General features: G+C 35.1%; 1 protein-coding gene across 2 annotated transcripts; it reads right to left on the reverse strand.

Annotated features, from left to right (window-relative positions):
* Positions 1-27,404: 27,404 nt before the first annotated feature.
* Positions 27,405-55,011, reverse strand: LOC149833197 (uncharacterized). Of its 2 annotated transcripts, XM_090012742.1 has the most exons (9): positions 54,712-55,011; positions 54,443-54,608; positions 49,079-49,440; positions 33,626-33,808; positions 32,250-32,339; positions 29,030-29,088; positions 27,875-28,025; positions 27,722-27,780; positions 27,405-27,606 (listed from the first exon to the last, which is right to left on the reverse strand). In XM_090012742.1, the coding sequence occupies exons 3-9, from the start codon at positions 49,382-49,384 to the stop codon at positions 27,603-27,605; spliced, it is 852 nt and encodes a 283-aa protein (XP_089868868.1). In that variant the 5' UTR covers positions 49,385-49,440; positions 54,443-54,608; positions 54,712-55,011; the 3' UTR covers positions 27,405-27,602. The 2 variants fall into 2 exon arrangements, with proteins under 2 accessions (XP_089868868.1, XP_089868867.1); XM_090012741.1 differs by lacking the exon at positions 54,443-54,608 and having other exon boundaries at positions 27,405-27,780.
* Positions 55,012-72,089: the final 17,078 nt, after the last annotated feature.

Below are 72,089 nucleotides of genomic sequence, written 5' to 3' on the forward strand. Positions count from 1 at the left end.
AATAAAGATTTAGAATGATAGACATGAACAAAGCATTGGAATTGTATTATGTGGAGGATTATCCATCAGATATTGAGGCTGAAGAGCAAAGGAAGAATGAGGAAGAACTAAAGATGAAGAAGAATAAGAAGAAGGATGACGGAGAAAAGAAAAAGCAAAGGAAAATGAGGAGGAGAATGAAAAGCAAAGGCAAAGGAAGAAGGCGAAGGAGAGGGAAAGGCAATTGAAGAAGAAGAAGGAGGAAGAAGAGAAGGAGAGGCAACTTATGAAACAGGAATATTTTGAAAAGCAAAGGAGGATAAGGCAAATGAAGAAAGAGATGGAGGAGAGGGAAAGGCAAAAAAAAAATTAGGAGGAGGAGGAGGAGAGGGAAAGGCAATTGAAGAAGAAGAAGGAGAAAGAAAAGAAGAAAAGGCAAATGATGAAGATGAAAGATGAAAGGCAAAGGAAGAAGCATCAGGATGAGAAAGAGAAAGAAAGGCAAAGGAAGGAGCAGGACGAGGAAGTGAAGGAAAGGCAAAAGAAGGAGGATAAGGAAGAGAAGGAAAGGCAAAGGAAGGAGAAGGAGGACGAGGAAGATAAGAAAAGAGAAAGAAAGAAGCAGGAGGAGGAAGAGAAGGAAAGGGAAAGGAGGGAAGAAATTGAAAAGCAGAGGAGGGAGGCGATGGAGCAAAGGATGAAAGAAGTAGAAAAGCAGTGGGAGGCAACGGAGCAACAAGAAAGGCAGAGGATGGAGGGAGGAGATAAAGAGGAGAAAAGTGTGACAAAGGTACGTAAATCGATCCTGTCTGTCGTGATTTATTGTGATAGGTATTATTGTGATAGCGATTACTATGTTAGCGATTATTGTGATAACGATTAATGTATAGCGATTACAGTGAATGATTTACTGTGATAAGTATTACTATGTATAGTGATTGTTGTGATAATGATTACTATGTATAGCGATTACTGTGATAGCGTGTGTGCAATGATTATTATTTATAGTGATTACTGTGTACAGCGAGGTGTAGAAGTACAAATAAAACTAATTTACAATTGATATGAATAATATGCAATTTTGTGTTACAGAGAGGTCAGAAGAGAAGTAGAGCACCAGATGAAAAGCTCAAAGGGCGGTGTCAGTGGCCTGTAGTTATGTCGTGGTATGGACAGCTGAGTGAATTTCAGAAAGATCGATTATGAAATATGCACTTTGGTGTCCTTTTAGACCAGCATTATTTTGAAACGTGCTGAAACACCATGACCCACCTGATAAATAAGTTGAATCATCAGACAAACACATTCTCGTTTAATTCTTTTGAGATTATCATGACCCTAAAAGATGTGGCGCGGATTACTGGCCTTAAGTGTCATGGAAGTGTTGTCCTATTACGAGATTCAAACTATAACGCAAGAGAAAAGTGCACGACCCTTCTAGGAATGTCGATGAACGACCGAAGTCAATGTATTTTTTGTGGAAGCAATTCCATATCGATGAAAGTTTTTTCTTTCCATAATAAATGGGAAGGTCGGTCTGCTACATGTGCATCTGAAAAAGTTGACCAAGAGTTGCGTGGCTTCCTTCTTTATTTTTTTGGTCTTACTTTAGTTTCTGATTGTTCTGGTTCAAGAATAAGTTGCTTGTGGTTGCAGTTCCTGAAAGACTTAGATGAAGACGACAACTGGGCATGGGGTGTTGCTATGCTCGCACACTTGCACAATCACTTTACCGCGCGAGTAAGAGTACAAAAACTGTCAGGGGGGTTGGTCATTTGTTCAGGCATTTGTTTATTACATATTTAGTACTTGTAGACTAAGTTTGTTGAAGGTTGTAGTGTTACTAATATATTATTTTTATAGGCCTGGGCGTGTGAGCATATTGTCGTGTTGCATCCTCAGTGTGGCTCTGCGATTTATGGTTTTCCAAAGATCGGTTTGTGGGCTAGAATAAATGTCAAGGAGGATAATACTAAGTTCATTTTAGATGATCTGTAACTAAATGAGGTAAATGGTTTAAAATCGTTTATAATCATTTCAACATTTATCATTCAGTAGTATAAATCGTTGAAATGTTTAGCATTCTTAAGTAATCATAGCTGCAGGATTTTGTCTTCATTAGTACAAATCATTATCACTTTAGCATTTATCTTTCAGTATTGTAAATCGTTGTAATCGTTTGCATCCTTAGTAACAGTTGTTATAATATATTTTGCACTTGTTATTATAAATAATTTTAATATTTAGCATTCATTAGCATGAATAATTGTCTTTACCTAAACCATAATCTTCAATGTACAGATTGTGTGGAGACCGTATGGAGATGGGGAGGATGAGGATCAAGAGCTTGTTGTTGAGGGTGTGAGACTGTTTGACCGCGATATTTGGTTGTTTAGCAATTATGAAGCCGAGTTGCAGCACAGTAGTCGAGTTCTCCTACAATCTGGCTTGAGACAGTCTATCCCAGAGAAGCCTGTGTAAGTCAGAAGGAAGATGAATAGTGGTGGGGCCAGGAACGTGAATTGGCATGAACGCTACAGGGAACAATTAGATAGCTGAAACAAAGATGTCAGTGTCATAGCGTATGATTATAAAGAACGACAATATGATCCCAACTATTTTCAAAAATATTGGGAACCCGTGCATCAAAATTTGAAGATTGAGAATATTGAGAACCCATGCCTCCCTCCTGTCCCCCATCATATCGCATCCTAGCATAGAAAACACGTCCATCGTCTCCCTCTGGCTATAATAATGATTACCTCAGTAACAATACACGATGAGGAGCGAACACAACTCATAAAAGAGAACGTAGTCTCTAGCACAAGGTTCGAGATGTTGGAGAGAGAGAATAAGGACTTACGGAAGGAGGTGAACAATTTGGGAAGACAAATGTGGTCACTGATAGAGATGATGACCAGTGTTTATAATAAGATCGAGGGAACCAAGAGGCCACTGAGGATAGAGAGTCCATCAAGTAAAAGAAAGAGACAATTTATATGTCGTCATTGTCTATCTGAGTCGTCAAGTGTCACTGAATAAACAATAGTGATTCTTTTTATCCTGATAATTATTTATTGTAATTTTATAATTCTTTGTTGTAATTCTATAATTATTCTTTTTAATGTGACATTCTTTAATTGTTTAATTTTTTTTTTAATAACTATAACACACAAGTGCCACTGAACAGATCGTTGTAATGTTTCGCCTTCATAAATAAAAGTGATCGCATTTATTTTTTATAAGAGATCACGATTGGCTTGCAACCAGTTGTATATAAGAGATCATGATTTGTTTTTTATAGAAGGTGTTCTATCACTATCTGTACAGCCATCCCACCTAAACCCATCAAATAATCGAACCAAATCTGTTTGAATATCCTACTGCGATTTTCCTTCATGGGCTTTATCCTAGGGAATGATACGTTCCATCGCGATTTACACAATGACATTCGAAAATGGCAGAAAAGAAAAAATAAACAAATCGACACGATGTTTAGATTTAGTAAAGAACAAATCAAGTTAACTTCACTGATACAGACGTCATTGTGTATATCGCTCTGGGACAATATCTAGTATAATGATTCAGATACAATACATATACAATGATTTGTCTTATCGAGAATTACACAATGATTAATAAAAAGAAAAAAGTAGAAAAAATATTGAAGGTTATAGTCTTACTAATATATTGATTTTGTAGGCCTGGGCGTGGAAGCATATTGTCGCATTACGGCCTCAGTGTGGCCCTGCGATTTGTGGTTTTCCAAAAAACAGTCGGTGGGCTAGAATTAATGTAAAGCAAGATAATGCTAAGTTTATTTTAGATGGTCTGCAATTAAATGAGGTAAATGGTTTAAAATTGTTTACAATTGTTTCAGCATTTAGCATTCATTAGTATAAATCGTTGAAATGTTTAGCATTCTTAAGTAATCATCACTGCAGAATTTTGTCTTCGTTAGTACAAATCGTTATCGCTTTAGCATTTAACTTTTAGTATTGTAAATCATTGTAATCGTTTACATTCTTAAGTAATGATCATTGCAGGATTTTATATTCCTTAGTACAAATTGTTATCCCTTAAGCATTTAACTTTCAGTACTGTAAATCGTTGTAATTGTTTGCATTCTTAAGTAATGATCATTGCAGGATTTTATATTCTTTAGTACAAATCGTTATCGCTTTAGCATTTAACTTTCAGTATTGTAAAATGTTGTAATTGTTTGCATTCATAAGTAATGATCGTTGCAGAATTTTGTATTCTTTAGTACAAATTGTTATCACTTTAGCATTTAGCTTTTATTAGTGTAAATTATTTTAATCATTTGCATTCTTAAGTAATGATCGTTGCAGGATTTTGTATTCCTTAGTACAAAGCATTATCCCTTGAGTATTTAACTTTCGTTAGTGTAAGTCATTGTAATCGTTAGCATTCTTAGTAACAGTCGTAAGATATTTAGCATTCGTTATTATAAATAATTTTAATGATACATTACAACCATATTCATTTACATGAGTATTTAGTTATAATACATCATGACCAATGGTTTGGCTTAGATACAATACATGACCATCATCATCAAAGAAAACAGACATCATCATCAGCATCATTCCACGTCCAAATTGAGATGTGCTTCAAAACAGACATCATCAACATCAGCATCAGCACCTTCAATTTACTGAGTGACCTTTGCTAGTCACTAAGAACGATTGGAGGCAAATCTATTTACCAATGGAGGTCTTTATCGGTTTGCAAGTTTTTTTTCATGAAGTATATTGGCAGTGGATAAAGGTATGGATCCCAACAGGCAGAAAAGATGCAGCCCGCACGACTAGCATATTTGTCATGAAGTATATTGAAGATTAGGCAGATATTTTTTTAACTGAAAAGTATGGTTTGCGAACGATTGAGAGTTTGATAGTAGGAATAGATCAAATAGATGGTTATCAGCACCCACCTGTCTATCATGCAGAATATATGTGCTTGCTTCGGTATGGCGACAAAAATTGAGGATGATTATGGTTGTTATATTTTGCATAAGCTTTGATATACTTCACAACAAATATGCCACAGTTGTTTGTGTCATGAATATATTGATGTATCCACAGAAGATAACTACTATAATCATCATCAAAGATTATACAGATCTTTTTATATGGCATGAAATAACTATGGTATCAGCATCAAACCTCATCCATCAAGCACAGGTAGAAAAAATACAGAAGAACAAAGAAGAAAGAAAAATAAAAAGAAAAAGACTTTAAGTTAATAAATACAAATCGACTTACAACCACAATACTTTAAGTTTCATAATTTAACAATATTTGTCCTATTGTGATTTGTTGTTATGAGCTTTGTCAATGTGAACGATATGTTCTATCACAATTTACACAATGACTTATTCATAAATGGCAGAAAAAAAAATAATAAACAAATTGAGATGTTGTTCAGACTAGATAAAGTAAAATCGAGGTAATTTCATAAATATAAATCGTTTTACAACTTGATACTGATTTAAGTAAGAGTTGTGAATCGATTTATGCCATCGCCATTTGCATTGACAAGCTTTGTCTGTGTGAATGATTTATCCTATCGCAATTTACACAATTATAGATTCATAAAATTCAGGAAAGAAAAGCATGATTTATGGGGAAAACAACTATGGTGCTACAACTCATTGGACTTTCACACTAGTGGACAATGTGACATTATGCATTTGGTAAGTTTCTATCTATAAGTGTATCGTATATTTTACGATGGCCCAGATTTTACTTTATTCTGCATTAGCCATATGAGGGATTCCTAAAAGATGTTTTGGGTGTCGACATTAGCGAGTAGAGCTTGCTCTGTGCAGACCATGCTCCTTTACAAAATAATGGCACTGATTGTGGCGTATTTATAATGAAGTATATTGAAGCAATATACAATGGACGAGAACCAGATTTCAATGTTGTATGCTCTTTATTATCCTTTGTTACTGGGGACTCAATTTATATATTGGTGTCACATTACATTTTTGTTGCAGGATGATATACCTGGATTCCGCACAGAACTATGCCAAAAATTGACTGAATTTCTAATTACGAAAGAGAAAAAAACTCAGTCGACAAGAGTACTTATAAGGCAACGAACGATGCAACCCCCCCCCCCAAGGATTAATATGATGTACAGAGATTTCTAACAGATATTATAGACTGTGTATACTAAAATTTGTATACAAATTTTGTGAGACTATATACAAATTATGTAAATCTCTCTGGATTGAAATAAAATTTTAATTTTACTAAACACGCGAATAAGTTGGACTCTTATTTGTCACCTTCATAGATGACTACTCTATGTACATGTATCTCTACTTACAATTTGAGAAATCTGAAGTCTTTCAGGCCATTAGTGTGGTTTCTAAAAGAATAAGGCATTATTGTGAACACCCCAAATTTTTCAAAGTTTTATAAAAATGTCTTTTTTGCCCTTGGCTCTATCTTCTGAGAAAATCAAGGCAATTTTAAAGCCAAATTTCAATTATCCTTCAGATCTTCTGGGTTAAATTTCATGTCGATATATCCAACTCTATTTCAGATCCGAACCCAGTGTTTTAAATCCAAATCTGAGCCTCGTTGTCCAATTTCCAAATTAAAATTACAAAAATACCAAAAATGGTTTTGGATGGCTCGGGCAGTTCATCAGGCGTCTTGTTGGATCCACAACTCTGTATTTCTCAATTCGAGGTTTTAAACCTCGAATATTTCCTCAAAACCCGGATCCAAACTCATTTTCTTAAGAAATTTCCCCAAGATAGCCTTGAATTCTCAGAAAAACTCTCTTTTGTAAATATTTTGCAAAAATAAAAAAAAATAGTTTTTAATCTTGTTTTCTCGTAAAACTTTAGAGTTTTATTCCAAAAATCAAAAAAATATATATAGAAAATGAAAAAAAAGGGCAAAAAAATCAAAAGGAAGAGAAAAATGCAAAAAATTTGATAGAGTAAGCCTTTTTATAAAAATCGTTTTTTGTAAAAAAAAACCCTTTTAACAAAATTTTCTTAAAAGAGTCTCTTTCTTGAAAATTTCGTGAAAAAACGAAGGGACCCCGTTATAAACCATTTTAGGGTTTCTCTTTGAGAAACCTTCGAAAGAGGTCGGATGACCGGCGCCTCTCTCCCTCCATTCTCTCTTCATTCTCTCTCCATTTTCGCCCATCCACCTGGGTTTTCAGCTTAAACCCTCCATCTCTGAAACCACTTTCTTCCATCGTCGATCCCCAACGGCATGGCCTCTTCCAGAATCATCTTCCCCCTCTTTAAGAGGGACGCAATGGGGAAACATTAAAGGATCGCCTCTTCACCCCCCGCACCTTTCTTATCTGATCGATTGTTTCTTCTCTCGTTTTCCTCTCCTTCGTTTGGAGGAAGCCAATCGACCTCCTTCCCCCCTTACAACTACAGAGTTTCTGCAAGCCAGGAACCTCAAACAACCGGAAGTCGATCATCCACCATTGCAACTTCACGTCGACTCCACCATAGAAGTGCCTCTTCCTCCTAACCTGAGCATAGACCGTGATCGCAAAGGATATTGAAAGATCAAATCTATCCATCTACAATCGGATTTTCCGCCAAATCACGATAGGTAGCCCCTTTTCTTTCCTGCTCTTTATGTTATTCATTATTGTTCCAGTTTTACATTCTTCTTTCTTGAAGTTCTCCTTCTGAGTTTCTTTCTGTTTTTGTTTTAATCTTCTATAGAAATTTCACTCTTATCGTTTTAATCCTCCCATTCCATTTTACCAAAATGCATAAAAGGTGGGGTCGACCTGTCCATAGCAGGATCGACCCATCCATTGCAATATTAAGAGGAATCCTTAGATTCCGATAATTTCTTTCTTTTATAACAATTTATTTTCTCTGATTTGTCTTCAACATTTATCATTCATCTAAGTCATTTCCCATATACCTGCATTTTTTTTATTTCATGTTTTCTCTTCTTATCCACATCCTGTTTCTATTCCAATGCTTATTACGTTTGAGGTTATGTTGCATAAGATTCGTTCTCTGTTTTAATATATGGATTTTGTTTTCTTTTTGCATTTCTGTTTAAATTTTTCCCTATTTCATGAATGTCTTTTGCAACCCCCTTTGTTACATCTTTGTTTCAACATCATCCGATCGCATGTACCTACCTGCCATGTGCCTGAGTCGGCCGTTAATTTAGGGTATCATCCTTTTTCAGATCTTATTTATTTTCCTTTTATTCCTTGTTTATTTATAGCATTCCATTACTCTGACGATACATGTGTTATTGTACCCCTTCAAGCGCCCATAGTATTCTTTTTTTTTCTTTATTTATTTTTGTCCGGCTGTTAGAATATCTGCATCGAGCACTCAGAAATAGTCAGTATTCATCACTTGCTTCGATTCTCCATGAGTTACTCATGCATGCCCAGGGTCCAAGAGTTCACGGTTGTATGGAAAACACAGGGGTTGCTTGCCTCAATTACCAAAGAGCCAACAATCCTACCAAAGTCATGGGAAAACCACCTTGTGTAGGTTGCATTTATACCCTCATTATCCAAAAGGTCTTGCAGCCTTACTTGAAATTGGATTCCATTGTGTTGCGCCTAATATTCAGTGCATACTGAAGGATTACTGTCAGAAGAGACTCTCCATCTTGTTCGGATGGTTGCTCCATTGAGTGAGCTGGGAAGAAATAGGATCGTGGTATAGAATTCAGAGATCGTTTGAGAAGGAATGGACAAGCAACAAATTGCAAAAGCCTAGGACATTCTGATGGTGTTATCTTACTTAGGAGTTTCAGGTATATGCCATACTGCTCCTGCGCATCCACTATTTGGACATCAGCAACTCTTCACCTGTAAGTATACCACCACTGGTAGTTCTGTCTTTCCTAGTTTGGTTCGAAGAACCAAGTGAGGAGTCAAACACCTCATTTAATCTTCGTTTTCTATGGTTTTATTTGAAGAAGTCATCTGCCTCATTTTAATGCATGTCATTCTCTTGCTGCATTTATCTGGTTTATTGTTATCCATGAGGAAAAATGACAAAGTACGATTTCTGCACTTCTCTTAAGTTCACTGTCATGCCATGGAACCCAAGTATGCAATGGTTATCAATATCTAAATCTGGCAGTAACTCCATCTACTCATTTATCACTTCAGTCTGAGAAATATTCAAGCAGAATGGCAAGCATCTGAGATATGATGGCCTATGGCTGTAGATATTTTATCACAGGCCAAGTCAAGGGTCATTCGTCAAAGATAAGTATATCTCAACTTCTTCTTTTTTTGTCTATAGTTTGCCATGATTCTCTGTATGTCTAAAGATTCATCTATCTGCCCATAAATTAAGTAAAATTGTATATAATGAAAGTGTAATTGTCATCATCATTATGGAAATTCCATGTTTAAAAATTCTGTTTTGGACTCAGTGATTTTGTATCCCCATACCCCATTGCTTTGGCATTCTTTTTGTTGTTTTTATTTTGTTCTTTTCTTTCTTTTGTTGTTTGTACTGTTGTCGTGATGATCTATCTCTGTCCCTCTTGCTCTGATAATCAACCAACTTTAATCCTGTATTTTTTTTTAGTAAATTAACCACCCGATTTGTCCATGTTGGTTCTTCTTCCTGCATACTTTGTTCTATAGTCAAGAAAGAAACTTGAGATAGCTTAAAATATCTGAACGTGGGTATAAAGTAAAGTCATGAGTAACACAGGTAAAAGGAAATTTGCAATATGGCTGTCAAGGTGCATTGATGCAAGTACTCTTACTTTATTTTAGATTATAGTAGCTCTATCCTTTGCTATTTTAGAATTTGAGATCTCATTTATAGCTAGGCCCACGTCTTTAGCTGTTGATATCCTTAAAATCATAAGATATATATCTTGTCTAAAACATTGTTGAGACTGTACCCTTATCATTGTTGGTATTAATGTCATGCCCTCTTGAAAGTCATTGAATTACATTGAAATATAAATGATATACTTATATACAATGGCATCCTAGCCCTTACTCTTGCATAAGTGCTTTACTGCTACCTGTTACAGGCACAGTACTCACCCTGCTTTACCTACAATTTTCCTTGCCATAACAGCCCTTATTGTTGTCAATTTCTGCATTCCCTGCTTATTAATTATACTCCTGGCATAATTTAGCATGTTACCATTAGTTTTGTTCACTTGTCAAATTTGTGGAATGTTGTGGAAATCCACTCTTCCTTTTATTTTTATTTTTATTTTTTTTGGATGGATGTATTCATTTTGCTATGTAAGGCTCTTCTTTTCCCTTTCTGTACTTTCTGTATCTGCTTGATTGGACAATAACCTTAGTATTTTAAGACATATAGTTTGTATTATTTAGAGATAACAAAGAATGGGTTCCGTCCGGATGCTCTTTGAAATCTCTCTCGGTACTTGGAAGGATTTGGCAATGAGGATTTTGTTGGGTTCAGAGTCTGACCTCAATTTGTCAATGAGCAATTTCTTTTATCTGTCTACAGCTGTGGGTAAATTCTTTCTTGGGGATTTTTGCTTTTTTTTCTGTGTTATGCATCATGCACTCCATTACCATCATCATCTGTAATATGTCCTCTTTGTAGCATTTTGCCATAAGCATAACAGACACTTGCAGCATTTGTTGAAATCAAATTTATAAAATACACTCTGTTAATGCTTACTGAAAATCACTTTACAAAGGCATTTTGTTTATTTGTTGTAAATTCTAATACACTTTGTTGGCATCAACAACACCTTCACTTATGTAATAGCATCTGCTGTAGAGTTGTTTGCAGGGTACATTACCTCTCACCACAGCCATCGTAACCCCCTGCACCTCCACTATACTGCAATTTCGTGGTACTTATTCACATTGGCGCAGCATCTGTATGCTCTTCAATATGTATGTTGTCATCCCAATCCACTGCTATCACACACATCAGCACCTCCTTTACTTGTTGTTACACAGCAACACTTTCATTGCCCTTTATCATATTACATATAATTCCATTTCATTGTACCTATGACCATGACTTCATTGTCATCTACATCCCTACAATTCTTTGCTTGTAATCACAGCCATCCCTTCCGCTGCCATAACACCCACTCATTTTTCTCTTTTTTTTTATCTCATCACTTCTATTGCCACTCATGTTTTCCCTGTACTGTTACACTATTTGCACTATCACCATACAACCTTCAGCTGCCAACCTGCTCTAACACCTCCCCATGTTTTCAGCATTAACACCACTGCAGATAAGTGGTTCCCTCATGAACCAACGTAATTAGTACCTAATACCCATTTTTCCCTGCAACTCTCCCTCACCACTATGCACCTGTTATTAGCCAACACCTCCCTTCCATCGCCATATCTCCATTGCAGCAAAACCTTGTTGTCTCATTAGACCTATCTACATATAACCTCCTACCATATTCTCTTAGTCTTTACCTTCACGGCAATCCTTGGGTTGCTACAAACACCATTGTATCCTTTTGCATCTGCTATATTTGTTTACCATAGCCATGGCACATATGGCTGACATTATCTCCCAGCCATATCTCCACTTCACTCATTTCACCTGGCACATTCTCACAATAACCAACAGCTTCATCCAAAATATTTCAGTGCACTCTACCAAGCTGTTACATCTACGCTGGCATATTGTATATAAATTTTGCACTTTCTTTTATATTGGCCTAAAACAACTGTACATTTGTTTGACAAGTCACTCATGCTTCGGCTTAGCAACCGGACCCAATCAGGGGCTGCTTTTTATCATAGTGCCCAGTCACAAAGTAGAAGGTCTCTTACAATTGATGAAAAGGTTATTATTATAGGGATGTTATATGGTTTGAAAAAGATATACATGGTCATTTTTCTGGTATGGCAGAAATGGATATCATCATAAGAGTTCAGAGCACCCTCTTGTATATCATACAATGTATTTGTATTTGCAATACCTATAGCATACCATATGTGCATTTTGAGGTAAACATCATGTTTCCACTTGAGTGAGTGCATTGTCATAGGTGTTTCCCATTTAATGTGAAGATAGCATTTAGATTTTGTTTTTCCCCTCTATGTATTTTTGCAATCTTGCTCTGTACTAACTCTCTTTTGCAGGGATATATGAACATTGCCATCTTTTTTTTAGAATTAGAGGCTCTTGTAAATCTTGAAATAAAATTCAATGATTGTAGTAGCTAGATACAATGAAAATTTACATTCTTTGTCTTAGAATAGAATGCATGAGCATGTATACATCTTCTAGAATTGTTCGATTCATGATATTTTTCCTCTTTTGTTTTCAGAACTACACAAATGGTGAAACATGAATGGCACGTGCACCGTTCCATAAGAGGTGATAAAATCCTAAGTTGATGATTTACATCAATGGCCATAGTCAGGATGTGGACAAAACTTAGGATTTTTATCTTTTATAAAATAACACTGGATCCACACTGGATCCTTTTCAAAATTCATCATGTTTTCTTTAAATATTTTCCTCTTTTATCAGAGTTTAGTTTAAAATTGATTCAATATATATATCAATGGCCATAGTCAGGATATATTGAGAGTTAATTTCATTCTAAACTTTATAAAAGCACCAAAATATGTTTGATTCTTCACTTGAATTTAAATGTGGTTATTATATAATACATTCAATGACCATAGTCAGGGATGTATTATATCTTCAACCTCATTCTTAATTCATTTAAAGAATAAAATATGCTTTTCAAATCCAATTTCAAAAATTATTTAAATTCATTCATCATTTAGGATAGAATTGCATCATATTTTCAAAATTCCCTTTTCAAAATTTCAAGTGATTTTTTTTCTTCATTTCTCAGATCAAATATTATCTATAGATTCAAATTCAATTTTATCTCATTTCAAGATTCAAAAATTCAATTTCGAAATCCAATTTGACTTTAAAATTTCGAAATCATCTTGTATTCAAATTTCAATTTCCAAATCAAAAATCCAAACTTCAAAGTTTAATTTAACTTTGAAGTCATCTTTTATTTCAAAATCAAGTTTATTTTTCTCATCTTTAAATTCAAAATTAAAGTTTGAGATTGATTCTTAATCTCAAAGCTTGACCCTTCCTAAGTTTTAAATTCAATCTGGGTTTTCAAAACCCAGATCCATCTTCAAAAGTCTCATTTGAACTTTCAAAATCCAAATCCAAAGTTAGATCCAAATTTCATCTCAGATTCTAGATCTTGGGTCCAATTCCATTTTAGGATTCAGAATTCAACTTCATCTTGGATCTCAGACTTCAGATCCAAAATCCATTTTAGGATCCAGAACTTCAGACTTCAGATCCAAAATCCATTTTAGGATCCAGAATCCAATTACATCTTGGATCTCAGATTTCAGATCCAAATTCCCTATAGGATCCAGAATTCAATTCTATCCTGGATCTCAGATTTTAGATCCAAATCCCATTCCAAATTTCGGATCCAATTCCATCTTGTATCTCAGACTTCAGATCCAAATTCTATCTTGGATTCTAGATCTTGGATCCAATTCCATTTAAAATCCAGAATTCAACTTCATCATTGGATCTCAGATTTCATATTCAATTCCCATTTAGGATTCTAAATCCAGAATTCAATTTCATCTTGGATTTCAACTCTATTTAGGATCCAGACTTCGGATTCAAATTCCATTTCATTCTAGATTTCAAAATCCAAGTTTATCTTGATTCCCAAAAATTCCAAAATCCAATTTCATTTCTCAATTCTATTTGGATTTCTCAAATCTCATTCTAACTTCAAAGCTAGAATTCAATTTCATTTCAAACATTCAATCAAATTCAAAATTCTAATTCTAAGTCCATTTATGACTTTGAAACTCCCCTTCTTCTCCTTTCTATCTCAACTTCAAAATTATTCCTTTCAAAAGTCCAGATTTATTTTTTCCCAAAAACTCTGATTATTCTCAAAAACTTAGAACTTCAAAATATATCTCCTGATCTATCTCAAGTTCTAAGTTGGGATTCAGAAGCCATTTCTTCACTCTATTATCATATTCATCTAAAAAACACTTGGGAATTTTTCAAATCATTTTCAAAAAGAGCATACATCCTTGCATTACACAAGCATGATTCTCTGTGCATTTAGACTTAGAATAAATTCTTAGATAATGTTTTAGCAAAGCAAAAGGCATGAATTCAACCCTTGGTTCGATTACCCCTGGTAAAGGCGACAGGAACGGTCGAACCTCGTACCAACGAGCGAATCTCGTCTCTCAGTTTTCCAGCAAATATTTTAAAACGGAGGCGAGTTATTTTCTTAAATATCTTCAAAATTAAGGTCAAGTGAGACCCCGCAAAAAGAGTTCCTCTTCTCTTCTTTTCTTTTCTTTTCTTTTCTTTTCTTTTCTTTTCTCTTCTCTCTTCTTTTCTGTCTTTTATTTTCTCTCTTCAAAAAGGAGAAAATAGAGGCGGAAAAGGAAAAGAGAAGGAAGAGAGAGAAATACCAAGAGAGGAAAAATTTTGCGATGATCACAATTATGCCTCAGTATACCATGTGTAGGTTAGCTCTGACATAGACGGCATTTTGCAAATAGTATTTGTCCTATCGCAATTTGCTTTTTGTGAAGTTTGTCTATATGAACAAATCGTTGTAATGTTCTCCTTTTGTAAATGAAAATCACAAAAGGGATTAGCGATGTGTACGGTGAACAAATTGGTGTAATATTCGTCATTCGTTAATGAAAATTATAAAAGTGATTAGCGTTGTGTACTGTTAAGAAATCATTGTAATGCTCACCCTCCGTAAATGAAAATCGTAAAGTGATTATTGTTGTGTACAGTGAACAAAGCCTTGAAATATTTGCCCTTCGTAAATGAAAATCCTATAAGTGATTAGCGTTGTGTACAGTGAAAATGAGCTATTTTCTGTAACATGATATTCTATAAGTATAGCACACAAATGTCACTAAACAAATCATTGTAATGATCGACCTTCGTAAATTTAAATCAATAAGCGTTTATATAAGTCTGAAAAGATTTGCACAAACATTCATAAACGGCTGAAACAATTTGAACAAACATTGATCGTGCACTTTTACAGCATTTTGTACTCATGCAAAAACTTTCATAAGCGGTTTAGGGTTTAGGGTTTAGGGTTAGGGTTTAGGTTTTAGGTTTTAGGATTTAGGGTTTAGGGTTTAGGTAGTAGGGTTTATGGTTTAGGGTTTAGGGTTTAGGTAGTAGGGTTTAGGGTTTAGGGTTTTAGGGTTAAAGAAGCTACCACGATAATGATATATCTTTGTTTGTCTTTGTGAATGATATTGATATATAATATCACGATTGATGCGCTTTGTATTTTAGGTTTATGGGTTTTTGGTTTAGGGATTTGGGTTTAGGGTTTAGGGTGACGAGCTTTATCTATGTGAACGATATATCCTATCACAATTTACAACTTGATACTGATTAAAGTCATAGTTGCAAATCGATTTTGCTACAATGATTTATCCTATCGCGATTTGTTTTGACGAGCTTTGTCTAAGTTAACGATTTTTCTATCGCGATTTACATAATGACATATAAAAGACAAAAAAGAGGTTGAAAAACAAATCCACACGAGACATGCTATCATGATTTGACTGATACGTCCTATCACGTTAATTAATTTTGTAAAAGATAGATGAAATGATATTTTTTAATTTAATTAATGCATAATACAATTTATTTGCTTATGCTTTTTTAAAATTGGCGTTATTTTTTTGAAAACTGGAGGTTTGTGAAATGACGTCGTTTCTTTTATATATGAATGACACATCGCACAAGTTCTGAATGGTGTGGCTTCGCTTTGCTTCATGAACAAGGAACAAACAAACTGACGGTTCCTTTATAAATGGCATGTTTGTGAATCAAACATATAACTTGCTTCATTGCAAAGGGAGTATCGATATCGAGGAAGGAGAAGATGACAGCTACACTACCAGGGATGGTGAATCGGGCATATATTTTCTAAACATTGTGTCAATTTTCTTTAAAATTTATCTCTTTTATGGCATTTATGTGATTTGTGTTGTGTACTGTATAACGGGATTTCAATATCGTTTCTTGAATATTCTGCTAATGTCAGTGGAACATTCACAAAAGGCGATGCCTGAAAACTCAGCAAAGAGATCTAAGATAACATCAAACGGATGCAAAACAAATATGCAGAAGGGAACACTATCAGTAATTTTGTACGTATGAAACCACTATCAGTTTTATATTTACGTATGCCATGGGTATGTATGTTAACAAGTTCATATTTGTTGCAAACAGACTATATTTGATTTCGTCAAGTATATTCAAAGCAACGCAACAACCAATGCTAGACGCATTGTCAGCCTTTATTTATGGTATATCGGTTCTCTTTTGTGTTTATTTTGTTTTTTTATTTACTCTTGTTGCTTCGTGTTTTAACATTACTATTATCATTGTTTCGTTCAATAGAGTATCATCTGTTGATTGCCATACTCCATTGGATTTCAAGATGGACTACCATATTGAGGTAATGATGATCATTGTGGAGACTTTTGGTCAAGTGAAAAGGTAAGTGAACAAACCTCTTATGCAAGGTTTAGGCATAACAGTCCTAACACGATCTGTATTGTCGATTTGCATATATTGATTCCTACACTTTGGCAAACTGAAAATCATTGGGTCTTATATGTGATGGATTTACATGAAAAACAACTATGGTGCTACAATTCATTGGACTTACACAGTGGTGTACATCATAACATTTTTCATTTTGTAAGTTTTCATCTATAAGGGTATTGTATCATGTACGGTGGCTAAGAATTTACTTTCTTCTGCATTAACCACAGGTGGGATTCGTCAAAGATGTTTTGGGTGTCGAAATTGGCAAGTGAATCTTTCGCTCAGCACACGATGCTCCTTTATAAAATAATGGCATTGATTGTGGCATATTTATAATGAAGTATATTGAAGCAATATACAATGGACGAGAACCTGATTTCGACATTGTATGCTCTTTATTACCCCTCTATTATTGGGGACTCAATGTATATATTGGTGTAACATTATATTTTTGTTGCAGGTTGATATGCATGAATTCCCCACAAAACTATGCAGAAAATTGACAGAGTTTCTAATTGCGGAAGAGAAAAAAACTTAGCCGGCAAGAATACCTAGAAGGCAACAAACGACGCGACCCCCTCAGGAGTTTTATTAATTACATCGACTTCTAACAAATTTTATAGACTGTACAACCAAATTTTGTATAAAAAATTATGTAAGACTATGTATACAAATTATGTAAATATCTCTAGGTTGAAATAAATAAAATTTTAATTTTACTAAACATGCCAATAAGTTGGACCGTTATATAGTAAAAGCAAATTGTTGTTATGTTCGCCCTTCGTAATTGAAAATCGTAAAAGCGATTAGAGTTGTGTAAGGTGAAAAAGAGTTATTTTCTTTAACGTGACTTTCTATAAGTGTATAAATCTATTTCAATCAGTGTAGCATACAAATGTCATTGAATAAATAGTTGTAATGATCGGCCTTCGTAAATTAAAATCGAACAAGCGTTTATATAAGGCTGAAACGATTTGCACAATCATTCATAAACGGTGATCACAATTTGCACAAGCATTGACAATGCACTTTTACCATGATTTATACTCATGCACAGAGTGGTTTTCATTCAGTTGTGGCCGACATAGACGTCATTGTCTAAATTGTTATACCATCGCGATTTACACAATGACGTCTATATTTTAGACAATGAGCTTTGTCTAAGTGAATGATATGTACCATCGCGATTTACACAATGACGTATGAAGGCTATGTGCTATCGCGAGTTGCTTTTATGGGTAATGTCCATGTCAATGATATTTTCTAATCGCTTTTACGGGCGATTGTGGTTGAGGGTTTAAGGATTTTGGGTTTTACTTCAACGATATAAAATGAGTTAAATTCTTAAATACAAATCGATTTTGTTTGCAAATACAAACAAAGATATATCGTTCTCATCATAACTTCGTAACTATAAATCCACATGATTTACAACCACATTCATATAGAAAAAATATTAGTATTTAGTAACAATATCTGTGAGAGGATATTTTCGTCGAACGCATATCTATCTTTTAAAGACTTCCATTTTTACAAAAGAGATCACCAAAACATTTGTATTGTTCATCGTCACATCCTTCTATGCTGCAAAGCGATTCTATGTGCAGCTGAGGATACATCCTCTCCAAGAAAATGAGCTCATTAGTAATGGCAACCCATTGCACCATTTTCCTTGGACTGAGGCCGAATCTTAGAGACTCTAGCATTGGTACGCTCTTGACAATAAGCTTCACAACTTAAGGTCAGGCACCGTCCCCTTGAAGGAACCGAGGGGCTACATGATAAATCACTTTTACGTATTTGTCATGAAGTATATCGAAGATTAGGCAGATATTTTTTCAACTGTGAAGTATGGTTTGCGAACAATGAAGGGTCTGGCAGTAGGAATAGATCAAATAGATGGACATTTGCATCACCCCCCTGTCTATCATGCAGATAACCACCATAATCATCACCGAAGATTATACAAATCTTTCCTCACGGCGTGAAACAACTACGTTATCAGCATCAAACCCCATCTATCAAGCACAGGTAGAAGGAACACGGAAGAACAAAAAAGAAAGAAAAATACAAGAAAGGAGAAGAAGAAAGAGAAGAAGAAGAAGGCGGGGGAGAAAAAAGAAGAAGAAGAAGCTGCACTGTCGCAGAAAAAAAAGAGGAAGAGAGGTTAAATAGATTAGGGTTTTAGACCAAGACAATGGGTCGGGTAGGGTAGGGTAGGGTAGGGTTTTATATATAGATCTATATTAGGGTTTTACATTTTGCAGGGTTTTACGCATGTGTACAACAATCGACACAATGTTTAGACTTAGTAAAGTACAAATTAAATTAAGTAATAGTTGCAAAACGTTATGAGTAAATCGCTATATTACATATGGATATCGTTCATATAGACAAACAAAGACATTTTCATTTTTTTGATACAATTAGATGTCCTATTAATTACCTACTGGTGATGATAGCTATTTTTTTTATGATGATGGTCATGTATTTTATCTAAGCCAAACCATTGTGGTCAGGTAAAAAAGACTAGGTTTTTTCGTAAATGATTGTGGTTGTAAATCACATTGATTTATAGTTTTAAAGTTACCACGATAACGATATGTCTTTGTTAGTCTTTGTGAACGAAATCGATTTGTATTTATGAAGTTACAGCGATAACGATATGTCTTTGTTAGTCTTTGTGAACGAAATCGATTTGTATTTATAAAGTTACGTCGATTTGTATTGTTGAATTATTCTTAATTTGTTCTTTGCTAAGTTTGTACATCGTGTGACTTTGTTTGTGAATGAATTATTCACGGATAATACTGGATGTTGTAGAGGCCCTCCGATACAATATGGACAATACAGTTTATATATAACAATTTGTGTATGTGAAGGCTAGATGAGACAACAATTTTCACTAATTGTATAAGCACTGAGTTCATATACAATACCCAATTTTCATACCTGATTTTCACGATTTTTACTAACTACGATTTATACATGCGAATGATACATATTACAATGATTTATGCATGTGAAAGATACATTATTAAATAGGGTTTGCATGTGATTCCTTCGTTCCATAGCTTTTTAGATGAAGCCATTTTCATAAACGGTGATCCACAAAAGTATTAACAATTCTAGTTTTGTGGCTCATGATTCATGAAAATGGCTTCATCCAAAAACTCTTTCTTAATAAGACCATCTAGTGTATAAGCATATTCACCTCCTTTTTTGTTAAACTCTTAACTAATCCGACAATGTAGAAATTGGGTCATGCAAAGAGGTATGACAACTAACTTTATGGTAAGACTTAAACAGAATTCACACGCAATTCTTGTGTTCCATAACTCATTTTCGAATTAATCTGAGCCTGTCATGAAACAGAACAATATAAGACACTACATTAAGTTTCATAAGAAATGCAAACATCCTCCAAACATTGATTACATACAAAAAGACTTGTAAAACTGAAGTTATCATTCTGGAATAACTGGTCGGGAGGATTGAATGTTACAACATTTGAAATTACGTCTGTGGGGTATTGTTGCATGTTAGAAATTACACAAGTTAGATATTGATAAGCTTCACATAATACAATTTACATAAAAAGCAATATAATGTCTTACATACATGTTCATGCGAAGGGCTTGGTTGCTTTTGCTTAGAGGTTAGTTGTTTCTTAGACTTTTTCTTGCCAACCAATTCTAGTGCACCCTTTGTCCTCCGACGACTGCAATCAGAGGCAAGTTTTTTTTTTATACCCTTCGCTTGGTGAATTTTTTCATCATAATCTACAACGTTCACTCCTAACTTGTTGAAGATGATGTTTACGCTTTGGCGCAACTTCTCATGAGTGTCAATGAAAGCATGATTTTTACCTCTATTGTTCACTCCCATTTTCTTGGAATGGTCTTCATGAGCTGCAATGGACTAATGGTGAATTAACTGCACATTTTCAAGTAACTCCCTTGACGTTTTTCTTATGCATACATAGGCTTCTTTACTTTTTGATGTCAAATCTGCAACATGCATAAATGACCTACACAGTTGTTGGTAACGGGAGGCTATGTGGCACTTCTCATCAACACCAGATTGACTGACATTATCGGTATCCAACAGTTTAATCTTTGCTTGTCTCCTCCATCTTTGCATTAAATATGACTCAGGTATTTCTTGTATATTGTCTTGATTAAGTGCCTTTAATGCATGACGACATAAAATACCTTTGAATTCATACTTTTTGCACGTATATTCAACTATTCTTTTTCAATATTATACGTGACATGTGCTTCTTGCCTTTTTTTATGCTCTTTGCCCTCCTATGCAATATAGTATTTATGCATATTCTTGGTTCGCATGTGTCCTTTTATGTTGCAATTCATCACCTGTATAACCCCCTTCTTAATTCATTCAAATATAGTTAGTGTATACAGATCTGTAGGTCGCATCAATATTTTTATGCCCAAAGTTACAGGGCGTGTATTGAAGCATTTCACATCTTATTCAAGCTCATTCTGTCTAAGACTGTCTACAAATAATTTATATTGTTCCATGAAGCAAAATATTGTTAAACATGAATACAGGGTTTTCTTAAGTGTGACATGCATAGATTTAACTCTTTGTGTGCTTATCATACCTGCATAAAAGTATTGTCTTCCATATGCCAATGTCGACTTCTCTTTTTCTGCATATAAATTTTATAACTATAAATAGTCTTCAAGGTCGTATATCTGAATCATTTCCTTCCAATCAGACATAAAGGTGACCTCGTCTATGCTCTCAAGTACACACCTTGTAAACTTTTTGTCAAACCTTGTCTTCTAATTAAATATGTGTTATGTGTTCTTTGTTGTATTTTAAAAGATATACTATAAACATAGGCAATGATGTGCATCTGGCCACACATGAGACACTGCAACCGCAATTGCGTGATCATCATCTGTAAGTATAGCTTTAAGTTGCTTGTCATTCATTGCCTATGTAAATACTATGAACAACCACTCAAAGCTTTCCTTGGTCTGATCATACAAAAAAATGTCGCCTAATATACAACTCTGTGAGTGATGGTTCACTCTAACAAACTGCGAAAATGGCCATTGTTCAGTATTAATCTTCATTGTCGTATAAAAAACAAGCACATCATTGAAGCATTCATAATCTACTCTTGACTTTGAATCTGCCCAAAATATATTCACAGCATATCCATCTTGATCCAGTTGCATTGCACTAAAGAAACCAGGGTCAATGCTTGATTTCTTCTTTAAGTAATCAACCAAAGAACATATTTCTTCATTCTTCATATTATATGTCATCTTCCTTCTAAAGTGGTTTCTTAGATCCATAGGTGTGAATGGCACATTCTCGCGACCATCATCTATGTGCCCGAACAAATTATCTCTTCATTGGTGCAATGTTGGCGCTATCAACTATTTCAGCAATTGCAACATATGCTTCAGTTATTTTATGATGTGACCTTAACATAGGAGTCATAAATGAAGCAAATAAATCATGGCTATGATCACTGATTAAAGTATAAACTACATATTTCTCATTCGGAAGTCTTCTTAACATCATTCTCGTTGGACATCCACATCTTGATTGTGACTTGCTCCTTGTTGGATTTCCACTTGACTTCTTCCAACCTTCCTTAGAACAAACATGTCTTTCTCACCCTGATACCCTATGCATTTTTTGACCAAGAATACCTTCTAACACTGAAGCCAAATTTTAAGGCATAATCATTATAAAATTTATATGCATCATCCTCATTATTAAACTGCATTCCTTCTACGGGAACAGAGTTAGGTGTACTATCATGTACATTCTCAGTGCCTGCACCTTTATCAAGTGTACTGTCACGATCGTCTACCTCATTATCGATTTGCATTTCTTCTGCTGGAACATTCAAGTCAAGAGTGAATCCAATGTTTGCACCCTTGTTATCATGTGCATCATTAGTGCACATGTTCACTTCTTTAGGTGTGTCATTAGATGTCCACTTCTCCATATCTTTCAAATGATTGAGATAGATCATCTTCATTACAACCAGATGATAAGCTCACCACTGTTATAAGCAAGATATCAATTTATGTTAGCAAGCGCATACGTTTACTATAATTTATTCAAGATGCATATAACAACGGATACCGATAAGGTTAAGCAAGTCAAAGAAACAATTGAATGAATCACAGTATAAAAGCAACAGTGATTTGTTATTTGCTTATACTATGCATCGAATTGTTACTTACCATGCCAATAAAAGAAATGATTTGTCATATATGTGTGTTGATGATAGCAATTTAATTATATCTACGATGTTGTGAAGTGATTTTAATAGAAATCGCTAAATGGGCAGCGCTTTGAATACAAAAATCGCCACCGCAAGCGCATAACAATGTATTTATGCACGCACACATTTTAAAAGTCTTTCTACAAATATCTTACAAATCGATATTAGAAAATATATAATATCTTACAAATTGATATACATATCACATAATATCTTACAAATCGATATGACAATTCAGCATAATAGCTTACAAATCGACACTACAAAACACATAATATCTTACAAATCGATATACATATTATAAAATATATTACAAATCGATACAAAAATTCAGCCTAATAGCGTACAAATCGATATTAACAAACAAAACAATATCTCACAAATCGGTAGTATGTTACTACAACCGTGATTTGTGATACATTGCATATATTGAGTGAATGGAGGATACCGGATGGGGTAGAGGCCCTTCCTCGCATCTGTAAACAAGCATTCTTGTCAACAGGTCCCAGCGTCTTACAAATATCATTAAGTTTTCAACCATCGAAAGGACAAGATCTACCTGCAATAACAAAACAACACTTTAATGGCACTCACGACGACATACGTTTTTCAACGATAGCATGATGACATGGAAAGGTACTCACGACGCCTTAATGGCACTTGTTGGAATGTTTGTGCATCATTGCTTTCTTCCATAATGCCTAACGATAATGAAAAAGAATAGAAGGTTGTAAAAAGAGATGGCTGACAAGTGCTCCTATGACGCTCACTAATAATCGAACCAGTCGATCGCGAATCTGGGAATATTTTGTAACACAAGGCAGGAACGAGAAGGCGGCAATGTGTTATAACACAAGCTAAAAATCAAGGCGAGAACCTGGACTCGAGATGACGGCAAAGGCTGCTACTCCGGTGGCAGCAGACGACGACAAAGTTTACGTCGTCAAAGGGAGCTCATGTTACAGCAGATGGTGTAAAAGTTTACTGCTTAGGGTGAAAACGAAACTTTTGGACTTTGAAGAGTTAACATCATACTCAACTTTCTGGATGGACATTTTTGTCCTTTTCTGGAACCGTCGTTTCTCTTTTTTTGAATGAAGGACATTTTTATCATTTTCTCAAATTATCGTTTCATGGCGAGAATAGCAGGAAAGGGTACTTAAGTCTTTGCAACTGCATCGAATTTCGATGCTAAGTGATGCTGACACACAAGGGAATACGAGCCCCATGTGCTTATATATGTGGTGCTTAATCGGACCCCCGGACACGCACTGTAGCAAACATTGCATCTTCGGGGGAGAACACGCAACACCCTCTCGGTGACGAAGGCCTTGGAACAAAAAAAAATTATACTGACATATCACTTCTTCACTTACTCTGAGGGAACGCAAGATTCTTTTCTTTTAGATCAGTGACGGAAGGGATGACGCATGTAGTTGTATGGTACCATTGCCTAAATGGAGGACAGATCTACTGCAATGCGAGTGTTGCTGCACCTGATCACCCACCTTCTACTCTTGAGCCCACAGCTCACAGGCCATACCGCAAAGATGGCGAGTTGGGTTGCAAATGGATCGGATCTCGAATCCCAAAATACATTGAGAAGTCGGATAGGTTCAGATTCGGGACAGCCAAATGTTGCAAATTTTGCAAATTTTGCAATTTTACCCGTTTGCAACCCTAATGGTGAGTGATCAAGTCGAGCAGCTTACAGGCATTATCGCAAAGATGGTGGGTGATCAGGTGCAGCAGCCCTCTTAAAGTGTGTAATCACGTTGCACCTACACTTGATCTTCCATCGCCTAAATCAGTAGGCATGGAAGATTTAAGGTCATATTAGGACTTCTAAGCTCTCTCTCTCTCTCTCTCTCTCTCTCTCTCTCTCTCTCTCTCAGATTTTCGGGTATCATCACATTCATCAAAATTAGATCTATACCCTTAATAAGTAATGAAATGGCATACTATTTTCGTACAGTCATAAGTATTTTATAAGGAGGAGGCCCGTTGACAGAGACGACATCTCAAATAGCTGAGGCAATTTATTGGTTTCTGGTAGATAAATAGATAGTTATTGAAACAAATAAACACCCATAGATGATATCTATATGTATGTATTTATATCATATTTGTACAGAGCCAGATACTATCTTCAGGAAAATTCCAACTATTTTTCATTCAATTCATTCAAGAAGTTACTTTTTACCCCTCCCTCAGAATTTCTTTTCTGGACTCATATTTAATGTTAATGTGTCCCACAAGCGGAATTTCTTCGGGGGGTTGTTGATCCGGAAAATACTGAAAAGGTTCAATAGATGAGCTAATTAAGAATACCTACCAGAAATACTAATCCAATCCATAATGACGTACCGGAAAATAAAACATTTTTATTACTTGACCAACCCTAGTTTAGGTCATTGAAATTGAGTGCTTTGAAAATGATTTTGAAAGCTAACATCATATATTTGTCCTTCCTGAAAGCAAATATCTTTGCTCATGCAAGCAATATTCCTAAGGAATATAGCCAACTAAACCGCAAAGAGTTGCCCACATGGCTTCAAGCTCAGTGACAAGGAGATATTCTCTATCCAAGTTCGAGTCCCCACGTGAGCACCCCCTTTCAGTAAGGCAAGGAGATATTCTCTATCACGAATTCGAGTCCCCACGTGAGCAACCCCCTTTCTGTAAGGCACAACAAGGCAACTTTCGCAGCAGGCAACATCCAGCATAACTAGGGGGGGGGGGGGCGGTCCCCATTTTCCGTGTGGTAAAGAATATAATCAATCAGTAGAAAACTAGAATACCTTGGTGAAGAACGTTTTAAATGGATATGGAAAGATGCGCTTCCGAATCAGCTCATAAATGCAAGACATGTAATTCTTTTTTTTTTATTCAGAGAAACCTCCCCAAGCGCAGAGACCTAGCTGTGCTGGCTCAGCCTGCCGTACTAACAGTCTCTGTCCATGTCGGCATAAAACTCCGATGGCTTAAACCTTGACTCGAGAGCCGCCAATTTTCGGCTTAATAACACCTACCTTTTTTTCTCTTGGGAAAGGCAAGCTAATGAAAAAGCTCCACGATGGGATTTGAACCCAAGACCCCTCAGTTATGATAGTGCAACCTTAACCATCAAGATATCTCCCCGATCCAGCACATTTTTCTTATTAAATTATAACACACATCTAGAGGGTTTAGTTGGCTAAATACTAGTTGCAGCCACTACTTTCGACCAGAGTGGTAGCCTCAGGGACGATCATGAATATAGACTCAATTTAAAGGATTAGTATTTAGATTCAAGGCACTAAGCTACTGAGCTGGAAATCATATGTTCAAGCTTTATCAACTCATTCTGACAACATAGAGGTGTTAAACATGGTTTTGTTTGCTAAGGATCAAATTTTGGATCCAGTTATTTCGATCTAAAAAATTGATTTTTTGAGTCATAGCTATAATGCATTATGGGCCATTAATTTTTTAAGCCCTTAAAAAAACTGCTTACATGTCATAGTCTCATCATTCAAAACTCAATTTCTACTATACAGAACCTTGTAGATCACATCCATAAGGTCTGATCTACAATAAAACTAAAAACTATGAAAAGAAGGTGATTTATATTCAACAGTTCCTTACCTTCAATAGCACCAAATAGAATCCTCAATTTAAAAAGAGAAATATATGATGTTCTTTTTAAATATTGATTTGTTTTGTTAAATATATATTTTTTATTTTAGGTAATAAAGGATCCCATAGCATCTCCAAAAGTTGACTCACTGAGACTGTCAATCCCAACATTGGTTGCTATGGTCGACATGCATGCCTATGTGTGAGAGATAACACCACACACACACACACACACACACGAGCATGCGCCCGGGCTGGTGCCTTCAATAGCACGAGTCCAGCACACACACACATAATTATATGCAGTTAAATTGCAGGGACGGCAAAAAGTGCTCGTCTATTAAGAAATCTGAAGCACATTTTCTATTTCTATACATTTATACAGAATGCCATTGCGGTTGAAGGGAAAGTTTTATAGGACGACTATTAGACCCGCTTTACTGTATGGTACGGAATGTTGGGCTGCCAAGAGACATCATATTCAAAAAAATGAGTGTAGCTGAGATGCGTATGCTGAGATGAATGTGTGGAAATACAATAAAAGATAAGATTCGGAACGAGGAGATACGTAAGAAGGTAGGCGTTGCACCCATTGAAAATAAGATGAGAGAGAATCGTTTACGGTGGTTTGGACATATTCGGCGAAGGCCTAATGATGCTCTAGTTAGAAGGATGGAGAAATGGGAAAATATATTAATTAAAAGAGGTCGGGGTAGGCTTAGGAAGACCTGGATGGAGGTGATAGGAAAGGATATGAATGCTTTGAACCTCACCGAGGACATGGCATTGGATAAAAATGATTGGAGGAGAAGGATTCATGTGAAAGACCCAGAATGATTTTCTTTTTTGGTTCATATCGCCGACCCCAATTGTTTTGGGATGAAGGCGTAGTTGTTGTTGTTGTTGTTGTATACATTTATACAGAATGTAGAAATTTGCATAAGCTTTCTGTACATGGTACAGTTCTTACAACCTTTAATCAAGAGTACCACGTATGATTGATGAGCTAGTCTTCCAAATGACATCAAATTACAGAATGGACACGTTACTCTACAAGAGGATGCTCAAACCTTTGAAAATGGATCCCCTCACCAGTTGAGAAACAAGTTATCTTCGATTTCACAAACAAGAAAATCAGCATTGCCACGTAAAACACTTGTATGCTATGAATGATAGCAAATGACAAAAATGGAGAGCACCACAAACTAATATTGAACAGCACTTACTGGCGGGCATTTGATACTGCTCGCACATAGTAATACAGTCTCCAAAGTGTAACATGATCCTGTCAAACATCCATCAACAACCATTCAAGTCAGCACCACAAGTTCGAAATACAGGTTTGAAAGTGACTGACTAACCATCAAGACTGAATTTACCTCATTTTCTAGTTCAACATTGATCTGTTCACTACATTTACTAACTGATGGACTTCTCTTTCCTAAGATATCAACAACGCGGTCAAGAGCTTCTGCTGGTAATTGCTGGATTAACCATTGGAGTTGTACCTTCTCAGGATGTGTCATTGGCCTGTGAGGCACATCAGAAGCGTGAACACATCAGCTCTTGAAATTCTTGGTTTCCATATTTGAGATAATAAATCCTTGGTTTTCATAATAAAGAGTACATTATGGGAAATTATGCATAGCGTAGGAAGTAATTGAGCCCCATTGTCTCGAATAACAATAGCTGACCCTCTTCCTATATTACCATCAAATCTAGTCTTGTTAGGGAAGTTATGGTTCAGGTTTGAAGAAAAGGCTGTCATTAATGCTCCACGTTTGGGACTCTTATATTCCTCTTTGGTTGAAGGTTATATAATATGGGTACCTAATAATGGCTAGCATATTTGGTGCTGGGTGCAACATATACATGCACTACTATTCTTTTGATGAGTAGAGAGTGTTAGCACAGGTTCTCTCAGGGTTAGAGTTGTTTAGGAGGAAGCACAAAGAGAGTGGGATGTGAGAAAGATGAGAAAATATGTGAAAATTATGAAGAAATGTATCATATTGCTGTATTATTTAGGATATGTAACGGTGGAGTCTTTTTTACTTTCTTATAGGACATCATTTGTCATTCTATCATTAGAAGTCTATTAGTCAATGAAATAGGTACATTTTTGTCCATTTTTGTGCTAGTTTCTTGAGAAGGGGGCTCGACCCCTATATATGTGTAACCCTATTCGTTTGAGAGTTAATGAAGAAAAATCTTGCACCTTTCACTCTCATCTTGCTTCTCTTTGCTTGAATAAAAAGCATGGAATCCACATATTTACACCCCTAAATGTCATATGGGATATTCACAGATTTTCCATCTACAAAATAAATATTTCAGATTAATGATTACCAAACAAATATAACAGGGTTCTGGTTTGTTGGCTAAAATATTAACTACCAAATTATACTTGTGAACATGCTAAAGTTGACTTCAAAAAGTCAAAAACCAGTCTAAAATAACTTTCTACTTTACATGCACAATTTCTTTAAACGATTTCTTTCTGCACCAAATAAAAAGAATAAAAAGTAATGTACCTGCATTTAGACACCAAGATGTCAAGGAACTCGTCAAGCTGTTCCTCCATATGTTTCAACTGAAAACAGAGTAAGAAAAACATTATCAAAGTGCCACAAATGACATCTAAAACACTACAGGATTGTATAGTAGCACATATGGTTTGATACATTTGCCATATTCTTACAAGGATAATATATAATGGAACACTAGTTTTTTCTTTTTTTTCAATACATGCTTTTATGTATATATATATAGGGTCCTTCTATGTTGGTAATGTACTACCATATCTTACGGTGGTACACACTCAATTTACATAGATCTAAGCTCTATAAGCAAAATCTGACTTTTGGATGATGTTTAGCATGTCCTATTTACTATTTTCATGCATTTAAAGTTTACTCAAATATGATGTTTTATACCATTTCTAAACCGCCCTTATTTTCATGAATTTAGCTGTTGGTTTTTCATCATACTCAAAAATCAATCTTATGGTGTATCAGATATGACAAAACCTTCTAACATATTAAATAAACCATGCTAAACACACCTTTACGGTTAGATTTACCATTTGGTGGATAGATTCATACAAACAAGAGTGTGTACCACCACAAGGTATCATGGTACAGAACCACCATATATATATATATATATATATATATAGAGAGAGAGAGAGAGAGAGAGAGAGACTTAACGGAAAATATGTAACTTGGAGTATGACAGATTTTAGTGGGTATTTTTGTTCTTTCCTTAAATTTCACCATACTGATGTGATCTACAGGCCTGGTTTTATGGGGACTAGCTCTTGGATCATCCTATTACTATGAATATGGCTAAGAATTTTTATAAATGTCCAAGCATTCAAAAATCATATTTTTTTCGTCGAAAATACAAGATCCAACAGCCAATTCCTAACAAATGGACCATGCCAAAGACGTCTGCAGCGTCAGATTTGCAAAAAAAAAGGTCAGAAATAACTAGTTCACAAAATCACATATTTCGAGTCGACATATTATAGTAGCCCTATATATAGTGGCATTATTATGTATGAGCACCTCTTTTCTCTCTTTTTTTTACCTTTGTTGTTTTTTTCATGAAACTAACCTTTGAGATGTGATCTACATGTTTTGCTAAGTGGGAATCAGTTCTTGAATCATCCAATTACGACACGCAAACATGTTTTTATACGGTTCTAAAAGCAATGGCCTACAATGTGTGATACTTTCTCGGGTCATACAAATCTTGTTTTTTAGTCGAAAAAATATGACTCAGAAGCAGGTTCTCGCTATTTGGGACATGTTGAACACATCCACAAGGTCCGATTGGATCAAAACAATCCGTGCCTAGGATTACCAAATGTTATATAGGTACTTTGAGAAGGGTGATGTACGCCTGTCGACGAGTGTTGTTAAAAGTGTGCCTTGAGGCACAAAAGGCGTGCCTCGCCTTGAGGTGAGGCCCTCTGCGCCTCAAGGCGCCGGCCTAAGGCGTGCTTCATCAATAAAGCATTTTTTTAGTATTTATGTTAGATTTTCTATTTCTTATTGCTTGTTGCTTCATCAATAAAGTATTTTTTTATTTATTTGTATTTTTAGATATTTTTTATAGTTTAATCCTTAATTTTTTTTCTAATTTATATAATCAGTTCCATGTTAATCTCTCATATTTTTTAGTATTTATTTTATATTTTTCAGTATTTTATTTTAGATTTTCTATTTCTTATTGCTTGTTGCTTCATCAATAAAACATTTTTTTATTTATTTGTATTTTTAGATATTTTTTATAGTTTTTTTTAAGTTTTCAAAAAAAATGAGGCTTACGCTTTACGAACAGTTTTTACTTTTACATGTTAATCTCATATTTTTTAGTATTTATTTTAGATTTTCTATTTCTTATTGCTTGTTGCTTCATCAATAAAGCATTTTTTTATTTGTATTTTTAGATATTTTTTATAGTTTTTTTAAGTTTTTAACAAACAATTTTTAGGCTTACGATTTACGCCTCGAGGCTTATGCCTCACCTCAGTTTTTGGTGGAGCGCCTCGCTACGCCTCAATGCTTTTCACAACATTGCTGTCGATGCAGGTACTAGTACTTAAACTTCATTATGACCAGGTCAGTTCAGTTTTGGATCTGACCCAGTTTATTCCTGTTTTCGTCCATTGTAAGGTGCACAAAGAGTTGTTTTTATCCATTCTTCCATGTTGTTTGATACACACACCCACATGCATGAATGCATACATAGGTACGTGCATGCATAATTTTTGTAAAAAACATACATACATACATTATCATTTTATACATATAATTGTATATAGTCGTGCCCCCATACCCGTACTATTAAAAATTCCAATGCCATGCCTTACACACCCACCCTGCACCCTTACCCGTATCTAAGTGACATAGTACAACGTGAGCTTCAAAAAAGAGAAGATCCTTTTGTTGGTTGACCAGTTCTGCATGATTAATGTTCAGATGATTTTTTTCCTTTTGATATGCGTTCATCAGTTTTGGGATGAAGGCGTAGTTGTTGTTGTTGTTGTTGTTGTATATGCGTTCATCAGCAATGGAAGGTTTATCAGTCCAAAGTGTGTTATAAATAAGTGAACCACGATAAATCCATCTAAGTGGTCAAATTTAATTAAAATGCATGAGGATAACAAGATTTTAGTCATTATCTTCCCCATCATCATCTAGCAATTCATGTTTAATTATTTTTATATTTTTTAAACGAAGAAGCTAAAAAGCTTCAAAGTTCATGCTGCTTCAGCAATTTACACTACTAATTTTAATTTTGAATATAGAAAGAAGAGCCTGTTATTCCAATAAAAAATGAAGACATGATATCGAGTTTGCATATTTTATATATCAAGGAGATCTACGTTGTTCCTAATTTTCATCATTCAACAGCTATGGTCATATATCTACGTATTCTAATTCATTCCATCTTCATATTTATTCAGATCTATTAAGGTCTCACAACTTTTCTCAATTCCCTGAATGAATAAATCATTAGGAAAACCAGCAGAGTATAGAGCCTATCCCACTATGCCCCAGCTACGTATTGAGACAGTATTCAGATCTATTAAGGTCTCACAACTTTTCCCAATTCCCTGAATGAATAAATCATTAGGCTAACCAACAGAGTATAGAGCCCATCCCACTATTCCCCAACTATGTATTGAGACGGTATTAAGATCTAATTTAGTGACTAGAAGGCCAAAAGGATTTTGTGAAGCACCTTCGCACAAAACTTGACAGAATGGCTCTCCTTGGCTTCTTCAGATTGCAAACAACCATTTTCTGGCAATGACAAGAGACTTTGACAATCCTGGGGACAAAAAGGAGTTTAGTTGCATGAATGCATGAATCAACTTAGAGAACAAAGAAAGCATTTACATGCATGTATTCATGAAAGGACCATCTTAGATCATCACAAGGAATCAAAGGGATAATATCCTTCTCAAGACATTTAAATCAACAAAAACTGTGAAGTGCAAAAATGACTAGTACATATTATAGATCAGAAACTTTTGCAAGGATGGATAAGCAGGAAAGGTATCACCTAAATGGTGAACCATTAAAGCACACCATATTCAACACCTTCGTGATCCAAAATAAACTAAAAAGACAACACAAAATATGCAGGTCATGTAGTAAGATTAAAAGCTATACATCATAAATTGTAATATCGAAAGTAACTTTGAATCCATCAGCTTTTCGCAGCTCATGCCATATCACATGTTTAGGTGGACTAGGCACACATTATTCTAACAATATTTATGGGTTTATGGACATGCATAACATATATCAGAGGTAGAAGCCATTTAATCATCACTTTCAATCACTGTCAGAAACTGACGGTCTAATCTATACTTCAGAGCAAAGGCAGTAGTATGTCAAAGTTTGAGTTCTGCCCAATATACCATAATAAGACATCTTAGGAGGACTGCGCATAGTATGGTCAGACTACTGATACAGATGATGACAAATACAAGTGGCAGAGAGTTCACATGACCACACCTTGAATGCTTTGCATGCAACTGTGAATTAGTGATATCCATTGCAACTTAGATAAAATGGATCTTGAAATTTTACCACTATACATATTTTTTTACTACCAAAAGATTAAGAAAATAATAACATATCTCAAAGCAATTATGAGGTGAAAGCATCCATGGAACATTATGAGCCTTACCAATGGATGGTGTCAAAACTGTATTTAGAACAGTTATAGATGAAAAAAAAGACAAGAAAATAAAATAATAAGATGAGAGTGTGAACAGGAGCACCAACTGAGGATGTAACAACTTGTCAAATTCACAGAGTAGGAAACCAAAAGAAATTACACAAGCAGGAGGATACTGATATAAATATTGCACTCATGATTATACTGCTTTCCCTCTCTATTAAATTCAAGGATTTTATGCAGTAGATGACATCTGATCAAGCTGGTTGCCTAACCAGGATCGATTAAAACTTAATACATGGCCAAAACTCGATTGTGCAGAGATCTCACACATTAGTTTAAAACATAATATTATTAGCTTTTGTGAGAATATTTATCCCAGCAAGTAATAAAAACCAGAAAAGTTCAGCGCACATCTGACTCCAAACCTGCCCATTAGATCGACTGCAATCTGTCTCAGTTGACATGTTGACAGGCTCTTGTGTTACCCTGTGCTTCTTATGAGCAGGACTCCTATCTTCCTCCACTAAAGTTACAGAAAATGGGGATGCTGGTGTTTTCTTGTCCAAATGTGAATGGGTGCAATTTAATTCAACGAAATTCTCTAGCACCTGCATTCAAGAAATAGCAATCAGTCTAATCTTTTCAGATGAAAATCCAACTATGGGTATCAGTTTGTCATGAAATAACACACGAATGAATGATCCGTGCACATACACTTTTATCAATTTTATTTGATTTGAAACTTAGATTGAATGAACATAAACATAAATTTGCATCCATTGATATAAAACCTAAGTCACACGGACTCGGGTAAAAGGTCGACGCACCTGCGTTGACACGCCCCGACTCGGGTGCGAACATGGGTGCGGCTTCAAACACGGGGCGGACACGGTCAACGAAGTGTCAGACTCGGTCAACGCACCGGGGCTGAGTCCATCCACATTTTGGACCCGGTCAACTTTGACTGAATCTATTTTTGTCCATTTATTAAAACTAATTTTGGACTCGGTCAACTTTGACCGAGTCTATTTTTGTCCATTTATGATTGTTATATATATATATATATATATATATATATATATATATATATATATATATTTTTTTTTTTTTTTTATTGTTATTATTATTATTATTATATATTGTCAACTTTGACCGGTCAACTTATTGCTTTAAAATTTACAATCTTATTAGTGTTATATATATATATATATTAAAATATATATGTATATATATATCCGTGTCCCCGTGTCCAAAAATTTTGAAATTGCTCCGCACCCACACCCATGTGACATAGTATAAAACCTGTCAATGATGGGAGAGCTAACACTTTTTGCTTAAGGTTAACATAATAACATGTCAAACACCGCCCAGCATCAAAGGTTAAGTACCCTAGAGAAGGCTAAAAAACTGTACGTGAATAGTTGTGAAGCAAACCAGCTTTGATAGGTAAAACATAACCCAATATTCACACACACACACACACACACACAAAGAAAGACACCCCTAACCAGGCAATTTTTCAGTTCCTGAGTGTTTTCCCTTGAAAGGAAGGCTGAATGGAAACAGCAATACAAGAAGAGGGTTCATACGCACAAAGAGTTGCTTCCTGTAATGCATTTCTAACACCAGATCTCAGATTATTCCAAAATCAAAACTTGAGCTGATCCAGCTAGGGAAAGGAAACAAAACATTGGAAGAACCTTGGAAGGATGGACAACTAGAAGAGAAGAGAGACTGGTTCACACAAAACTTGAATTGAAGGTTCATATTATTCCCCAGTTATCCAACAGCATTTGCATCAAATGAATGCATGATCGAACAAACACAATTTCATCGCAATCAGAGTTAAAAGTGAAAGTTCATCACAACATGATCAAACTTACGATTTTGTGGCCATGATCATTTTTTACACTCGAAATGGGTCAATGTACTCCATATGACATCAGCAATGAAAATACAAAACTTCATCATGATCAGAAGTGCGAAATTTTTGTTAAAACCTGACCAAGGTGACGATTTTGGCTCAAGAGTTAAATTTCAAAATGAAGTTAGATTATTGTAGTCATTTTAGCATGACCAAGAAACAAGCTTGATTTCGTCGCAATCGGAGTTAAAAACGAAAGTTCGTGACAACAAGGTTGAATTTATGGTTTTGCAGCTACTATTGTTTTTGGCACTCGAAATGGGTTATTGTACTCCATATGACATCAACAACGAGAATACAAAATTTCATTGTGATCGGAAGTGGTGAAAAAATTTCATCATAACCCGACCAATATGACAATTTTGCCTCAATAGTTGAATTTGGGGATGAAAGATTATTGTAGTCATTCTAGCATGAGCAACGAACACTCACGATTTCATCGCAATCGGAGTAATAAGGGAAGGATCACCACATTGCGATCAAACTTATGATTTTGTAGCCACGATCATTTTTTACACTCGAAATGAGTCAACGTACCCCATATGACATCAGCAAAGAACATACAAAATTTCATCACCTATTAAATGAGCAAAAAGCCTTCCAAATGTGGTCATCAGATACATCATAACTTTAGAATATTCAGATCCATTAAGAGACTGGCGTATCAAAAAACATACAGGAGTATACATCTGAAAAATCTATGTCCCAGACCTATGTAACATGGGTGCTTTTGCACCCCCAAAGCACTTGTGTCAATACAGTGCAACATAGGTGCGGGTGGAGGTGCAGCAGCAGACACCGGCTATGTGTGGGTCAATAGTGTCAGGCCCAACCATTTAGGTCCAATTAAAGCTTAAAAAACTTTAAAAAAAATATAGTTGCAAAATTGTATATGCATTCAGTGTATCAAAGCAATAGAGTTCCAACCATGAGAGAGAGCAAAGAAGAAGATGAGAAGAGAAACTTCATTAGCTTCAAAATAAATAGAACACAACCATAAAAGGGGACTTCCCTTCATCCTCACTATAGGATAAAAATAGTTGACTTTAACCTACTTGAAAAAGTTCTAAAATACCCCTAAAAATGACATATACATACATGTATATAGAAGGGGAATCACACTAAAAGGTAATATACATATGATACACAATTCTTAAAGACTCCCCATTAAACTTGAGATGATGAAAGAAGAATCATCCCAAGTTTGGAAAGGAATGAACTGAAATGTAAAGGAGCAAGACTTTTAGTAAACACATCAACAATATGATCATGGAGTTCACATGCTCAAGAGATATGACTTCATCTTCATAGGCCTTTCTAGTAAAGTGACCAACCATCTCAATATGATTTGTTCTTTCATGAAACTCTGGATTCTTTGCAATATAGCATTCATGTTGTCACAATACAAGGAAGTCCGACCATCAATAGGCACCACCCTGAACTCACTCAATAGCCACCTTATTCATATAATCTTTATCATGACCTTTGCCATTGTGTTGTATTCTACTTTTGCTATAGATAAGGCAACTCTTTGTCATTTCTTGTTTTCCATGAGACCACCGAGATACCCAACAAAATGCAAAATTTTGTGATAAAGAAACGATCTCGGGTAGAGCCACCAAAATCCTTATCACAAAAGGCTCTAAGATCTGATGATGATGATGATGATGATGATGAAGAGAACACCCCATAATTCATGGTGTCACATATATCTGATAATCTGAAGTACAGCTGCCAAATGAACTGATATGAGAGAACTCAGACTAGCTAACCACATGCACTGCATAAGTGATGTCTGGTCTAAATATAGTCAAATATATCAAGCTCTTGACTAATTGTTTGTAGATCACTGGATCCTCTAGCTCACCCGCAATTTTATATTTGCTTCCATAGGAGAGCTAACCTTTTTTAATCTTTTGTTAGTCTTGTCTTAACAACAATATTAGTTACATACTTATATTGAGATAAGTACAACCCCCTCTTTGAGTATGCAATCTCAAAGCAAATTAAATATTTCATATTTCCCAAATCTTTCATCTCAAAAATATTGGCCAAGCTATTCTTAATATCATCTACTTTTTGCAAATCACCACCTGATCAATGCATTTCTCTTGAAAGGAAGATTATACAAACAAGGCAGGATCATAATAGCTCTGCTCAAAACCAAGAGATTTGAGAGCAAGACTAAATTTCTTGAACCAGGCTCGAAGCGCTTGCTTGAGCTAATATAAAGCTCTTATTTTACAAACTTTGCCTTATGGATCATAGTATCCTTGTAGCAATTTACCACCTCATCCAAATCACCATTCAAGAAGACATTTACATCTAATTGATACAAATTTGACTCACTACAAGCAAAGTCCTTATAGTGGTCATATATGCAACAGGTGCAGAGGTTTCTGCAAAATCAATCACACCATGGACATAGCCCATTGTCACAAGTCTTGTCTTATACCTCTCAATTGAACCATCAGCCTTAGTTTTTATCTTATAAAGCCCCTTCATCCCAAAACATGCTTTCTTGGTGGAAGCTTGACAAGATCACATGTATGTTGTGTAATGAGATATGCAAAAATACAGAACACAATGCCGCTAAGGGCTTACAAGATCACAAACACAAAGTGCAGATGCACAAGTCCACCGAAGGACAATACAAAAGCCAACAATGGCTAAACAAAAGGTAAAAAATATATGTTTATTGAGCAAATGCTTGAGCTAAAAGCATTGAAGAATAAGGGGGGCCAACACCCCTATTTATACACATACAAGAAAAAAGAGAGAAAGAAAGAGGCCATATGGGAGCTCCCAAATAGGTCATTGGGAGCTCCCAACAGTCATATTTATAATCGTTGGGGAGCCCCCAATGACACCATGGTCAAAAGACCATAGAGCCCATGCTCAAAAAGGAAAAGAAAATAAAATAATAAAATAAATAAATAAGAAAAATATGTTCCTAATTAACAGTCCTATTACATGAGATATAAAAAGACAAAATTGTCTCTATAGGACATTACCTATTACAAAACTGTATATGACAAAATAAATAAATATATATATATATATGAATATATATATATACAAGTATATATATACCCATATATATTTTAACACTTCTCCTCAAACTTACGGTGAGATTACCGAAAGTTTGTTAAGGAAAAAGATAAACTGAGGTGCAGAAAGAGCTTTGGTGAAACAATCTACAAGTTGGTACTCTGATATAACACACGGCAACTCAATAGTTCCTCTTAGATACTCATCACGCACATAATGACTATTCATCTCAATGTGTTAGGTTAGCTCATGGAAGGTATGGTTGCTTGTAATGTAGATTCACTTTTATTATCGCAACACATCTTCGAAAGTCTTGAGATAATTACCCCCATGTCTCTGAGAAAATTTTTTAGCCACACAAGCAACATTATTGTCGTAGCTATCGCACAATATTCAGCTTCGGTTGAAGACAAAAATATTTTTTATTGCTTCTTGCATCTCCACGAAATTAGAGAATTTTCTAGGAAAACACAAAAGACAGTAGTTGAGAGTCTATCATTAAGATTTCTTCCTCTCCGATCAGCACCAATATAAGCAAGTAAATCTAAAGAAGATGAGAATAAGAAAAATCCTTTGGTTATGGAGTTCTTTATATATCTGATAATTCTTACGACACTCATGTGCATAGTGGTTAGAGCTGTTAAAATATATGTACTTATATATATTAGTACATATATATGTACAATATACCCGATAAGGGTATTTTTGTCAATATACCTGATAGGGGTATTTTAGTCCTTTTACATAGTTGTTTATAGAAGCAACTATTTTAATTAGGTAGATTATATTTTTTGTATTTTTTCTTTCTTTTATTTGTTTTTTCGTCGTTTTTGTATAATGCATTGGGGGTCCCAACATAGAGTCATTGGGGGCTCCCAACAACTCTATGTGGGAGCCCCCAATGGCCTCTCATGTGATTCTTTCTGTGTATAAATATGGGGTTATCCCCCTTGTATTTGTATGCCTTTTTCAACGCTCATCTCAATAAATATTCCATTATATTTTCCATGCTTGTGTTGCCTTTTTAGGATTTTCTATTGTACCTTTGTGAGCTTGTTTGGTTGCCGTAGTGCTTGTCCATTATTGGACTTTGTGAATGTTTGCGCATTCTTGGGTTACACTTTCGCCTATTTCCTTATAAGAGCATGTTGAAACTGACTGACGGAGTGAACTGCATATGCTATATTTGGTTTGGTAATAAACGAGTAACCCGATTAGTTGTCGATAAGGTGTGGGATCTTCGAGAAGAGTATCATCTTTAAGCCTTAATTTTGCATTGATCACTTTAAGGGTTTTTACTTTTTTATCATATGAAATGTCAGACTTAGCACAAATATCAGTAGCAAGCTTCATTTGAGAAAGAATATAACCTCAGGGAGAGTAAGCAACTTCAATACCTAAGAAATATCTTCAAAAGCCCAAATCAGACATATCAAAATTTTCTTTTAAAACATTTTTAATATCATTAACTCCTTATTTGTCACTTCCAATTATTATCATGTCATCTACAAATAGTAGAAGTATAACAACCTTAGAACATATACCTTTGACAAAAAGTACAGTGTCAATATAGCAAGAATGGAAACTCATATGAGACATAACATTACTAAATATATCATATCAAGCCTTAGGAGCTTCTTTAAGACCATACAAGACCTTAAATCTAAGAGTTTTACCTTTTTCAACACCAAATCACGACGAAGGATTCATATAAATCTCCTCATTTAATTCTCCATTGAAAAATGCATTTTTAACATCAAGTTGATATATGGGTCATTTTTAATAGATGCAACAGCCATGAGAGTCCTAACAATAGTCATCCTAATTACTGGTGTAAAGGTTTTCACATAGTCAATTTTGTATTCCTAAGAATATCCTTTGGCCACTAACATAGCTTTATATCTTTCTAGGGTACCAACACTCCTGGTTTTGACTTTAAAAATTCATTTACAACCTATGACTTTTTTTCCTAAGAATAATGAAACAAGTTCCCAAGTCATGGCTTTCTTAAGGGCATTTAATTCTACATTCATGGCATCAACTCAATGTGGAAAGTTTTGGGTTTCATTATAATGTGATGGTTCATAATATGAGTGCAGAGCTATTAAAATGCCCCTATAGTTTGGTGACAAAGTGTCATAAGATACAAACCTACTTGGTGGGATAGAGACACAACTTGATATTCTAAGAGAGGTTTCTTCTATAGTAGAGTTATGTATGTATTTTTTTAATGCCCTTGAAGAATTTCTTTGCTCATGCCAGGTATATATTTGTATAGGTTTTTCAACAACATCATTACTTGATGATGATTCGGCATTCTTATCATTACGAACTAAGGTTTCTTTATTATCATTCAAAGAAATATCACAAGAGGAATTAACTTCTTTTGGTAAGAAATCAAATAAAAACATATAATCTTCTTCCTCTTTCTCTTTAATTTTATCAAGTTCATTTTCATTTTCGAAAAAAGTTACATCTTCATAAACATAAAGTTCATTATTCTTAAAAATCAAAGCATCTATAGCCTTTTTTATTTTTCTCATAACCAATGAAGACACATTCAATAGCTTTTAGGGATAACTTATATTTTTTATGTAAGAAAACAAAGCACTTACAACCAAAAATGTGTAAATGCTTAAAATTGGGTGTTCTTTCAAATAATTTTTCATATGGAGAACAATTTTGTAAAGATGATAAGGGCATTCTATTTATTAAATAAGTCGATGTTAGAACGGCCTCTGCCCAAAAATTCTTTGGAATATCTTTAGAAATGACTAGGGTCCTAGCGGTTTCCATAATATGCTTATGTTTTCTTTTAGCTAGTTCATTTTGTTGAGGAGTTCTTGTGCAAGATCTTTTACGACAAAATCCATTTGGTTTTAAATAATTTTGAAATTATTTGGACAAGTATTCACCACCCGAGTCAGATCAAAGAATAAAAATATTGCTTTGAAATTGATTTTTAACATGAAAATGTTTAAAGAAGGAAAATACTTCGGACTTGAAATTGAGGAAGGAAACCCACACATATCTAGAAAAATCATTAATAAATGTAATATAATATGAGTAACCCCCTTTTGATATGACCAGAGAAGGTCCCCATAGATCTGAATGCACTAACTCAAAAGGTTTTGTAGAAACAAAGGTTCTATTGAGAAATGAAGTAGATTTCATCTTTCAAGAATACAATATTTGCAAATGACATCTTTTCATTACAAAAAATTTTTCCAAAAGGAAAGATATACATCTTTGAATAGCTTGGATGTTCAAATCTTTAAGGTCAAGTTTCAATGTCTTTATCTTGGACATAATTACAAAAAGATTTTGAAGGAAGATTTAAAGAACCCATGAAGTAGAAATCTCCCCTCCTATGGCCTTGTCCAATTTGCTTTCCCGGCCGAAAATCCTACACAGAGCAATCCTTAGATGAGAAGATTTCACATCCAGGGTCAAAGATTTGAGAAACAGAAAAAAGATTTAAATTTAATTTTGGAACTATCCTAACTTTTGGAATACAAAAATTTTGAGAATTTTTAGTCTAAGGTTTTAATACTTTTGATTTGCAAAGATGTACCATCGACAGTAGAAACACAAGATAATTTTGAGTTAATGCATATATCGGATAGAACATTTTTGTGTGATGTCATATGAAAGGAAGCTCCTGAATCAATAATCCAAGAGCACATACCTAGAGGAGAGGAAGCTATTGCAGCACCCGAAGTTGATGGAGATTTGAGTAATTGTTGAAGTACCTCTGATAGTTGAGAAATAGAGAATGATTCTTTAGAGACTCCCCCCATTTTAATTGATTCCTCCCTCTTTGGTGTGGATTCTTCAATAGAAGCTACTTTGGACTCGGTGGAACCATTGAGCTTTGGATAATTGGGTCTTATGTGTCCCGGCTCATTACAACAGTGATAAGTGACTTTTACCTTCCCTATAATTATTATTTTCACTATAGTTATTTTGTCTCCCAAAGTGTTGAGGCATACAAAACTTCACATGGTTGTCAGGTTTGGATACTGCCAACACTTCATCTCCTCCTTTAATCATACCAAAACAAGTTTCTTCTTGGCATACTTCGGCAACCACATCTTCTAAAGGAAGAAGTTTAGATCTATGGAGAATAGAAGATCTAACTTGTTCAAAGTCGGGGCATCACCCGTACAAGAATTGAAAAAAAAAATCTCTTTCCATTTGTTGGCGCCTAAGTTTTACATCTTCACCAAAATGCTCGAAAGAACCTCCAACAGGCAAGTCAACGAGCTGAATCTTTCTACTATCATCCATTTGTCCATTTGTATCCCTGGAACTCTCCTCAAAGACTAAGTTGCAAAATTATCACTCTTCTTTTTCAATGAAAGGTAGGATGGCTTCATATGCCTCATTTCTTTGTACTAGTGGCATCTCATACCACTCATGTCACCTCTGAATGCTTCTGACATAATAATCTTCTCATCACTGAATGTATCATTCTAACAAACAGATGAACAAGTCTCATCAAACTTCACTGGAACAAGCTGAATACCATCCCCTTTCTTCAATACCACACTGAACCCCCAAACCACATAATTTGATATTCCTACAAGCAAACAAACAAAACATACAAGCAGCACACTCCCAAATAGCAAAGTATCACCAATGCAATATGTTGTACACAATAACTTTTAAAAGACCACGACCACTATGCTGCCAATGACTGCCAATCACCTAAAATTACACCAACCTCCACAAAGGAGAGTGCCAAATAGAGAAGTGTAGCATATAAAACGAATTGGTAGTCAACTGCAAACAACCAAAATCACCCTATCGTGTAACAAAATATGCAGAAATATAACCAAGATCCACTATGGGCTAACAAGATTGCAAACACAAGAAGTGCACACGCACAACTCCACTAAAGGGACAATACACAAGCCAATATTGGCAATAACAAGATCACAACAATATAACAAATTATAAGATTTATTGAACAAATGATTAACACAAGCATTAAAAATACATGAGGGTTTAACCCCTATTCATACACAAAATAACCACTAAGAGAGGGATCTCCCAATGATCATAAATATGACCGTTGGGGAGCCCCAACAACTCTTTGGGAGAATGCCCAAAGAGCCCTTGGTCTTTTTATAAAGGACCAAGAATAAAATAAAGAATTAAAAAATAAAAAACTGTCCCTAAAGGACATATTTTATTACATGGGAAAAAAAACCAAAATAACCCTAAGAATAATATAAAATAAAAAATAGTAAAAATATACTATATATATATGAATGTATATATATACATATATTTTAACACCCCTCCTCAAACTTACGGTGTAAACACCAAAAGTTTGTTAAGAAGAAACAAAAAGCAAGGACCAGTAAGAGATTTAGTGAAGAAGTTTGCAAGTTGAAACTTTGAGGTGACATATGGCAATTCAATCGTTCCTCTCAAGAATTCAGCACGAACATAATGATAGTCCATCTTAATGTGCTTAGTACACTCATGGAAGGTGTGGTTGCTGGCAATATAAATCACACATTTATTATTGCAACACGTCTTCAAAGGTTGAGAGATGGTAACCCCCATATCTCTGAGAAGGCTTCTTCTTATCCACAGTTGTGGTTGCCATAACCCTATACTCAACTTCGATGGACAATAGTGAGACCTTCTGTTTCTTCTTATACCTCCAAGCAATATCATCTAAAATTCCAGATTTAACATAGATATCAACATCAAGTTTCATTTGAAAAATAATGTATCCTCTAGGAGAATATGCAACTTCAATTTCCAAAAATTATCTTAAAAAACCTAAGTCGGACATATCAAAATTTCCTTTTAAAATATTTTTAACATTACGAACTCCCTGTTTGTCATTTCTTATTATTATTATATCATCTACGTAAAGTAGAAGGATAGCAATGTTAATACCTATACTTTTAACAAAAAGAGCAGTGTATAGCAAGAGTGAAAACCTAAGTTATTCATAACATTACTGAATCTAGCATATCAGGCCTTAGGAGCCTTTATAAGTTTAAGAGTTTTTCCCTTTTCAATATCAAACCCCGGCGGAGGATCCATATAAATTTCTTCATTTAGTTCTTCATTAAGAAATGAAATTTTACATCTAATTGATATATAGGTCATTTTTTAGTTGAGGCAACCGCTATTAAGGTCCTAACACTAGTCATAGTTAATTTCATATTCTTAAGAGTATCCTTTATGTATTAACCTAGCTTTATATCTCTCTAAGGTATCATCACTCTTGGTTTTGACTTTAAAAACCCATCTACATCCAATAGTTTTCTTGTGCAAAGGCAACGTAACTACTTCCCAAGTTTTTGCTTTCCTAAGAGCATCTAATTCTAAATTCATAGCTTCAATCCAATAAGGATCATTTTTAGCTTCAATATAATGCTATTAGGGGATGTAATGCTATTAGGCAAGCCCTATAATTAGGGGACAATGAATCATAAGAGACAAACCTATTCGTTGGAATAGACACTCGACTAGATCTTCTAAGTGAATTTTCTTCTATAAGCACACTATAATGAGAGAAATTTTCTAAGACACTAGAAGGATTATTTTGCATCTGCCGAATATATATTTGTATGGTCTATCAACAATATCATCATTTCTTATATGTGATTCTGCATTCTCGTTATTTGAATGCACATTATTATCACCATTTCATTATCATTCAAGGTATCATCACCGCTATTATTCAAAGAATCATCACAAGAAGTCAATTCTTTTGGTGGCAAGAGGTCAAATAGAAAAGTATAATCTACTTCCTTGTTTTCCTTGGTTCTCTCAAAACCATTTTCATTTTCCAAAAAGGTTACATCTTTAGAAACGTATAATTTTACTCTTAAGTCAAAATATCTATATCATTTTTTGTTTTCTCTATAACCCATGAATACGCATTCAATGACTTTTGGAGACAATTTATCTCTTTTATATAAGAGTACAAAACACTTTCAACCAAAAATTCGCAACAACTTGAAATCGAGCGTTCAAATAATTTTTCATAAGGAGATACATTTTTTAAGGATGATGAGGACATTTTATTTATCAAATATATTGATGTTAGAGCGGTCGCGGGCCAAAACTTTTTGGAATATCTTTAGAAATAAATAGTTCTAGTGGGTTCAATAATATGCCTATATTTTCTTTCGACTGATCCATTTTATTGGAGAGTTCTAGGACATGACTTTTGGTGACAAATCTCATTTTATTCTAAATAATTTTGAAACTCATTTGATAAGTATTCACCACCTGAATCGGATCTAAGAACAGAGTTGTTGCTTTGAAATTGATTTTTGACAATCATATGAAATTTTTTAAAGAAAGAGAACACATCGGATTTGAAGTTAAGGAAGTAGATCAACACATATCTAGTAAAATCATTAATAAAAGTAACATAATATGAATATCCTCCTTTTGACATGACGGGAGAAGGTCCCCAAACATCCAAATACACTAATTCAAAAGGTCTCTTAGAGACAAAAGTTCTATTAGGAAAAGGGATGGATTTCATCTTTTCAAAAATACAATCTTTGCAAATTAAATTTTTTTCATTACAAAATTTTTCCTCAAAAGGAAGATGCATCTTTGAGTAGCTTGGATGTCCAAGTCTTTTATGCCAAGTTAACATCTTTATATTGGACATAATTACAAAAAGAATTCGGAAGAAGATTCAGATAATTCATGAAGTAGAGATCTTTCCTCCTATGGCCTTACCCAATTTGCTTCTCGGACCAGAGATCTTACACGAAACAACCCTTAGATGAAAATAAAATTTCACGTCCATGATCGAAAATTTGATAAACGGAAAAGATATTTAAATTTAGTTGTAAAACAACCCTAACTTTTGGTATACAAAAATTTTGAAAACAATTTAAGGTTCCAATACTTTTAATTTGCAAAGATGTTCCATCGACAGTGGATTCGAGTTAGTGCATAAATCAGATGGACCATTCTCATGAGGTGTCATATAAAAGGAGGCCCCCGAATCAAGGATCCGAGAGGACATATTTGGAGAAGAAGATGAGACTATTGTGGCACCCGATGTAGATAGAGATTTTAGTAATTGTTGAAGTGCCTCTGATAGTTGAGCAAGTAAAAATAAAATCTCTTCCCTTACTTGGTTCATCCTTCTTTGGTATGAATTCTTCAATGAAAGTCACCTTGTTTTTTGGAGAGTCATTCAACTTAGAGCAATTAGGTCTTATGGAAATGATGACAAATAACCTTTTTATAGTTATAGCTATTTTGCCTTCCAATGTGTGGAGGCTTGTAAGATTTCACATGATTGTCTGGTCTAGCAACGACCAACATTTCATCTTCTCCCTTAATCATAGCAAGACGAGTTTTTTCTTGTCATATTTCGGCAACGACGACTTTCAACGAAAGAGGTTTAGATTGATGGAGGAGAGAATATTTTGTTCAAATTCGAACCTAAGCCCATGCAAAAATTGGAAAAAGTATTTTTTTCATTTATTCTCTTTTTAACTCAACATCCTCGGTAGCAACCCATTTGGGTTCAAGAAGGGATAACTCGTCCTATAGAGGACCAAGGGTACTAAAGTAATCACAGACATTCATGTCCCCTTGTTTGATGGTACACATTTTTTCTTGATTGTCTTGCAAGGTCCTTTTGGGTATACATACCTTTCGTAAATAACCATGCCTCATTAGCTTTGTGAAACTTAGCAATGTAGGCACATATTTTGAGCTCAACATTGTTCATAAACGATGCAAGAATTTTTGCATGTTTACTTTCTCAATCCTCTACCATCTATGTAACAGGGATTCGGCTAACCAGGTGTCGCACCTGCGTCGATGCGACACGACACGGGTAAGCATGCGAGTGCGGTCAACCCGACCCTGGGTGCGATCAATGCACCCAGGGTCATTTATGTAAAAAAAATGACATCGAGGGAGGCTCACCTGAAGAAGAAGAGAGGCGAGAGGGAGCTCACCTGAAAGGGGGGTGGAGGGCGCATCGCTGGCACAGGAAGGACCGGCGTTGGGTGGCTCGCCGGACGTGGGGCTTGTCGGTGTCAGGTAGCCGAAAAATGAACGGGAAAGAGGGAGCCTGCGACGGGGGGAGAAGGTGAGCGAGGAGAGAGAGTGAGCAACGTGGGGAGGGGGAAGCAGATCAGGTCATGCTGAACATGAGCGTTTTTGCTCTTGGCCATCCGATTTTCATTTTAAAAAGCTAAAAAGTCAACAAACCATGTGGCATTCATCCAAAATGCAAACAGACGGCCACGATGTGTGCATCTGTTTCCGCATGGGGGAGGGTTTCTCCTTGCATGCTTTAAATAAGCAAGGGTTTAAATCCGGGTCGGATCTGAATCTGACCCGGGTCCAAAAAAAAATATTTTTTTGCCGCACTCCCGCACCCATGTTTTTTTTAAGTGTCGCATCCCCGCACCCGCACCCATGTGACATAATCTACCACGAATTGATGATCTTCAATGGCTTTGATTCGAGCATCTTCTAATGTTTTTTCTTGATTTGCTTCCAACTTAGTGAGTTTGAGTTGAGGCTCCGGAATAGAACCCATCACGTATCCCCAAAGCTTCTTGCCTTTGAGGTTATTTTTCATCACGGACACCCACATCATGTAGTTGAAACCATTTAATTTGAACGAGAGATCTATTTTTTGTTCATTCCCCCTTTTCACTTGATAGAAGGAAGATGAAATATGGAATATCATGAAAAGAGCTCTTCCACCTTCAGATCCGCAAGCACCACCAACCCACGAACACTTCCCAAAGGACCAAGACCACTATGGCTCTGATACCATGTAACGAAATATGCTAAAATACGACCAAGAGCCACTATAGGAAACACAAGTCCACTAAAGGGACAATACACAAGCCAATATTGGCAATAACAAGAACACAACAATATAACAAATTATAAGATTTATTGAACAAATGGTTAATACAAGCATTAAAAATAAAAGAGAGATTTAACCCATATTTATACACAAAACAGACACTAAGAGAGGCTACTGGGAGCTCCCAATAATCATAAATATGACCGTTGGGGAGCCCCAACAACTCTTCGGGAGAATGCCCAAAGAGCCCTTAAAAGGACCAAGAATAAAATAAAGAATAAAAAAATAAAAAACTGGCCCTAGATGACAAATTCTATTAAAAGGGGAAAAGGCCAAAATATCATTGACAATAACAGAAAATAAAAAAGAGTAAAAATATAATATATATATATATAATAGTATATATATACATATATTTTAACATATCGCTATGTTACCAATGACTGTCAATGAACCAAAATTGCACCAGCCTTCATAAACATGCTAAATAGAAGAACACGACACATAAAATGATTCAAAAGTCAACCACAAACACCCAAAATCACCAAATAAATACCACTATTAGAGGGAAATCAACAATGTATCATATCAAAGCAATAGAGTTCCAACCACGAGAGAGATAGCAAAGAAGAATATGAGAAGAGAAACTTCATTAGCTTCAAAATGAATGGAATACAACCATAAAAGGGGACTTTCCTGCAGCCTTACTACAAACAAAAAACAGTTGACGTTAACTACTTGAAAAAGTTCTAATATACTCCTAGAAAGAATGACATATACATACATGTACATAGAAGGGGAATCACACTAAAATGTAATATACATATGATACACAATTCTTAACACTATGGAATATGACAATCCATATGCATATATACATATATAACATGCAGGCGCACGCACATGTACACACATCTGCACCCCCGCATACATTAAAGTTTTTTTTAATTGTTGCGTCTCACCTTTTGCACCTGCATCCACACCTATTTGACATATGTCCAACCTAATTGATGAATCATAGCTCAATTAAACTATACATGAGAAAACTTTTGAACCAGTTACCTCTTCCACTTCTTGGTTCAAGACAACAACACATTCTTGAAGAATTGTCTTTAGCATGTCCTTATCAAATACAGATAGGTGCTCTCCTAGTTCAGAAGAAAATAAGCCAGAGTCACTATCTACATTGATATCCATGTTCTCGTCAACATCACTTCTAATATCTTTGAATTTGGCTGCCCCAGAAGGAATATCTGTATGTAGCTGGGAATTTTGAGAAGGGAGAAGAAGTGAGGATTCGTTCCGCACAAATAGCTCCAGAATCCTGTGCTTATAGTAACCAGTATAATCTGGTCCTGATTCAATCATCTCTGTTTCCGCAAGTAAAGCCTTTCACTTTTAGCTCATTTTTAGAGTAGCTCCCACTGCAAACAGGAATAGGGGAGATAAGCATCATAGTTAATTCTGATCAGTTTTGGCATTGATATAAAAAACAAACAGGTTCTTAGTTCACATCACACAAAGATCAAGCACTATAGACGTTATAAGTTATAAAAATTCATGTTGACAAACTAATATAAGGAAAACCAATGGCTGTTCAGATGTACAATTCAAGATAATTACATTAAAGCAACTGAAAATGGTTACGCTCATGTATACATGTAAGATTAAAATATATATCATTTGTATTTTTACAAAAAAAATGCAAAAGAATCGATGAGATGCCATAGGATATGCTATGACTCGATTAACATTAGATGATTAGTTGCAAGAAGAGTAAGGTGTCTTGAATGATGATGCTAACAGAGGCAGCTAGAAGCAAATTTGCATGCTGAGAATGAAGAGAACAATTATGCACGGCCTTAACTGCATGAGGAAATGATTCAAAAGAAAAGACCCTTCCTTTTATTATCGGTTTCATCATGACTGACAATGTAAATGAAACTAAATAATTTTTTATTTAATTGATTAGTCATTGGATTATTTAGTGTCGTGTTGATGTATTTAGAGCTTCAAACTTGTTGATGGTAATTATTTTGTTTTGTTAGTTGTCTTGTCACTCATTACTTAACATGTTCTAGTAGTCCACATCTAGATTTAATTGATCTTCTAGTAGTTTTAGAGCTTAAATTTAGTTTTTTTATTTTATGATTTTTCAAGATCTTTTATATTTTCAGTTTTTCCATTTTTAAAAATCTTTTGGTGGTGCATTTTATGACAAGGTCTGATACAATTTTTACAGTGAAACAATATTATCAGTATTGTGTCACATGGTATTAAATTCACATTAATACGTGTCAATGGAATGTCTCCCTGGCCTCCGGTTTCCATATAAAGGACACGGTGAGGAAAAATACCCTCTTTAACTTCCATTTTGATCGGACAGATATCTCTTATACAGAAACAAAAGAAGATGCGATGATTTCTTCCAGGAAATCCCCAACGAAAAATACACACTATTCCTTCTGACACAATATGCAGGTATCGACATTTAGACCAGCAATGATACGGCATAAAGTATTGCTCAATTAAGATTATCGGGTGGTATCAACCTTCATGTATGAGTGGACGAACTTTCTATGATGGCCAAAAAAGTAGCGACCAATCACTTTTGAGGCCATTTTTAAAGCCCAATGAGTCACTTTGACTCTATTTTCTTGCATGTTCACTCTCCAAACTCTATTTTCTAACTACTCACTTTCATTTTGAGATCAAATCAACCTAAAAAACTGTACTTTTTGCAACATTGAACCCTATGAGTGTGATTGAGCTTAAATTTACCTATTTTTGTCTCAAACCACCTTTTACTTGCCTCTAAACATCAAAATCAAGCCCTAGGAGGTTGACTAAAGGTGTTTTGTGCAACATCTACCATGACTGAAGATAGAGAAAGGCTTTAAAGAGCAGAACCAAAAGTAAAATTATTTCTTTTGATGTTTTAAAGGAGATTTCTTCAATTTTCATTTATTGGAGCTACATATACCCATTTTCTCCCCTAACCTTGTTCTTTCTACTTCTGCTCCTAAACCTCCAAAACCTATTTTTGCATCCTTAAACTTCAAAACTAATCCCTAAGAGGTTGATTAAAGTGTTTTTGTTTAAAACCATCGATAGGACATGGAGGATGCTGTCAAAATGATCCATCATAGCAATATAGCAAACCGATTGACCTAGAAACAAGTTTGAAATGAATAATGAAATGTAATTTTAGTAATTTCATAATGCACAGTAGATTGTATAGTTTAAATGTTACATTGTAGGTTATAGCAACTATACTGTATGATTATGTTGTTAAAATAATGTATCTATATATAGATATATATATATATATGTAATATCAGGGGTATTTTGGTCTTTTGGTCATTGTAATAAATAGAGTCTAATAGGGACTGTATCATCTTTTTATATTTATGTATTTTTCTGCTTTTTATACCTTAAGTCAAATATGACTGTAGGGAGGAAGTCCAGCCACTGTTGGACTGCCTCCCTCTCTTCCATGTATGGCTCTATAAATAGAGCCTCTCTACTCCATGTATTGTTATGCTTTTTACAAGCATATTTGAAGTGATACAAAAACATTTATTTTTCGTTGTGTTTTGGTGAGATTGTGATCTTGTGCTTGTCTCCTTTGTGAGATTGTATTTGACCCACTAGTAGTCCTTGTGTGTTTGTGATCTCTTGTAGCCCTTAGTGGCATTCCACTGTGATTGGAAATCACTTCATTACATGGTATCAGAGCCTAGGACTCTTGTAGTATTGAAAGTCATCTTAAATGTGCATACTTTGTGGTGATGGTCATCTTCAAGCTTTGCTCTTCATCTTTAAGACATCTTCACCGAGATTGTTACCATGGGTGAAAGAATTTCCCTCTGCCATCTCTCTTACAAGCTCAATGAAAGCAACTACTTGATGTGGGCAAATGCCATGAAAAAATCACGAATGAACCGCAACTAAAGCTAACAAAAGAAGAAGACCAGATCAAAGCACTCCGAAGCTGAAAAGGAGAAAGGTTTGCAAGAATATCAAGGGAAATGGTGGATTGGGAGGCTAACAATGCTCAAATACTCTCATGGTTCACGAATACCATGGAGTTCAAGATTGCTACCAATATCATCAAGTTCAAAAAAGCATACAGTGCATAGGACTTCTTAAAGAGAATGTTCATTCAAAGGACATGGCTCGACTATATTATCTCCAAGATAAAGTACGTAATACCAAGCAAGGAGATAAGTGTAAGAGATTTTTATGGTCTCTTATCCCTTATTTGGGATGAATTGGCTATGCTAAAACCCAAGTGGAAAGATTTGGCAATTGCAATGAGGCAACAAGTAGAGAGAGAGAGAATCTTTTCTCTTTTTTATATGGTCTTAGATCGAAATTTGAGCAAGTTCAGTCATCACTACTTCATAAAACTTTTGCTCCCTCTGTAAGTGAGACCCTTGCTCAAATATGTCAAGAAGAAACTATACTTGGAATGCACATGACTAATGATGAGGTTATTGCCGTATCAAGACCCAAAAACTATGTAAAAACCTATAAACCTCACTTTGAGAAAAAATACAATGAAGGAGGATATAATGGGGAAGGCTACAATGGATGAGGATAGAAAGGAAGTAAAATTACTTGTCATTATTGAAAAGAACCAGGGTGAATTATCCCAAATTAAAAAAGGTGGTCGAGGCAAGTGAAGAACCTCAAGAAACAAAAAAGAGGCAATTTCAATGATTTGATGATTGCCCAAATTGTAGAGGTCGTCCTCTTGGATTTTTTATTCAAGAGCCTCTTTTCATATGACACATAATGAGTCTCTATTATCCGATTGCACTAATTCATGTTTTTAATGTGTCAACCGTCAATGGTACTTCTTTAAAAGTTAAAAGTATAGGAAATCTTGACAAAAATACAAGTGATTCAAACAAGTTTTTTGTTCCAAATATTAGGGTTATTCCAAAACTTGATTTAAATCTTTTTTCAGTTTCTCAAATTTTTTACTATGGGTGTAAGGTCTTCTTCTCATCTAAGGCTTGTTGGGTGCAGGATCTTCAGTCAGGGAAGCTTATTGGGCAAGACTATAGAAGATTAGACATTTATTATATAGACTCCTTATGCCTCATTAAAAACTCTTTTTGTAATCATGCCTAAGAAATTAACTGAGATCTTTGGCATAGATGATTAGGACACCCAAATATATCCAAATTACCTCTCTTTTTGTTTTTGAAAAAATCTTGTAAAGAAAAAGAATACGTAAGAATTGTATACTTGAAAAAAAATGCAAATATTGCCTTTTGGATCTAGAACTTCTTTGACTAATAAAATTTTTGAATTGGTGCATTCAGATGCTAAGTTAGAATTATGGAGACAGACATTGGAAGCAAGAGGTTTTAAGTTGAGTAAGAGTAAGACAGAATACATGGAATGTCGGTTTAGTAAGCAACGAAGTACTGATGGGAGTGTAGTGAAGCTTGGTGAGCAAAAAATACCGGTGGATGATTGTTTCAAATATTTGGGATCTATCATTCAAAAGTATGGAGAAATTGATGGAGATGTAAATCATAGGATAAAGGTTGGGTGGATGAAATGGAAAAGTGCAACTGGAGTGTTGTGCGATCGTAGAATGCCATTGCGGTTGAAGGGAAAGTTTTATAGGACGACTATTAAGCCCGCTTTACTATATGGTACGGAATGTTGGGCTGCCAAGAGACATCATATTCAAAAAATGAGTGTAGCTGAGATGGATGTGTGAAAATACAATAAAAGATAAGATTCGGAACGAGGAGATACGTAAGAAGGTAGGCGTTGCACCCATTGAAAATAAGATGAGAGAGAATCGTTTACGATGGTTTGGACATATTCGGCGAAGGCCTAATGATGCTCCAGTTAGAATGATGAAGAAATGGGAAAATATATTAGTTAAAAGAGGTCGGGGTAGGCCTAGGAAGACATGGATGGAGGTGATAGGAAAGGATATGAATGCTTTGAACCTCACCGAGGACATGGAATTGGATAGAAATGATTGGAGGAGAAGGATTCATGTGGAAGACCCAGAATGATTTTCTTTTTTGGTTCATATTGCCGACCCCAATTGTTTTGGGATGAAGGCGTAGTTGTTGTATTCTTAAATTTTGTGATTTCGTAGTGTAAGAACTAGATTCTTTTCAAGATCTAAAAATGATGGTTACCAATTTAAAGAAAGTAGTACATAGAAAACATGAAAAGAAACTTGAGAGAAGCCCCATGCAAGGAAACAGGGAAGAAGCATAGGATAAATGTAGGAGAATCGATATTCCTATAAAGTTTCTAAAGCTAGGAGTTTTCAGGTTCAGAAGCAGTTTTCAGTAAGTGCGCTTCCCACCTATCTATAAAGCTTCTGGTAACTCTGATTTAGATTAACTTTGTTTTAATAAATCGACATGATCGGATAAATACCTCTCAAAAAAATCCTGAACCAAGTCCCTAATCAACAGGTTGGTGTGAACTTATCCACGCGATTATGCACTCTTTAAATAGGAACCAAATTTCTAGAGTTGTCCAACAGCCTCTCAAATACTCGTATTGAAATGACATCGACAAGATCTGACTGATTGCATAAGACCTGCAATGGCAACAAAACCTGTAAAAGATCTCCCAATTCACCACAGGAGTACCCACCGCAACAGCAAGGATAGAAAGGGGGGTGTTACCCCAAAAGAACTCACCGGATTTGGTAATGAATCTTGATCGTTCTTTAACGTGTCGGTGATGGGAGGAGCGTGGCGTTAATGGGTATCTTTCTTTAACGTGTCTCCGCAGGAGCCAGCCAACGTCGCGCTCGGAACCCTATCGACGAAGGTTTTGGGGCAAGCGGGGACGATGGGAATATGCCGTGCGTCCAACGTACTGGTCCCTCCGGACATAAAACACTCCTGCAAGATTTTCTCAACCGCTTAACTCTGCTGTCTTTTTGGATTTACACCCCCAAGAATCCGCATCCCACACGAAGACCTCGTCATGCTGGCTCAGCCTGCCATACCCGCAGACTGGGCTCCCCTTAACTCTCGAAGCAGGTTATATGTTCCCCAAGAACACGCAGGTGCGTCTTTGGCGTCCGAATGAACGCCACGCACTTAACAGTTATTATTGGAGTCTTATGCACTTGCAAAGACTTAAGTACTTTTTCTCATCATTTTTATAATAAGAAGATGATTCTAAAAAAAAGATAAAAATATCTTTCATTCAGAAAATAGAGGATTATCTTAACTCTTTAAAGTTCAAACGTTTTATTTTCATCGTAAACAGTAAACTCCTCTTATGTAACAGAAGCTTCTCGTAATATTTTGCCTTAAATATTTTAGATCATCCTTTGACAATGTACCATCTGCTGTAACAAGAGCTTTCATTGATGATGCATCAGATGTCGTCGAAACACTATTTGTCGTCATTTGCTATCACAGGAGCACCTTATGTTATCGTCTATTATCGTCGAAATACTCTTTGTCATCGTTTACTTGTAAGAAATAGTTGAACTGCCAGAAGAATCAATATTTTGCCTATTGTTCATCGTGATACCAGGGTGCAAGTATTAAACTGAGTAGACAAAAAATAGTTATTTATAGAAGAAATAATGATGACAGTGTCGAACTAAGTAGATAGAGAGCGACGATTTATAAAAAAGATCAGATTAGAAAGTAGCGATTTACATTAGAACTCATATCACAAAGTAGCGATTTACAGTAGAAATCAGATCAGAAAATAGCGATTTACAATAGCAATTAGATCAGAGAGTGTCGATTTACAATAAAAATCAGATCAGAGAGTAGCGATTTACAGTGAAAATCAGATCAGAGAGTAGCGATTTACAGTGGAAATCAGACCAGAAAGTAACGATTTACAGTGAAAATCAGATCAAAGAGTAATGATTTGCAGTAAAAATCAGATCAGAGAATAGCGATTTATAGTGAAAATCAGATCAGAGAGTAACGATTTACACTAAAAAACATATCAGAAAGTAGCAATTTATAATAAAAATCAGATCAGAGAGTAGCGATTTACATTGGAAATCAGATCAGAAAGTAGCGATTCAGATCAGAGAGTAGCAATTTACAGTAGAAATCGCTACTCTCTTATCTGATTTTCACTATAAATCGTTGCTCTCTGATCTGATTTCTACTGTAATTTGCTACTCTCTTGTCTGATTTCTACTGTAAATTGCTACTCTCTGATCTGATTTTCACTATAAATTGTTACTCTCTGATCTGATTTCTACTATAAATCGCTACTCTCTGATCTTATTTCTACTGTAAATTGCTACTCTCTAATCTAATTTTTACTGTAAATCGTTACTCTCTTATTTGATTTCTATTGTAAATCGATATTCTCTGATCTGATTTCTATTGTAAATTGTTACTCTCTAATTTGATCTCTTTTGTAAATCATTTTTCTCTGTCTACTCAGTTCGACATTACCACCATTATCTCTTTGTCTACTCAGTTCGACACTTGCACCCTGGTATCAAGATGAACAATAGACAGAATGTTGATTCCTCTGATAGTTCAACTATTTCTCACAAGCAGACGACGACAAAGGGTGCTTGGGTGGTAATAGACAACAACAAAGGGTGCTCCGACGACAGCAAAGGGTGCTCTGACAGCAGCAGACGATGACAAAGGGTGTGTCGTAAAAAAAAACTCATGTTACAGCAGATGATGCATTGTCAAAGGGTGATCCAGAACATTCATCATCGAGTTCATTTTCTGCTGCAAAGCGATTTTATGTGTAGCTTATGATACATCATCTTCAAGCAAACGAGCTTATTAGTAATGGCAGCCCACTGCACTATTTGTTTCGAACTGAGGTTAATTCTTAGAGACTCTAACAATGATACACTCTTAAGAATATGCTTCACAAACTTCAGCTTCGGCATTGTCCCCTTGAAGGAGCCGATGGGCTCCTACTCAAGCAATGATAAGAGTCGCGGGAATATGCAAAGCTATTTACGGGAGGATATTTTCATCAAATGGATATCTATTTTATGAAAGGACATTTTTGTCAAACGCATATCTACCTTTTTTATATGTTATTTTATTATAAAATCTTCATGGGTAACATTGGCATATGAATTATCGGTGGTCCCAAGATATTCCTCCATACACACCGAAACATGCGAATTTGTCTCTGGGGGAGAACACACGACACCCTCTCCTTAACTCTGCTTGCCTATAAAAAAAATAAAACTAGCAATGTTTGTTCGTTGCCTCTTAGAATAGGTTTTTTCAATTCGAGTGTCGGGGTGAGGAGGGTATTGTGTGTTCTCCCCAAAGGCAAATTTGTGTGTTCCGAGGTGTACGAAGGAATATCTTGGGACCCATGATAATTCATATGCCAATGTTACTCATGATGATTTTATAATAAAATAATATATAAAAAAGATAAATAACATATAAAAAACATAGATATGCGTTTGACAGAAATGTCTTTCCGTAAGATAGATATGCATTTGACGGAAATGTCCTCCCATAAATAGCTTTGCACATTCCCGCGAGTTAAGGTTATTGCCTTGGTTTTTAGCTTGTGTTACAACACATTTCCGCCTTATCGTTCCTGCCTTATGTTACAAAACATTCTCAAGTTTGTTTCTACCTCGTGGAGATAACTATAAATCAATGGACTAGTTCGATCATTGGTGGGCGTCATAGGAGAATTTGTCGACCATCTCTTTTTATAGTCTTCTCTTCTTCTTCATTTTTGTTAGGCAATATGAAAAAAGCAATGACGCACAAACATTCCAACAAGTGCCATTAAGGCGTCGTGAGTACCTTTACATGTCATCATGCTATTATTAAAGAGCGTATGTCATCGTGAGTACCATTAAGGTGTTGTTTTGTTATTGCAAGTGGAAATTGTATTTTCGACGTTTGAAAAATTAAAGATATTAGTAGGACGCTGGGACCTGTTAACAAGAATGCTTGGTTACAGATGCGAGGAAGGGCCTCTACCCCATCTGGTATCGTCCATTCACTCAGTATGTGCAATATATTGCAAATTGCGGTTGTACTAACATACTACTGATTTGTGAGATATTGCTTTGTTTGTTAATATCCATTTATAAACTATTATGTTGAATTGTCGTATTGATTTATAATATATTTTGCGATATGTATATGATTTGTATGGTTTTATGTGTTTTCTATAGCGATTTGTAAGATATTTGTAGTATGATTTCAAAACATATGTGTGCAAAATTTATATTGTTGTGTGCTTGCGGTGGCGATTTGCATATTCAAATCGCTGCTCATTTAGCGATTTCTATTGAAATCACTTCACAGCGTCGTAGATATAATTAAATCGTTGTCACGTGAATCGCTATCGTCAACACACATATACGATAAATCATTTCTTTTATTGGCATGGTAAATAATAACTCACTGCATAGTATAAGCAAATTATAAATCGTTGTTGCTTTTATACTGTGATTCTTTCAATTGTTTCTATTGTTATATGCATCTTGAATAAATCATAGTAAATGTATGTGCTGGCTAACGCAAATTGATATCTTGCTTATAATTGTGGCGAGCTTATGATCTAGTTGCAGTAAAGATGATGTCTCTCAATCATTGGAAAGTTATGGAGAAGTGAACATATGTACTAATGACGCACATAAAGAAGTGAACATGTGCACTAATGATACACATGATAAGAAGAGTGCAGGCATTGGATTCACTCTTGACTTGAATGTTTCAGCAGATGAAATACAATTTGATAATGAGGTAGACGATCATGACAATACACTTGACTTTGTTCCCGTAGAAGGAATGCAGTTTAATAATGAGAAGGCTGCATATGAATTTTACAATGATTATACATTCAAACTTGGTTTCGGTGTTAGAAGGTATTCTTGGTCAAAAAATGCATAAGGTGTCATAGTGAGAAAGAATGTGTTTGTTTTAAGGATGGTTGGAAGAAGTCAAGTGGAAATCCAACAAGAATCAAGCCAAATTCAAGATATGGTTGTCCAGTGAGAATGGTGTTAAGAAGACTTCTGAATGAGAAATATGTAGTTCGTACTTTAATCAGTGATCATAACCATGAATTAGCAACTTCATTTATGACTCCTATGTTAAAGTCACATCATAAAGTAACTGAAGCGCATGCTGCAATTGCTGAAATAGCTCATAGCACCGACATTGCACCAAGAAAGACATATAATTTATGTGCGCACATAGATAGTAGTCGTGAGAATTATCATTCACACATATGGATCTAAGAAACCACCTGAGAAGGAAGATGGCAGATAACATGAAAAATGGATAAATATGTTCTTTGGTTGATTACTTACAAAAGAAATCAAACAATGACCCTGGTTTCTTTAGTGCAATGCAACTGGATAAAGATGGATATATTGTGAATATGTTTTGGGCAGATTCAAAGTCAATAGTAGATTATAAATGCTTAAATGATGTGCTTGTTTTTTATATGATAGTGAAGATTAATACTGAATAATGGCCATTTGCGCAGTTTGTCGGAGTGAACCATCACTCACAGAGTTGCATATTAGGCATCGCTTTTTTTATGACTAGACCAAGAAAACCTTTAAGTGGTTGTTCAAAGTATTTACACAAGCAATGGAAAGCAACCTTAAGTTGTACTTACAGATGGTGATCACGCAATTGTGGCTGCAGTGTCTCATGTATGGCCAGATGTACATCTTCGCCTATGTTTGTGGTATATCTTTCAAAATACAGCAAAGAATATATGATATATATTTAATCAGAATACAGGGTTTGATAAAAAGTTTACAAGGTGTGTACTAGAGAGTGTAGGCGATGTCACCTTTATGTATGATTGGGAGGAAATGATTTAGATGTACAAGCTTGAAGACTATGTGTGGTTATAAAATCTATATTCAGAAAAAGAGAAGTGGGCATTGGCATATGGAAGACAATACTTTTGTGCAGTTATGATAAGCATATAAAGAGCTAAATCTATGCATGCCACACTGAAGAAAACCTTGCATTCATGTTTAATAAGGTTTCGCTTAATGAAACAATATAAATTATTTATAGATAGGCTTAGACAGAATGAGCTTGAACAAGATGTGAAATGCTTCAGCACATGCCGTGTAACTTTGGGCATGAAAATATTGATGTGACCTGCAAATCTGTATACACTAACTATATTTGAATGAATTAAAAAAGAGGTTATATAGGTCATGAATTGCAACATACAAGGTCATATGCAAACTGAGAATATGCATAAATACCACATTGTATGAGAGGGCGAAGAGCATCCAAAAAGGTAAGAAACACATGTTACGTACAATATTGACAACAGAACAATTGAATGTATGTGCAAAATGTATGAATTCAAAGGTATTTTATGTCGTCATGCATTAAAGACATTTAATCAAAAAAATATACAAGAAATACCTGAGTCATATTTAATGCAAAGATTGAACGGTTTGATACTATTAATGTTAGTGCATCTGGTGTTGATGAGAAGTGACACATAGTCTCCCGTTACCAACAACTATGTAGGTCACTTATGCATGTTGCATATTTAGCATCGATAAGTAAAGAAGGCTATATATGCATGATAAAAGTGTCAAGGGAGTTACTTGAAAATGTGCAGTTAATTCACCATAACTCTGTTGTACCTCATAAAAACCAGTCTAAGAAAATGAGAGTGGACAACGAAGGTAAAAATCATGCTTCTTTTGACCCGCATGAGAAGTTGCGTCGAAGCGTAAACATCATCTTCAACAAGTTAGGAGTCAACATTGTAGATTATGATGAACAAATTCACCTAGCGATGGGTATCAAAAGGAAACTTGCCTCTGATCGCAGTCGTCAGAGGACAAATGGTGCACTAGAATTGGTTGACAAGAAAAAGTTTAAGAAACAACCAACCCCTAAGCAAAAGCAACCAAGCCCTTCACATAAACATGTATGTAATACAATATATTGCTTCATATGTAAATTGCATTATGTGCAGCTTATCAATATCTAACTTGTGTAATTTTTAATATGCAGCAATACCATACAGACATGCACTACAATATTAAAACCTTGAATCCTTCCGACCAGTTTGAGTGGAAAGATGACATCAATTTTACAAGTCTTTTGGTATGTAATCAATGTTGGGAGGATGTTTGCATTTCTTGTTAAACGTAATGTAGTGTCTTATATTGTTCTGTTTCATGACAAACTCAATTCAATTCAAAAGTGAGCAATGGAACACAAGAATCATGTGTGAATTCTTCAGCTATATAATTCTATAAATACTGTATTAAAAGTAAAAATCGTTGTCTCATCTGGCCTTCACATATATAAATTATTGTATTTGAATCATTATGCAAAAAGTTATTTTTTGAATAAACTATATTAAAAGTAAGAATCATTGTCTTATCTAGCCTTCATATATACAAATCGTTATACATATATTATAGTTGAATCATTGTGGAAAAAGTTGTTCTGTGAATAAACTATATGAAAAGTAAAAATTATTGTCTCATCTAGCCTTCATATATACAAATCGTTGTACATATATTGTATTTGAATCATTATACCATAGTATCATATTACAATTTATACAATGACGTCTATGTTGGAGATGTATTGCTACAAATTGTTTCATGGCCAAACCGTTGGTCATGATGTATTGTAACTAAATACTCATATTATTTATAAATGAATGTGGTTGTAAATCACGTCGATTTATATTTATGAAGTTACCACGATAACAATATGTCTTTGTTTATCTCTGTGAACGATATCGATATGTAATATCGCGATTTACTTATATTGATTTGCAACCATTACTAAAATATTTTTTCAGTATAAAACATAAATTTGTATCAAGTTGTAAATCGATTTGTATTTATGAAGTTACCTTGATTTATACTTTACTTAGTCTAAACATCGTGTCAATTTATGTAAATTGTGATAGGACATATCGTTCACATAGACAAACTCGTAAAGGCAAATCATGATAGGATAAATCATTTCTGCTTTATATCCGTGATTGTACAAATACCGTGATAGGTTAAACAAATTTAGTGGGATGGAATGTATTCAATTAAGAGGATGGGTTTAGGTGGGGCAGTGATTAGATTGTGTTGGTTGTGAGACTCATTTAACTCTCATCAAACCCAAATATTGTTTTAATATAAAACTTAAATTGGTATGAAGTTGTAAATCGATTTGTATTTATGAAGTTACCTCAATTTGTACTTTACTAAGTCTACACATCGTGTCGATTTATTTATTTATTTTTTTGTCCTTTATGAATCAGTCATTATGTAAATCGCGATAGGACATATCGTTCACATAGACAGTTTGTAAAAGCAAATCACAATAGGATATTCAAACAGATTTGGTGGGATGAGATGTATTTGATTGAATTGATGGGTTTAGGTGGGGGAGTGATTGGATTGGGTTGGTTGTGAGACCCATTCAGCTCTCATCAAATCCAAACTCAATCTAAACTACTATATATATAGATAAATATTTACATATATATTTTAATTAAATTTATTTGAGTATCAAATGAACCCAAATTCTATTTATTTAAGTAGAATTCATTTGGAATTTAGATAGATCCAAAACTTATTATATTCTAGTGAAATTTACAGTACACTAAAAAGATTCAATTAGATCATAAGTAAATCCAAATCTTGGTTGTAAGTCGATTTGTATTTATCAAGTTACCTAGATTTATACTTTACCAATAAACATTGTGTCAATTTGATTTTTCTTTCTCTTTTTTGCCTTTTATTAGTCAATATGTAAATCATGATAAGACAAATCATTATACATATACTGTGTTTGAATCGTTATACAAATAGGTATCAAGCAAATCATGATAGCATGTAGCCTTTATACGTATAACTCATTTCAGCCTTTTATCAATCATTATGTAAATCGCAATAGAAAGACAACTCATAAAAGCAAATCATAATTTCTACAGTACACAACGCTAAACGCTTTTTCGATTTTTATAAAATTATAAAATTACAAATAATTATAGAATTACAATAAATAATTATTGGAACGTTGATTTGTATTTATGAAGTTTCTGCGACAGCGATATGTTATTGTAAATGATATCGATATGTAAAATTGTGATTTACTCATATCGGTTTGCAACTGTTACTAAAATATTGTGAACGAAACAGTGAAATCGATTTGCAATTGTTACTTAAGTTGGTATCAAGTTGTAAATCAATTTATATTTATGAAGTTACCTCGATTTTTACTTTACTAAGTCTAAATATCGTGTTGATTTGTGTACACGTGCATAAAACCCTAGTATATATGTAAAACCCTTATTCTATGTAAAACCCTACCTGACCCGTTGTTCAAGTCTAAAACCTTAATCTATTTAACCTCTCTTCCACTTTTCTACAGCAGTGCAACTTCTTCTTCTTATTTTTTCTTCTCCACCTTCTTTTTTCTCCTCCCTTTCGTGTATACATCGATATATTCATGACACATATGACTATGACATATTTGTCATGAAGTATATCCAAGTTTATGCAGAATATAATGACCATAATTATTCTCAATCATTACCGCCATACCGGAGCAAGCACAAATATTATGCATGATAGACAGGGAGTGATGTTGATGACCATCTATTTGACCTATTCTTACTGTCGGACTCTTTATCGTTCGCAAACCATCCTTCGCAGTTGGAAAAATATCTGCCTAATCTTCGTTATACTTCATGATCAATATGCTACAGATGCTCCATCTTCTTTGCCTATTGGGATCCATACCTTTTTGCAGCTTCGTCAGCTCTGCCTCAAAGCTTTCTGCACTAGCAAGCTAGATTTCATGCACACCTAGATTGCATTCGAAGCACATCACTATTTGGACGTGGGGTTGATGCTGATGATGTCTGTTTTCTTTGATAATGATGGTCATGTATTGTATCTAAGACAAACCAATGGTCATGATGTATCATTGAAGTTACCTCGATTTGTACTTTACTAAGTCTAAACACCAGGTTGATTTTTTTTTATTTTTTATTTTTTGCCTTTTATGAATTAGTTATTGTGTAAATCATGATAGGACATATCGTTCACATAGACAAAGCTCGTAAATGCAAATCACGATATGATAAATCATTTCTGCTTTATGTCCATGGCTGTACAGATCATGATAGTACACTTCTTCTATAAAAAACAAATTGCAATCTCTTATAGAAAGAACTATATAATTATTGAATGTTACGTTATAACAAAGAATTATAACTGGTTGCAAGCCAATCGGTATCAAGCAAATCGCGATAGCATGTAGCCTTCATACATACAAATTGTTTCAGCCTTTTGTCAATCATTGTGTAAATCGTGATAGGAAGACAGCTCGTAAAAGCAAATCATAATTTTCGCAGTACACAACACTAAATGCTTCTTCGATTTTTTTATGAAGGCCGAACATTATAACGATTTTTGTTCAGTGGCACTTGTGTGTTATAACTTCTTATTCTCCCTTTCTAACATCTCTAAGCTTGTGGTGGAGACTACCTTTTTTTTGTGAGTTGTGCTTGCTTCTCATCGTGGACTACAACTGAGGGAATCATTGTTGTAGCCAGAGGAACACGATGGACATTTTTTCTATGATGGGAGATGACATGATGGGAAACAAGAGGGACGCATGGGTTCTCAATATTTCTATGTTGCTTCTTCTCAATCTCTAAATTTTGACGCATGGGTTCCCAATATTTTTTGAAATAGTTGAGGCCATATTGTCGTTCTTTATAATCATATACTATGACACGAACACCTCCTTTGTTCCAGCTATCCAATTGTTTCTTGAAGCGTTTGTGCCAATTCACGTTACTGGTCCCACCACTATTTATCTTTCTTCTCACTTTTACAGGCTACTTTGGGTAGATTGTCCCAAGCTCGCTTATAGGAGAACTCAACTACCATGCTGCAACTCGGCTTCAGATTTGCTAAACAGCTAAATATCACAGCCAAACATTCTCGCAACTGCAACAACAACCTCTTGGTCCTCATCCTCCCCATCTTCATACGGTATCCACATAAACTATACATTGGAGATTATGGTTTAGGTATAAACATAATTATTCATGCTAATGAATGCTAAATATTAAAATGATTTATAATAACGAGTGTTAAATATATTACAATGATTGTTACTAATGAGTGCTTTGTATTAAAATGATTTACACTAATGAATGCTATATATTACTATGATTTACAATAATTAATGCTAAATGTTAAAACGATAACACTTTGTACTGACAAAGACAAAATCCTGCAATGATCATTACTTAAGAATGCTAAAGATTACAATGATTTACACTAATGAAAGTTAAATGCTAAAGTGATAACGATTTGTACTAAGGAATACAAAATCTTGTAATGATCATTACTTAGGAATCTTAAACATTAGAACGATTTATACTAATGAATGTTAAATGCAAATGCAATAACAATTTATACTAACGAAGACAAAATCCTACAACGATGATTACTTAAGAATACTAAACATTTCAAAGATTTACACTAATGAAAGTTAAATGCTAAAGTGATAACGATTTGTACTAAGGAATACAAAATCTTGCAACAATCATTACTTTAGAATGTTAAACATTAGAACAATTTATACTACTGAATGCTAAATGCTAATGCGATAACGATTTATACTAACGAAGACAAAAACCTGCAGTGATGAATACTTAAGAATGCTAAACATTTCAACGATTTATACTAATGAATAATAAATGCTGAAATGATTGTAAATGATTTTAAACCATTTACCTCATTTAATTGTAGACCATCTAAAAGGAACTTAGCATTATCCTCCTTGATATTTATTGTAGTCCACTGGCTGATCTTGGGAAAACCACAAATCACAGGGCCACACTGAGGACGTAAGGTGACAATATGCTCTCACGCCTAGGCCTACAAAAATAATATATTAGTAAGACTATAACCTTCAACGATCTTAGTCTATAACTACCAAATATGTAATAAACAATTACCTGGACAAATGGCCAAAACCCTCCAACGGTTTTTGTACCCTCGCTCGCATGGTAAAGTTGATTGTACAAGTGTACACGCATAGTAACACCCCATGCATAGTTGTTGACTTCATCTAAGTCTTCTAAGAACTGCAACCACAAGTAACTTTACCTTGAACCAGACAAATCCGAAAATAAAGTAAGTCCAAAAGAATAAAGAAAGAAGCTGCATAACTCTTGGTCAGCTCTTTCAGATGCACATGTAGCGGACTGACTTTTCTATTTATTACAGGAAAAAAAACTTTCATTGATGTGAAATTGCTTCCACCAAGAATACATTGACCACAGTCCTCCATCGACATTCCTACAAGGGTCGTGCACTTGTCCCTTGCGTTATAGTTTGAATCCCGTGCTAGGGCATCACTTCCACAGCACTTAAGACCCGTAATCTGCGCCACAACTTCTAGGGTCATGGTGATCTCAAAATAATCAAACTGGAATGTGTTCGTCTTATGATTCCACTTATTTACCAGGTAGGTCATGGTGTTCCAGCATGTTTCAAAATAATGCTGGTCCAGAAGGCCGCTGAAGTGCATATTTCATAATCGATCTTTCTGATATTCCGTCATTTGTCTATACAACAACAAAACTACAGGCCACTGACACCGCCCTCTCAACTTTTCACCTGTTGCTCTACTTCTTTTCTGACCTCCCTGTAACATAAAATATCATATTATTTGTATCAAATCAAAATTAATCTTATTTGTACTTCTACATATTATTGTACACAGTAATAACTATATATAATAATTGTTGCACACTCGCTATCACTGTAATCATATACACAATAATCAACATCTAAGTAATCACTATATGTACTAATTGCTATACATAGGTCATAATAATCGCTATACATAGTAATCACTATCATAGTAATCGCTCTCATAATAATCATTATACATAGTAATTGTTATCACAGTAATTGCTATACATAACAATACATATCACAATAAATCATTCACAATAATCACTATACATAACAATCACTATACATAGTAATCGATATCACATTAATTGCTATACATAGTAATCACTATCACAGTAATCGCTATACATAATAAAACCTATCACATTAAATCATGACAGACATGAGTGATTTACGTACCTTGGTCATACTTTTCTCTTTTTCATCCCCTCCCTTCATCCTTTGTCTTTCTTATTGCTCAATCACTCGCTCCTCCTCCTTCCTCATCTGCCTTTCTTGTTCCCTAATCATTTTCTCCTCCTCCTTTGCCTTTCTTGTTGCTCATTCACTCCGCCGCCTCCCTCTTCTGCTTTCTACTTCTTCCTTCCTTTGCTCATTCGCCTCCCTCCTCTGCTTTTCTACTTTTTACTTCCTTCGCTCCTTCGCCTCCCTCCTCTGCTTTTCTACTTCTTCCTTTATTTCCCTTTCCTTCTCTTCCTCCTCTTGCTTTTTCCTTTCCTTCTCTTCCTCCTCCTGCTTCTTTCTTTCTCTTTCCTTATCTTCCTTTGCCTTTCCTTCTCTTCCTCGTCCTCTTTCTCCTTTCATTGCATTTTATTCTCTTACTCCTCATCCTCCTTCCTTTGCCTTTTTTTCTCTTCCTCGTTCTCCTTCTTCTTCTCCTTCCTTTGTCTTTCCTTCTCTTCCTCATCCTGATGCTTCTTCATTTACCTTTCCTCTTCCATCTTTATCATTTGCATTTCCTTCTCTTCTTCCTCATCACCATTCTTCTTCTTCAATTGCCTTTCCTTCTCCTTATTCTTTCGTTGCCTTTCCCTCTCCTCCTCCTCCTTCTTTCTTTGCTTTTCATTCTCCTCCTCCTTTTTCTTTTGCCTTTCCCTCTCTTCCTCCTTCTTCATTTGCCTTTTCTTCCTTTGCTTTTCATTCTCCTCCTCCTTCTTTCTTTGCTTTTCTTCTCTTCGTCATCCTTCTTCTTCATCTTTAGTTCTTCCTCATCCTTCTTCCTTTGCTCTTCAGCCTCAATATCTGATGGATAATACTTCATATTATACAATTCCAACACTTTGTCTCTATCTTTATCATTCTCAATCTTCATTATATTTCGGTACCTTTCATAATGATCATATATATGGGATTGGCGGATAATTTCTCCAATAGTCATCCCATTAAACAACAGGGGCTTTCTTGTCTTACAAATTTTAATCATTTCTAACCTGCATAACACATAAATTTAAATGCATCATTATATGTTACAACCGCCTCCCCATGTATATATTATTATATATGATCACATTCGTTATACAATCACCAACATTACAAATTATCGCAATATTTGGCTTCATAAGTAAACATCATTGTAAGATTTAGCAAACCTAGGTATAAATCAATGTAGCTTCATAAATACACATTGTTAATGCATCAAACATATAAATCATTGCTGTTTCAAACGTATAAATCACTACTGATTTAAATGTATAAATCGTTCATGCTTCAAATATATAAATCGTTGTAGAAATCACACCCTTCATAAGTATATATCATTGTAACATTTGGGTTTCATAAGTAAACATCATTGTACGATTTACCAAAGTTAAGTATAAATCGTGGTAACTTCATAAATCATAAATAAACATCGCTATTGCTATAAACATATAAATTGTTGCTGCATCGAACGTACAAATTGCTACTGACTTAAATGTATAAATCATTGCTGCATTCCAACATACAAATCATTATAGAAATTTAGCCTTCATAAGTACATATCGTTGTAATGTTTGGCCTTTATAATAACAAATCATGCTAACTATTTTTCGATGCCCAGATGGTGGATAGGTATAAATTGATTTGTTTCAGTATGAAAATAGGTGTTATTTAGCATGAATAGTACAACCAGTTGTAAGATTTAACATTCAGATTTACAAATCGATTTATTTACATAGCGAAACCTTACAATAAACTCACTTAAATAACATGATTTTTGGTAATCTGACAGTGGAGGAGAAACACCCATAAGGTAGATGCAGCTGATGGTGGCAACAATGCTCCCACTGCACAGACGAAGACAAAGGGTGCTTCAGGGGTAGCAAACGATGATAAAGGGTGCTCTGGCAACAACGGACAATGACAAAGGTGCTCTGATGGCAACAAACGACGACAAAGGGTGCGTCGTCAAAGGGAGCTCATGTTACAACAGATGGTGCAAATGTTTACTGCTTAGGGCAAAAATAAAATGTTTGGACTTTGAAGAGTTAACATCAACCTCCTTTTTCTGTATGGAGGACATTTTTGTCCTTTTCTCGAACCGATGTTTCACTTTTCTAGATGGAGGATCTTGAACCGACGTTTCACTTTTCTAGATGGAGAATCTCGAACCACCGTTTCACTTTTCTAGATGGAGGACATTTTTGTCCTTTTTTTGAACCATCGTTTCATGGCAGGAATGGCGGAAAAGGGTACTTAAGTCTTTGCAACCACACCAGATTCTGACTCTAAGCGATGCTGACACACACAGGGATATGAGCCCCACGTGCTTATATACGTTGTGCTCATTCGAACCCTCGAACACGCACCTGTGCCTTTAGGGGGGAACATATAACCTGCTTCGGTCAGGGTGTGTCAAATCCTATTAGTCAGGATTTTGTGATAAATAAGAAGGTCCGATTATAATTTATGTTGGATTCGAAGGGTCCGATTAATATATGGATCTGAGTATGGTTTGTAAAATGTCATACCAGACTCAGGTTGGACCCTAGTTTCGATTTAGATTCACGAATCTGGTTCATATAATCTTTATAGGATCTGAGTATTCTTTCTCTTGTGGTGGGTCTGATTGAACTCGGGTCACCATCATCTCAAATCAAGTTTACTGAGTCCAAACCAAACCCCACCCGTTAACACCCCCATTGATGTCACATACAAAATCATTCTCTTAGCCTTTAAGGGTAAAATGGGGGCTTATATTTTATGATTTTAACGCTTTTCATCTCTATGCCTGACGAAAGTTTTTCTTCATGTACCTTTTGACATGCAAATCTATTTTTTAAAGGGATATGAAAAACTCTGAAACTGAAAGCTACACATTAATCTCTTTATTTATATATATATATATATATATATATATATATATATATATATATATATATATATATATATATATATATATATATATATATATATATATATGTGTGTGTGTGTGTGTGTATGTGTGTGTGTGTGTGTGTGTGTGTGTGTGTGTGATATCTAGCTTCTAGGAAACTTTTGTCAAGATGGTCGCTAAATCATTATTTTTGGCTAGACCCTTTAACGACAGTCCACCTCAAAAGGGTCTTTTTTATACACTTGGCATGCATTAGGGTGTCTGATAATAGTCTGGCACATATATATATATATATATATATATATATATATATATATATATATATATATAGAGAGAGAGAGAGAGAGAGAGAGAAACTAGAATATATAAATTGTTTAAATCTGTAAACTTTGTTGAACCAATCTGATCTCCTAATTGATAGTTCATGTGTAATCATTTGTTTTCCTTTCTCTCCCCTCCCACCGCCTAACTCTCGTCCTTACCCTTCTACCTCCAATATTGCCCCTTCCCCGGCCTCCCCACCATCGGACAACCTCCCCACAACACCCTTCTCCCTCTCATTTTTGGCGATTCACTCAGACCCAACCAGATTAGGCTCACGAGACTCCTTGCCGCCTCTTCCCTGGCCTCCACCACCACTATCCCTGGCCTCCCCACAATCAGACGGTCTTCTCACCGCCATCTCTGACCTCCACAATCGTTAGGCAGCCTCTCCACCCCTCCCTCCCTCTTGTTTCCTCTATGCATGTTGCTCTCTCTCTCTCATTACTGATCTTTGCACGCAGCCTCCTCCACCCTGCCTCCTCGCTAACCCACTGAACGACCTCCTACGATGGTGGTCCTTCAATGTGGGTGTGAGAGAGAAAAGATGGGTGGGTTAGGGATTGAATAGGAACCATCCAATCTTCAGATGAAACCGTTCCTATTGGTTCAACCAGTTACATATTACACTAGTTTAGATATTCTAGTTTCTCTCTCTCTCTCTCTCTCTCTCTCTATATATATATATATATATATATATATATATATATATATATATATATATGGTAACTAGAACATGTGAACCAACAAAATATGTAAACTGGTATGCACTAAGATTTTTTTTATTTCTTTCTAAAATTTCATTGTACGACGATTTAGAAGCTTAGTTTTATAGAAACAGACTCTTAGATCATTCGATTATGATGTGTAAGAAGAATCTTTTAAGGCTTGAAAATAAACTACTAAGAATTTTTGTAAATATTCAAGCATAAAGAATCACATTTCTTGGTCCTATGATGATTCAATAGTCAATTCCAATCAAATGGACCCAAAGTTAGATTTGCAAAAAAACCTCTAAAAATCTTGGTTCATACTAGTTTACATATTTTGTTGATTTACGTATTCTAGTTTCCATATATATATATATATATGTATGTATTGTTACTCATTCTATGTCCTGATAGCATCAACTTTTACATCCATCCCCATTCATGATGAGATCATTACTGGTTGTGGTGGAGTTTACTTCCAAATGTTATATATATGTAACTCATGCCAGCAATGTGGGCATGAAAAGGTAGCTCACATACATGATAGAGGATGAGCCTGACCACTCCAAAACATGTTTAGGCTAATATACTAATTTATTTTTATATTGATTTTATAATTAAACTCTTGCTTGCTTCTCAAAACCTTCCAAAATCAATCAACCATTCAAGCCTTGAATGCGAAAATTATTTTTCTTCATGATACACAACACATAGCAATGCCAACTCAATGGATTATATCTATAAATAGATATGCTATGTATTATGGTCCAAAACTCATAGAAAATGTTCAATTCGTGCTCTAGGATCCAAATGCCACTTTATCCAGTCAAGAGGGGTTTTTCAAGTCAAAGTAGGGTCCTAAGAGATGATATGATAACTGATATGACATATTTACTTAAAAAAAAGTCAAAGAACACGTCTTTTTCTTATTCAAGCAAGGGAGGAGAATATGGGTTCCACAGTGTAGATACATGGTACACAAGGAGAGCTTAAAAG

Source organism: Nuphar pumila, chromosome 7 (genome assembly GCF_984573655.1).
Source record: "Nuphar pumila chromosome 7, dmNupPumi1.hap1.1, whole genome shotgun sequence".
Lineage (NCBI taxonomy): Eukaryota > Viridiplantae > Streptophyta > Magnoliopsida > Nymphaeales > Nymphaeaceae > Nuphar > Nuphar pumila.

Excerpts from the sequence above, each read along its gene's own strand:
- LOC149833197 (XM_090012741.1), bottom strand. The coding sequence starts at position 49,384 with ATGATTGAATCAGGACCAGATTATACTGGTTACTATAAGCACAGGATT. Across the intron at positions 29,089-32,249 it reads CTGTCAAGTTTTGTGCGAAG|TTGAAACATATGGAGGAACA; the intron begins GTGCTTCACAAA and ends CTCTGTTTTCAG. Across the intron at positions 28,026-29,029 it reads ATCTTGGTGTCTAAATGCAG|GCCAATGACACATCCTGAGA; the intron begins GTACATTACTTT and ends TGTGCCTCACAG.